Source organism: Strigops habroptila, chromosome 3, assembly GCF_004027225.2.
Source record: "Strigops habroptila isolate Jane chromosome 3, bStrHab1.2.pri, whole genome shotgun sequence".
In the NCBI taxonomy this organism is placed as follows: domain Eukaryota; kingdom Metazoa; phylum Chordata; class Aves; order Psittaciformes; family Psittacidae; genus Strigops; species Strigops habroptila.
In genome coordinates this window covers 19,126,040-19,198,128 of record NC_044279.2, presented here as the reverse complement: position 1 = coordinate 19,198,128, position 72,089 = coordinate 19,126,040, and the positions used below count along the sequence as shown (strand labels likewise).

The window sequence follows — 72,089 nt, the reverse complement described above, 5'->3', positions numbered from 1 at the left end:
CAGGAAAGGCAAAGAAGGAAGAAAGAAACTAAAGAGGACAGCCTATGTTATGCTCCTATGATAATTTCTGTAGTAAACCAACTCCAGAGATATGAAGAAAAAAATTGTTTAGATGAAAAATGGAAAAACAGTGGCTTCTTTAAAGAATTTTGTTGGTATTTTAAGGTCATTACTATAATGAAAAATAACTTCAGACCTGACATGGTAACACTGCAGCCTATATCACAGGGTAATTGAAGAGAATCTCAATTATTATCCTGATAAAGCCAGTTCCAATGTCGAAATTTTGCTATACATGAGGGTAATTTTTCCTAGGGCTAAACAATGAATTTTCTTCCAAGGAGGGAGGCGCAAATGGATCTAGGACATCAACAGCCTTTGAGTCACTGACATAGTTTATACAATTTCAAGTTTTGAAAGAAAATTTAACAGGTTCAAAAGCAATCATTATCTTTGCAGTTTGAAAGTGATGTCTTCCTGTAAGAATGAAAGTATGAAAAAATGTGTCAACTAATTAATGTTGTATGATCTAAAAGCCTAATGCCACTATACATAGATTTCTGATGTATTTAACACATAATGGTGTAATAATTTACTTTTTACAGATTCTCTATAACTATTTAAGGTGAAAAATAATTTTTAAGGATTTCTTCTGAAGAATCATTGACAAAAACATGTTGCTAAGTTGTGTTGAGATATAGGTCCCCCAATAACCTCAGTGTTTATAAGACTTCCCAGAATTACTACTTGTTCATAAAATAAACAACTTTAAGGGAACAGATTAAGAGAAGAGCATTTTTCAGTACTGCACATAGTAGTGATTAAAGCTTCTCATAGAGAAGCAGGTGGTCTGTGATCAAAACCTGCTTTCATTTAGGCAGAGGAGTAATTTTGTCTCTCAGGCGTGAAGTTTTTATCTGTCCTGTGAAATAGTTGTCTTGGATCAGGCTAAACATCAAGGAAGAGCCATGGCTGAAGTCTGAATAGAGGGTGTGGACCTTTCTGGACCACAGTGGGAAGTTAAGTCCATTAAAAAAATTAAGGAATGGGTCTTATCTTTGACTCACCATTTCCAGGTTTATAATTTACGGAGATTTCTGTTTTAGGTGTGGAACTGCGGTATAGGGTCCTTCTTTAGGTACCTTGATCATGATGTGCCTTTCAAGTACTGCAGGTGCTCACTTCCAGCCTGCGATACCTTCCTGGTGGTCTTTTTTGGTACTCTGCCTAAGGGCCAAACACTGACGCGCCCAAGGTTGAAGTTAGAGTGTCACTGCAAACATTACTGTATTTCTTTAATCTTGATTTGTTTTTAATGTCATATTAAGTGTGAGAGAAAGAATGGGACCTATATATTTTTAGAGCTGAACAATTACTGATAGCACTTCAATTTCTCTGTCCTTTCACCAAAAGCATAATGGTTTTGTACTCTGTGAAGCACAGTGTAATTTGTTGCTGTTTTTGCTGGATCTTCCTTAAGCATTTCTTACTTAATAAGCCAGGAGATAATACACAACTACATTCAGAGAACCACTGCCCTAGTTTCGACTATTACTTCAAAGAAGAAACTAGCAACTTTATATCTTTCATCTAAGATTCACTGAAGTCTGAAAGTACCTACTGAAAGAAAATTACATATCCATTATTTCACCACAGCGCATATAAGTGATACTTACAAGTCACATGCAGTCATATTACCATAGATGTGCAATTAGTCCAAAAGAAATACATAATTAAAATATAATTTCATTTACATATGAATTCATACACATGAACATGATAATCCAAAAAGGAGATTTAGTAAAAATTTTTATTAAGTATATTTTCTCCCCTTTGATATTGCAGACTAGTTTTGGAGTGGGATATGGCTGTGTTCTGTGTAACTCACTTGCATTTATATAATGCCTGGCTGTCTATAACTTCCTTGCTTTATAATTTGCTTTTAGGATTTGGATGAACCTTTAGTAAAGCTGCTAGAAAATAAATATCCCAACTGACTTCTCAAGCTATAATTCTGCATCAACAGCAGAGAGATGTTTTTTCCTTTTTTGCTATGCCATGAAATATGTAGAGGTACTGAAATCACAGAATCTCAGAATAATTTGGTTTGGAAGGGACCTTCAAAGGTCATCTAGTCCAACCCTCCTGCAATGAGCAGGGATATCTTCAACTAGACCAGGTTGCTCAGAACCACGTCCAGCCTGGCCTTGAATGTCTCCAGGGATGGTGCACCCACCACCTCTCTGGGCAACTTGTTCCAGTGTTTCATCACCCTCACTGTAAAAAATTTTTTCCTCACATCCAGCCTGAATCTCCCCTCTTTTAGTTTAAAACCATCACCCCTCGTCCTATTGCAACAGGCCCTGCTGAAAAGTCTTTTCCCATCTTTCTTATAGGCCCCTTTTAAGAACTGAAATGCCACAATAAGGTCTCCCCAGAGTCTTCTCTTGTCCAGCCTGAACAACCCCAGCTCTCTCAGCCTTCCCTCATAGGAGGGGTGGGCACTTCTCTGACCATTTTTGTGGCCCTCCTCTGGACCCCCTCCAACAGGTCCATGTCTTTCCTGTACTGAGGACTCCAGAGCTGGATGCAGTACTCCAGGAGGGGTCTCACCAGAGCAGAGAGGCAGAATCACCTTTCTTGACTTTAAGATATGAAAGCCATTATCTCCTTTGCTATGCTCCTAGTTTATATCTGAATTTAAGTTCTTCACTGTCTTTGAATCTGTTTCATCAGGTGGTAAGCTCTTAATACTCTGTGGCATTTGCCTACTCAGTTTCACTGACTTAACAACAGTTCCGCAGGTAGATTTCAAATATAATTAAAATATTACACGTAAGACATGGGTATGATACAATGGCTATGATACAGCTTCAGGCTCGGTTTCAGGCTTTGAGCAAATGGGTCATGTGCCAGACTGAATGTCCACAGCTTCAGCACAAAAATTGTGATTCTACACCACTTCGCCTCCGCACCGACCAGTTTCCTCCCACTTTTGCTCACTATTTACAGCTAATCCTTGATGAAAAAAAAAAAAAAATAGATCACTCCTTGCTTTAGAATTATAATCTTCGTTATCTAGCTAGATTGCATAATCTTCCATAGCTTTCTTTGGAGCTGCCACATTGCACACCCTCTTACTTTCCACTGTTCTAGCTTACAGCCTGAAAGCTAGGCATCCTTCATCCAGATTCACAAAATACTCTCCACATTTTGTTTTAACAGCACTCAGCATGAAAAGTATAGGGCAATCAAATGTTTTTCACCAGTAGCAAATTCAGGGGGAAAACAAGTGCGTAAAATTTATTGGATACTTTCAACCAGATGAAGTAGGTGTGACAATGGTGGAAGATTACGATTTTTTATTTTAATGGTCCGTAAATGGAAAGTTAATTTTTATTTGAAAAAAAAAGCAAGCAAGATACTATAATTTTTATTTCAGAACAATCGCTTTTTGGCAATTTAAGGTACTTTAAGGTGTGACATTTGAAGTGTGAGAATTGTATTATGATATACGGTTCTTTTAGGCTACATGGAGTTTGGGGTTTTTTTCCACAATCTTAAAACATTCTGGTTATTTCCAACTTGAAAATTAAATAGAAAAGGTGCTTCTCCTTTCTGCCATCTATGACAGGAAAGAAAAATTGATGTCCAAACCAGGAATGTAAAAACCTTTCAAAACCCTATGGCCTTTTTGTACATACCTGTGCCTGTCCCACAAACTTTTGTTTTGCTGTAAACATAACAATTTCTTGTTCACATGTTAGATGAAAATTGATGTGCATTTATGGGAGTACATAAAGGGAAATATTGAGTTGTTTTATTATTTCAGTATTTTATAGTAATGTAAAAATGGGCTGCCACTTACTGTAAAATTGAATCATTGTTTTGCCTCAGACAGAATAGATTTCTGTGAGCTTTTTATCTGCTAGAAAATATAAATAATAATTCATTAGAGATGTCATCTTGCCCTGATTTCTCTTAAACAGATTTTATATGATGGGTTAAACTTTCACAGAGAAATCTCTTATTTTCATGGATGACCTACTTTGTAGCTATATTTGCCACAGATTATTGGTTTGTTTCATGTGGCAAGGGCAATTTGAGACACTACTACATAGTTAGATTAATAGATCTAATCCTTTGGGACTTACTGACACGGCCAGTCTATACCAATGTTACATTTAATATTGAAGCTGAGTTGCTGTAGTATTTTATTCATGTATTTTCAAGAGCTACATAACTCTCAGGGTCTTTCCTGCTCATGAAAATCCTGTGAATTCACTTGGAACTAGCCTAAGAGGTGAAAAAGTGTTCCCATTACTTGCAGATGAATCAATGTCATATTGAATGCATGCATTTGAAAGAGGCAGTCTGTGGATAAATATTTCGACTTTTTTTAAGTGTTGGAACAGTTGTACTTCCTCTTTCTAAGTGGCAATGATAAGTCCAGAATCTAAAATGCTTTTTTTTAACCTTCCATAAACATACTTGACGAAATTCTTCACAAAGGGTTGAGAAAAATCAGGTAAATTCTCTCTAGATTGGCTTTTGTACTACAGGTTTGCTTTGAGGACTTAGTTTGTGCAAATGTGAGGGTTGCTTCCATGTTTACTGTACCTTGGTATCACCCACATCAAAAATAGTCTCTTTAAAAGTAAAATGATACCTTACTTCATTGATTGCCTATTCCATCAATTTAGGTGTGCTTTGACAGTGAAAACAAGGTGTTTCCTGTTCATATACCATTGAAAACATTACTTAGATTAAAGGTAATTAATAATTTATAGAATTTGAATAAGAGTGACAAAATGAATTCAACTAATTTAAAAAATGGCAGATGCATTTTTACTGTGAACATAAGAAGTTATGAGGCTGAATGAAAGTTATAAATGATGAGGCACTGATTTTATGAAACTGAATTAAAGGATGAAGATACATATTATATTGTGAGATATTCCAGGATTGTTGTATGTAAAGAGCAAATTCACAGTTTCCTTGGAAGTCAAGATGAGGAAGTAATCTGCATTTTTTTCTTCCCCACTCAGATTAGAAGACGGTAAACACAGCTTGTGCAACTGGCTGCCTCTCCAAGTTCATAGAGCTGACATTTGAATTTCATATTGACAATGAATTACAGAACAATAGAAATCCTTACACAGTGTGATACTTATCAAATGGCTTATGAGATTTTGGTTCAATAAACCAATTCTATGAAAACAAATAAACACAGGACATATTAAACTATATTTTTAAACCATAGACAATAGACTCAATTTTTGTTTGACAATTTAAATGTCAAAATAATGGGTTTACTTATTTCTGTCGTGTGGGGTAGAAATCTATGTAACACCAGACTGAAAATTCAGCTTATAATGAAGGAAACTCTTAAAAAAGAGTTTACATAATGCAAGACTGAATCCAATTTACTAACAGATTTCTTATTTGTGAATACAGATACTGCTAAACATGTACTGCATGCAGGCAGGCAGTTTTTGAAACTGTAGCCCAAACTTGCAGTTCACAATGCAGGGAACAATTTTAAATCAATTCCTAAAAAGAAAAAGGAAATATGGCCATTAGAAGTCATGAAAGACTAAGAAAGGTCAAAAAAGAATTCAAAATCCACACTGGCTTTTATACGGTTTTTGTGAAACTGATTAGCCACTCAGATATTAGAGTAACATTCATAACATTGTTTGTTAGGAAAACGTTGAGGGCTGTCCAGAGGTGGAGCCAAGCAGATCAATTTGATTGACGGTCAGTGTTTGGAGACACTGAAGAACTATCGATCCTAACATACAGCAGAACCAGGTCCTTTCAAAACTAGGCACACTGAGTACTGAGAATTACAGCTTATTCAGCCTATGGTAAAGCCTCAGAATTAGAGAGTCCCAAGGAGAAACTGAAGCAGTTTAGACTGTCCCAATTAAAAAAAAATAAAAAAAAAAAAAATAAAAAAAAAAGAAAAAACGACAAAACAGAAAAAAAGAGCCTTAAACCTCTTACCAAAGCCATTGCACTACTGTGCTACAGAGTCCTTTCCAAATACTTTCTACATGCTTCTCATTCATTTCTTTCCATTGCTGAGGTTTCTTCTGACTTATTTAAATCTTCAGTGTCTAGTGAGAGGAATAGTGATTAGAATAAAAATGACAGTAGAATGTGGGAGCTGGCTTTATTTTTCCTGGTTTAATCAACCAGAAGTCTAAAGTTATTTTTTTAGATAAAATAAATTTGAAGATATCACATTTTCCTGCAAAGTAAAGTTTTTAAAAAAGGACATATTTTCAAGTGTTACCAATGTGGAAAACTAGTTTTTTGTGACAAAAATTTCCCGTTCATCATCAGATACAAATTCTGACATAAATTCTAACCACAGTTAATTAACAGTGGTAGAAAAAAGGCCAAAATTTGTTGGTTTAGAATTGTCTGTTTCTGCTTATTAAGCAGGATGATTAATGAAGGAAAGAATCATGTCAAAATTTTGTATAAAACACCTATGAGCAATGCTTTTCTGGATGATGAAACCAGGGTAAAGGCTTTCCATTCTTCAATTGCACAAGTGAATTGCAGAAAAAATAACACAGTGAAAAGGCATGCCTTAACGTGGCTGGCTTTGTAGATATTTTTTACTGACTTGCCCATGGCAACTTGGAGGGAAATTCAAGATCGTCAAAGCCAGTCATTTCTATTGGTCACTTTTCTGGGTCTGGTGCTTGTGAATGTCTTAATTAATCATTATAATAACCAGATTTTATACCTGATTCTATAGAAGCCATTTTATTCATAGTACTAATTTTACCAATAGTGTGATATAATGTGGCATTGATATAATGTGGCATTAATATAATGTGGCTTTAATGTAATTCTTCCATTCCCAAGGAGAAAAAAACCAAGGAAGTAGTGTTGGATATCATTAAAAAAAGAAATATGAAGGAAAATCTCTCACAGAACAAACATAGAGTGTAAAATGCAGGGTTATAGAATGTTGTTTCCAGAGTACTTCTTAAGTTGTGCATTTGCTTAAAATCAGATGGAAACAACAAGACAGAATAAAAAACTCTGCTATGATTTACTAGGAATGTAGCATAGATACTTAATTCCTAACCTTATTGCTGAAAATGAAAAAAAAAAAAAAAAATCCAGGGCAGGATTTACCAAAACACCTACACTATCAATGGAACACTGAAACAAGTGCTTTATTTAGACTTGTACTCATAACTCTAGTAAATATTAGTCCTATACTGAATAATTGGGAAAATTTAACTCACTATGCAACAATGTATTCAAAAGGGGATAAAAACAAAGGGAGAACTGCATTAGGTGTTTCAGCAAGAAATATTTCAAAACTTCTGGGACATTGTAACAAGAAAAGAAAATGTCTTTATAGGCCACGAGGCACTTCAGCATTTCTGTCTGAAAATGCTCATGAAAACGAGGAGGCTGGAAGAGGTTGTAAAGTCCAACAGCTATGCAGATTGACTGACTGGGAATCCTAAAGAGTGCTAGAAAATTGCAGTGTGTCTATGAAGGTGTTTGATAGGGTCCTGTTTGATAGATATTCAGGAGTGAGACTGCATTACCACCCTCCTCACCTTGCCTTGTTTGATCAGGCATGGAACACAGTGAGGATAGCACTCCCTGTTTCAGGGAACATTTTCAATTTACTGTGGTTTAATCTGAGAATATGTTTTATTTTCCAGATTTTCCTTCCAGCAAGCTATTCCAAGAGATTCACAGGCAGAAATCAGTGAAAGTATGTATTATATTATATATGATATTCTTCTAACTCTGTTTTTTACTTTTAGTGTGGTGTAACTGGAACAGATTTCATATGGTATAAATACTGAACAATTACTTTTTAATGCAGAAAATTTTGGTATTATAAAGTTATCTGATAACTGGTAGGTTGCTACAAATTTTAAAAGCTGGGATGAAACAATGTCAAGAACATTTTCAGCTGTGACAAAAGGATGCTATGAAGTTAATTGGCAATGGAAAAAAAATCTTACAAAATCCAAACATCATTTTATCATTGAAACCAAAATGACTTCAGCGTGACCCTGTAAAGCAGTGTATTGATTTTCAACTTCTATTATTACTGTGCTTTACCTACCTTTGATTCCAGGTCAGCTCAATTTTCAGAAGGGTCTCAGGTCAAATACAGATTTACTCTTCCCTCAAAAGCTAAAAAAGAAGGCTTAGATGTGCACACACAAAGACTAAATGCATAAAAGAAATTATTATGTCACAATTTGTGTTTGTTCTTTATTCTTATGGCATAATTTTATTGACAACTATTAGAGTAGAGTAGGGGTATATGAGTGCAAACAGGGAAAAGCACGTGAGCCATACACCTGTATAGCATCATAACTTTGTACGGCATCCTTTAACCCCATAGGTGCTTGAGGATACAGAGAGAAGGAGAGGTGTTCTGCTGGATTGGGAAGATGTTTTCAGGAGAAGTGCAAGAAATGGGGTTTAATAAGGGAGAAGTGAAAAATAAAAAGATTTTACCAATTCACAGAAATTTATGATTGTATTAAAATTTCCATGTTTGGTTTAGAATTCTGTTTATACCGAAGATATTGCTGTATTACATTAGAACATAGAGGCCTTAATCAAGGCCAGGTTTCCACTAGGCTAAATACAAATATACATACTTGAAGACATTAGAGAGGATAGGACAAATTAAATATCAATACTTACAGATTACAAAGTAAAAGTTAATTAAAAGTTCCAGTAATTCCCTGAAAGGTAGGCCTTGAAAAAAACTTCAACAGCCAACAGTGAACTTGAATAACAGAAAAGGTTCTGAGGCCTTTATTAATAAGCACATTATATGTTTAAATTCTTTCTTTGGTATAAACATGGCCAGATTAATATATTGTGTTAGAAATTGCTAAACTTTTTTTCACTGTCTCCTAAGTTCAAAATATCCAAATTAATTTTTCTTGCATCCAGAAATATGGGATCATGTTGAGACAGATAACAAACCTACAGATTTTTTTACCTTACAGATGGCAAATTTAGAAGGCACGAAAACCTGCCCTTTTTAAGTTTGTATTTTACAGTAGTAACTGTGTGGGCAGTCCAAGCAAACTGTTATTGTCAGAAGTGAACATGTATGAACAATTATCAGTAATGCCAACACGGGATTTATGGTGTAGCTCTAAATTAGTATTTCATATGGTTCACTGCGTATGAGTGAAGGCGGTAAGAAGATTCCCATATGGAATGCCTTCTCATATCTATGGACAGGGATTGTTTACATGCTGTGTTCTCCTTCTCTTGTCAAAGTGGCATCCAAGCTAGAGAGAATTTATGTGACAAGCCAGTAAGCATATCAACTCCTTTAGGATTTAGGTAAAAAAAGGTGCTGTGTCAGCTCTAAAGGAATACATTGCACTGTCCTGGATATTCCTCTAGAACAGAGCATGCACATGCTGCTTTATGGTTTCTCTAGTCACACGACTTCTCCTAAAACGCTTGCCATATGATTTTAAGCTGACTATAATTAGTCCAGCTTTACATTTGTAATTGGTGTTTCACAGAGACGAGCTCAATTTAGTTCTGGGGTCTGGTTCAGGGCTGAGTCATACCAAAGTGTCAGCTGCTGAAACACTTGTACCACTGCTTGTGAAGGTGAAACACCCACTGGCGCTGACCTTTCTTCAGTTTGTAAGACGTAACAGCCAGAGCTGGCACTACTGCCGTCTGTATTAGAAAATGTCAATAGATATCTTGCTGTTAGCTTCACAGTCTATTTGTACAACCTTTAATCAGTATTAGACATGACATAGGTCAATGCAGTATCTTTGGCACTCAGATTCAAAAGCTTTACTTCGAAAACATTATAACACAAATCATACATCTAAATGTTTATCATTCCAAACATGAGGTGACCATGCTTTGAAAATGTCAGAAGGATCTATATCTTGTTTTCTTTCTTTCTTTCTTTCTTTGAAAGTTCTAGCTAAAATGATTTCACATGGCTGATTTTTTTTTATTTTGGGGGAGTATATCTTCCACATACACAAACACAACTGTTATGCTTTTGGCAATAATCTCCTTTGCATGTTAGTCTCTAACTTTTATACTTATAAAACTAATAAAATAAAATTCTATTAATTTCTTAAAGAGATCATTGTTTCTGATGGGTCTATTTTTTCAGTCATTGGGACTGTCAGATATTTCAGGTTATACAGACAGTCCATCCACTGCAATTCATGCTGTGTATTGGAATTCAGGTACTTATATTAGAGACAAGACATAGATTTAGGTCAAGTATTTAGGAAATGAAACACTGATAAATATTGAAGAAATTAAAACATCTATTCACAAATTTTAATACAATCCTTATATATAAGAAAGAGAATATTGTTTCTATGCCTCTACCAAGAGTTCATGATTTGTTTATTATTGCTCGGTCCATATAATGGAGATACTTATGTGTACAATTTTCTTAAAGGCTCTTGAAAATCTGTTCATGTAGTGAAATTCATTATTTCTTTTAGAATGAAAGTAAAAAACTTTAACAGTTACTTCTGCTTATTAAAATAGAAAAACACGTTTCTTTGCCTTTGAATAACAAGAGCATAAACTGTGCTGTCCTGAAGCTAAGGACATCAATAAAGAGACTTATTTTTCAGGACTCTAACATTATAAACCAGCTGTAGTTACTATGACAGTCAGAAGTAAAAGTGGAATTTGTGGGTCTGATGCTGATCTCAGTTCCTCCACTGACATCTGTGTAGTGCTTAGGGAGTATAATCAGTATCAACTCCACTGTGAAGACTGTGGTATTAAAGAAGGAATTGCAAATATCTGTGTAGAACATTTTCCTGAGGTTTAACCACTGAGATTTGCTATAGTTTTTTGTTGTGTTTGTTATGCCTGTTTCTTTGCTGGGTCATACAGCCACAGTAAGGGAAAGTGCAGTGCTCCTTTGAAGAAGCAAAAAAGACACAGGAAAGTAGCAGGCAGAAATGATGTGATTAGTCTCTTCTGACTAGGCGCCTGCAATGTGGATGTCTGCTTTTGAGCTTTTAGTCAGTGGAGAGAAAGAGGTACTTTTAGGATGCAGTTCATCTGACTTATTTTAGATGGCTGTTTTAGGATGAGATAGATCGCTCCTCAGAAAAGCTTGTTTCTTCCTATTAGCTGTAAAGGAAAGCTAGACAGTTATTTCAGCAGCATAAATCTACATTATAGATACCTATGTTTTGTCATATGAATCCCACTGATTGATTGTCTACAGTGAATGGAAAGAACCGAAAATTTATTTTATTCTAACAAAACCCTGTGTTCACTGTTAGACCCATATGACTCTCAAACTGATTATGGTAATTTAGATTGAGTCTTTTTGCACTGTTAAACATAGCGGAAGACAAGAAGCGTAGGACAAAATGGAAGAAAGGCTGATATAATATTAAGCATGCAATCAGTCCTACACAAACCAGCAATGGAATCAGTTGAGTATATCTGGGAGGTTTTTTCTTATGCCATCTCCACAGGGGTTTTCACAGTTGAAGAAATGAGATGGCTTCAAAAGTGACAGTGAGAAAGCGGGAACTCTGTATGGGATGATAACCCAGCATGTATCACAAGAGCTAACATAATATGGTGGTGTAGGGGGATGTTTTGCTTCGGTGTGCAATGTAGTATGGTGCAGAGATTCCTGAGAGAATCATGCTCAGTGCAAGCCAGGTGACAGATGATGCATGTCACATCAGGCACTGGCTTGTTTACACAAGTCTGGCTCTTTAGGAAGCTGAGCCAGCACTTAGCACTGTAGTGAAGTACACACATGTATAGCCCCACTGCAGCTAGGTCGGGCATCTCTGTGCTCTGCATCAGGATATCATATAAATACAGTCACAAAGTAGCAACAAATGGTTGTGATACCCCATGTCTCTGCAACACTACAGGTTGGATTGTGATTTGTAAGGAAGGTCCAAGTTCTGGACATCAATGAATTATCCAGACACGAAAGTTAAAACACCCTGATTCTTGTGAAACTCTATAAAAAACAGCTTCATAATTCTTTATTTCTAGTATAAATGCATGTCAGTATTAAGAGATCAAATTTTGTGGACTGGAAGACTTTTGGCAGTCAAATTATACAACTCCTCTCAAAACCAGATATGTCTGAGAAATTTAGACATGATTTAAAGTACACTAGTTATGCTTTTCTGCATTCTGAATGAATCTTGTTAACTCCGAGGAATTCCAAATTCTGTGCACTAAAGTAAGAACAGAAAGGATACTATTTGCTACATATTTAATTATGTAGGGATTTTTATCACTGGATATGTTATATACATCTATATAGTATGTATATAATTTTACTAGAATTGTATTTATACTGATATGTGTCTGAATAAACCTCTCTGGAGATATTTAAATGTGTTTTAGACAAAGGATAATAGAAGAAAATCTGGCTTAAAATTTCACTGGTTTTCCTTTTTTTTTTTTTTATCTCTTTAAAGAATGATTCAGAAATATTATGGTAGATGCAAACTCATGCAAAAAAAAAAAAAAAAAATGCATCCAAAACTTCAATTTTCATACTAAATCACAGATTTCTAATGTGAGCCTTTGAATCAAGTTTGCACTTACATTTCATTTTAATGATAAGCTTGAGTCAGAACTTTGTTTTACATGACAGCCAAGATGTATTTTCATTTGAATCTTCATGATCATTCTCAACCTTGGCAGTATGAAGTTGTCATGTTGTAATTCCTTTTATATGTTAGATCAAGTGAAAACATTCACAAAGATTACTGTGAAAACAAAAGCCTAAAATACAGCCATGGATTGTATTTTTTACAAAAAAATCTGACAGGGTCTAGAAAGACATCTGTGACTAATGCTCAGTTCTGCTGGAAGTTCTTTTGTAAAATTCACCAACAATGGTAGCTGATGACCTTATCAAGGCCCTACTCTTCTGATGAAACCATCTCCTCATCACTTCCCTGCTGGAGTTGTGTGTCAGTCTGTTGTGAGTCTCTATGTGATCACATGGAAGTTACTGCTCTTTCTTGCTTTTGAATTCTAATAAGAAAGGAAATCAGACGAGTCAGTTATGGTTCATTGTGGATGCTACAGAAGATGGGAACTGCAGAATTTCACAGTTTAAAAGTATGCAAGATCCGACTGGGCTTGCCGCTGTGGGTGAACAGAGATAAGAGGGCAGTAGAATTGTCTCCTTCCAAATGCACATAGTCCATGCTTGAGCTGTTATCAGACCTGTAGCTGATGTAAATTGACACAGCACTAGAAATTCAGCAGTTTCACTTATTGATATCAGATAAGGATGGGGTTCCAAAGGAGCACAGCAGGCTGGAAGTTAGCACCACCAGCAGTTCATAACTCTGCAAAAGTTAACCAAGGCTAATTCCAGACCAAGACATACTATTGCGATTCCTTACGAAGTGTTGGCTATTGCTTTTAAGTGATAAATAAAACCACAGGTCATCCCAGGAACGATTTTAAGTAATTTTCATATGCGACGTATAATTGTAAAGGAAGAAATGTATGCTACCTTTAGTGTTACTATTTATAAGCACTTTCCTAATCATCACAGTTCCAATTTATTTAAGTTCTCATCATAAAGTTATTTTTCAAGTCACAGCTGAAGCTGTGAATGGTTATTGAAATCTGTATGTGAGATCCACGTATGCAAATCTTGTGGCCATAAATCACTAATTGCTTAGCATTATTATCGAGCAGTATCTAAGACATTATGCATTCTTCTCTCTGTTTACAGGGAATAACCATTTTATAGTATGCAAGTAAGTTCTTTACTACTGATCAGTGAACAGAATTGCTGGTTCCAATGTTAGTCGAAAGAGGAAAGGACTAAATGATCTTGGCACCTTAAATACAATCTAGGCAGAGCTGAGCTGCCCGATGCCCTGGCTCACTTGTCGTCATCAAAAGCATTTAACTCTAATTAAAAAAAAAAAAAAAAAAAGAAATGCCACAAAAAAGCAAAAGTTTGTTGGCTTTGAAAAGCTTCCAACCATGTTCTTCCAGTCTTTTCTCAGAATGGTCAAAAATGGTCAGGGGTGATCACTCAGCTTCCCCTTTATGAACACTGCCTGGCTACCAAGACAGTGTCTTGCAGGTTCTCACAATAACTACAAAAAAATGGGGATACTTTTTTTCTGTTGCTGTTTTTGTCTTTCATTTGCACTCATGGTTTTTTTTCACGACTTTTATTTTGTTTGTTTTGTTGTTTTTTTTTTTTTTTTTTTTTCTTTTCGTTGTGTGGGGTTTTTTTGCTTGTTTTTTTTTACATGGCTGGAAGATGCGCTGCTCTAAAAGGTCTAATACAGTGGGTATTTTTTCTGTTTGCTTTATTTCTGTTTGTTAGGTATAATGGGGAAATAAATTTAATTATTAGCCATATAAGATCTGGATAAAACTAATCAGATTTGCTAGCATTTTAAAAGAACTTCTCTATTCATCTATAGATAAGTTTGAAGCAGTGTTGTGATTCTTTTTCCAAAGTTTTATATTATTTTAATAGTGCGTATGGGCTTTACATGAGTGCTATATTATTCATGCCTTGCTTTGTTGTCACAAACTAATACTTAAATCCAAAATTAGGATGTATTAAATGAGCTTTTAAGAAATTAATGTTAATTTGGACAGATGCCCATGAATAAATGAAGCAGACAAAAAGACCTCAAACTTAGAATTTTATCTCTTCGGGATTTTAATTCTAACTACCAGCAAAAAAGAACAGAAATACTGTACTAAATAAAACCAGTGGTACCTTTTGGTAATGACTAGGCAAATGCTGTGGGTGACATAAAAGAAACACGTCAGCTGAGTATTAACACTCCTGGGGAAAATCCTCCTGTGACCTGCAAAGCTTAATATTTGTTGTATTTTCTAAACAATAATAATTGTAAAGGATTATGATTTACTATTTTAAACACATTTCCCACAAAAATAGCTTTCATAGATGTAATATTTGTTTCCCAGTGTTTTTTAACTGGGCATAGATCCTATGAGATCCTATGAGATCCTATGAGAGCTCCTAGGATTGGTGTCCCCTGTATTAACTCCTGACTGAGTTAGGAGAAAATAAATCTCATACACAGATTTATTGGAAGATATAATCTAATTCTCATTAGAGAGCCAAAACAAGCATCAGGGCAGAGCTCCACTAGTCAAGTATCTTCCGGGAGGAAAAAAATGTATTCCTTCTAATGTCAGAGTCCCTTATTCTATGTTTCTAATGTAGATGCCTAATGTAGACACACATAACTGTACTTTATTATTTTATTTAGATACTTTTCCTAGGGAAGAGATCCGGTCTTTCTGAAATGAAAACCTACAGTTAAAGCCAAAGCTGTGAACATAAATGGTCTTCCTGAAAAGCTTTCTAGGCTAGTGCTCCAGCAGGAAGCTGGAGTTGCAAAAGATGAGTGTCTTTACTTCATCTTCAGGCTAGAAGGCCTTTAGAAACAGGATCACAATGCTGTTACACAAATACTCCTGAAAAGAGATGAAGGAGATGAGTTACCATTACTGATCACTGACAACAGAGCTTTCAGGGTTACAAAGCTTTGGGATCTGATTGTGACCTTGCCTACACCCATAGAACAGGGTATATCCAGGAAATTGTTCCTGGTTTACTTTGAGGTATATGAGACAACAAGTTAACATGATAGTCCTACAATGACAAATCCATGTCTGAAAACCATTCACGAATGGAGTGTGTACAAAGGAAAAGAAGGACACTGCTATTTTTCTATACATATCTTCCCCTGTTATCTTTTAGCATATGAGATTTCTAACCAAATTCTTAATTTTCCTAGATCTTGTAGCTATTTTGGGAAATGCAGAACTGTATGCAGAGCTGGCATACAATTTTAGCAGGCCTGTCAGAGAGGTGTTGGGTTTCTTTAATTTCCTTCGTAATGTTATAAACACAAAAGTCAAAGGAAAAATCAAGATTTTAGCACTTAATGTCTCTGATGAAAAATTTCATTTCTTCATTTAATTTTTTTTTTAAAATGCTACTTCATTTAACATATTTTTACAAATAAGATTTTTTTCTCTTACCCACCCTTATGTTTTTCCTTACCACTGGTTTACTAATAAGAGCACTTGCAGGAAAGGAAGTCTTTTTCATGCATGTACTTGCGTGAGTTGGCACACGAAGGACACAGGAACAACCATAAAACCATGGATGAAATGCAAAAAGTAACTTTATTTTCATTACCTTGCCAAACAGGGGATCTCCGATGCAGCACCCAGGCAGAGGCACATGAGCAGGGACGTGGGCACTGCAAAGCTTGCTACATGATAGAGGATCACAGAACCTGCTGCCTTTGCCTGTTTTTCAGGGATTCACACAGGCATAGTTTACCACTGTGCTTTGAACCTTCCCACAGCAGGGCAGGAATCTCAAGCATGTTCAACAGGGTGCCTCTAAGTCTATCACGGGCCTAAGTTACCTAAATGCAGATGTTCTACTTGTCAAACACACAAGACTAAACAATAATTAGTATGATATATATGTTTTTCTACACCCCAGCTGCAAGTCAATTGAGCATGTTTACAATCCTGTTCACCAACCTTCTGTTATTTTCCCACAATACTGCTTTAGAACACAAAAAGTAACGAAAAACGATAGCAAACATGCTTCTTTCTCTTTCAGTGAAGATTTCTTTCTTTCTAATAGTTTGCAGATTTGTCCGTTATGTGTATATGAAGACTACAGTAATGTTCATGTAGAAATATATTTAATTTGTGGTCTTTGCCAACTGTCCCATGAATATCTTCTCTGCTTTTATCTGCCCCTTTTTAGTGCTGGGATGAAAAAAAGCAGGTCTAAATGCAGTAGCAAATTCATAGTTTAGAAAAATGTTTGTCAACGTGTTTTTCAAGGTTAATAGTTGTAGACAATAGTGAAAAAGAAAATGTTCTATTTCCTATCTCCAGTTTGTCCACTCCTGTCCACTCTAAAGATATTTCTATCAGTAAAAGACAAAGATAAAGATTTGCTATAGAGATACTCTGAAATAAATACTCTGAACTACAGTATTTCTTGGGCTCGAAGGGGAAATCTTTGGTACAGACCTCATCTACCATGCTCCAGCAAAAAAACAGCAAAAGATACAGTTTATTTTGGAAACACAGTTTGAGAAAGTATTTTTTTATTTACATATTTTCAAGGGAAACATTACAATCATTGCTAGGTCATAAATTTCTGTCTTTATTCTATTTACAGTTTTGTTTTTCTACTTGTAAGAAACACTGTGTTGTAAAGCAGATAGATTTCTTTAGCAAGCTGATTTTTTCATAAGATATTTTGAAGCTGCTCAGAGGTTTGCAGTGTTAGAAATTGTTTCTGGAATGATAAAATTAATGGACAAAGTGTAACTGAAAAAGGTCACAGCACTGTTACGTGTATACAGAAATATCAACATTATTTTTTCTCAGACTTGCAAAGATAAGTCATGCTGTTGTCAAAAAAAAAAAAAAGTGTGAGCGTCAACTCAAATATTTAATCTGTCAAAATAAAAAGTAAAACGAAACCACATAGTTATAATGGAAAGCTGTAGGGAAAATTACTTATAAATGTTTTTATTAATTAACCAATAATAATACAATCCAGATGTTGCACTGCCATTCTGAGGTGTGTTTGCAAAGAACTCTGAGGGTCTTATAACTAAACTGGGTCTTAGAAGAACATCATATAAATGAAGACACAAGTAGCATGTGTAAGAGAGAGAAATTAGTATGTATACACAAATGCATTCAGCTATAGCTACAGCTAGTATAAGCCAGAAATGCTGATATTGTTCTAGTCAAAAGACCTGTTAAACTCACTTAAAACACCAGAAACGCTAATGGATAAAGAACTCTGGAGGCAAACTATTTTAATGTGCACTTCCCTTCAATAATTACATTATTTTACACAGAAATTACTCAGATATCTATCTGTTTTTCTGCAATGTTTACTATCAGGAAACTTAACACGGAAGTCTGAAACCTTTCCTCTTTATCCTCTTCCCTCATCCTCCATTTCTTTTTTTACAGAAAAACCAGATGAAATAAAACAATACAAGACAAAAAATATGGAAGACATGTATAAACATAATTAGCTAGAACAGAAGATATATTCCAGGACATAACGGAACCAATATGCTATTTCATTCTGGTGTCCTGAAACTGCTGTACAGCCTATGAAGTTCATCATTTGGCTTCTCGTATTAAAGAAATTAAAAATGAAGAGCTATGAACATGGAGTTTGTAATAAAGCAATTTTTTTTCCTGACTTTTCAAGATGAACAACATATTTAACTCTCAGGGAATACATTCCTAACACTGTGGTTTCCCTAAGGTCAATAAGATGCAGCAGTGCAGTTACAGTAATCAGATATGACCTTTAACAGTTTTAATTTTTTTTCCCCACCGTAATTTGAGGAAAAAACAATCGAGAAAAACATTATACTTGTCTTGCTTGAATCAGCTCCTTTCGTCTAAGACAGGGCATCATACTCATTAGGCAGCATATTTAACAGGTTCATATGCGGTTCAGTTCCCTTTCAGGCTAATGGCTGTGGGATTATAATGCTCTAAAGGATTTACAGCACCAATTTACTGTGCTTCCTGGTTATGAAGATAGGAATGAAGCTGTGTATGCACAGATAGTTCCAGATGCTCAGAACAGAAGGGAGCAATGGGGATGGGGAAATCGCAAAGCCCGGGAACGTAAGAAGAGAATTTAGTATTGTGCTACTGTTTCAGCTGTTCCACAACCTGCACTCTCTCTAAAATGTAGGCAGAGACATAGTACAAACCAGTATATGGTTCTCCACAGAAGTTCCTTGCAAACCTCAACCCTTTTGCACTGTCCATATTAAAGCTGCAGGCAGTTGACCTGTAATAGTGAGGAAGCAGCTGCACCATTAGGAGATTTGTTCTGGAAAGAAATTTAGAACATAATAGTAATAATCTTTGAGTCAAATAAATACTTGATAGTGAATCCCTACAGAACTATCACTTCCACTCTTTTCTCCTCATGGCCATTGTTCAATCCATCAGGACTGCAGACACTGGAATCTAGAATCACCGATGTGAGGCTGTGAGTTCATGCATCACTGTGAAAAAGAAGATCACAGCTTTGACTCAGTGAAACTAGTTTCTGCTTGTTTTGCAAAGAAAACAGGCTTGTATATGTGTGCATGCATGCATATGTTCAATATATATTGATAACTACAACATAAATTCAAACACAGCAGAGAAAAAAAATGTTAATTTAAGGAAAAATGTAGGCTGAAATGGCCTAAGATTTCCATTAATGAATATTTTTTAATATACTGACAATCATGTATGTTTTTGCTATTGATAATTTTATTGTATTAATAATGCTGATTTTTCATTTTGCAATCATGTTACTATTCATATGATCTGCTTTTCTTTCAACCTTGTCTTTTGAAGAAGGAACAGTGACAGTCAAAACTTGGCTTCAGTTTGTGAGCCAAAACCTTTTTCATTCTTCAATTCAGAAAGAGAAAGTGCCTGCAGTATATTTCACATGAGAATACTGACCTTATCAGAAAAACTCAGCTATATGATGAAATATCCCTAAACATTCTTCATGAATACTCATTCACTTAATGTCAAAAGGAAAAATAGTTCAAAACATTAAATTAGAACAGGGCACTTGAAAGGCAAGAGTTTAACCAAGTTTCAGAAATGATAGTTTTATGTCCCTTAATCAAACTAAAGCTATACAGTATTTACCAGCATGGTGAATTTCCTCAAATCCATTTGGGAAAAACTCCTGCTTCCTGTTGTTTGGTTACTTGGCAGTTGTCACCCATTTCAGTGGCAGTGAAAATTGGATAGATTTTGGGATTTGGTCTAGCTGTTGGCTTCACTTAGGAGGACATCATACATCATTCAATGTGTATGCTTTTTTCCTAAACTTTCACAGTGCAGGGATACTATGAGTGGAGAAGAAAACTACCTTTTTTTTTCTATCCCATATTTCCCCAGGAAAATATTTAGCTTCTCCGTGGTGTTTACACACAGACCAGACATCTGGTTCGCATGTAGATCAGCTTTCAGAAGTGTCAGGTAATGATCAGATCATTGTTTTTTATTTTGCATTGAGGTAGCACCTCTAATTGGAAGACCTCCAATAATTTCAAATACATCCGTTAGCTGTTTCTGTAGCTGGATTTTTCTACTTGTAAGTTTATAGAAATAAAAAAATAAAGTTCTCCTCTGTTTCTATCTCTTACTCATCCTGTGCAGGATGATGTATCAGGCCTTTAATCCTGTTAGCCTATGTAAAAACAACAATGAAAACAGGAGTATTAACTTCATCTGGTATATGGATTTACTGTGCATCTTGGCTATTCAGTTAGAGTTCTGGCTTCACTGACCTGACTGTACTAACTAATTTAGGCCTGAAGGATATCAGTCGTTCATTCTTCCTTCTGCTGAGTTTTATGTGCACTTTAAAACCTGAAAATTATCGATCGTGTTAGAAATCTGACAGACTTTATCCTTCTGTCCAGTTTTTGGCCATGACCACAGTGGAAGTGTTTATGTCAGCCTACAGTTTGGTGTCTGGTTTAGTCTGCAGAACAGGTCACAGAATCATAGAATAGTTAGGGTTGGAAAGGACCTTAAGATCATCTAGTTCCAACCCCCCTGCCACAGGCAGGGACGTCTCGCACTAAACCATGTCACCCAAGGCTCTGTCCAACCTGGCCTTGAACACCACCAGGGATGGAGCTTTTACCACTTCCCTGGGCAACCCATTCCAGTGCCTCACCGCCCTCACTGTAAAGAACTTCTTCCTTATATCTAATCTAAACTTCCCCTGTTTAAGTTTGAACCCGTTACCCCTTGTCCTACCACTACAGTCCCTAAAGAAGAGTCCCTCCCCAGCATCCCTGTAGGCCCCCTTCAGATACTGGAAGGCTGCTATGAGGTCTCCATGCAGCCTTCTCTTCTCCAGGCTGAACAGCCCCAACTCTCTCAGCCTGTCTTCATACAGGAGGTGCTTCAGCCCCCTTATCATCCTCATGGCCCTCTTCTGGACTTGCTCCAACAGCTCCATGTCCTTTTTATGTTGAGGACACCAGAACTGTACGCAGTACTCCAAGTGAGGTCTCACAAGAGCAGAGTAGAGGGGCAGGATCACCTCCTTCGACCTGCTGGTCATGCTTCTTTTGATGCAGCCCAGGATACGGTTGGCTTTCTGGGCTGTGAGCGCACACTGAAGCCGGCTCATGTTAAGCTTCTCATCAACCAACACCCCCAAGTCCTTCTCCACAGGGCTACTCTGAATGTCTTCTCCACCCAACCTGTAGCTGTGCCTGGGATTGCCCTGAACCAGGTGTAGGAACTTGCACTTGGCTTGGTTAAACTTCATAAGGCTTGTATCAGCCCATCTCACAAGCGTGTCCAGGTCCCTCTGGATGGCATCCCTTCCCTCCAGCGTGCCAACCGAATCACACGGTGTCGTCGGCAAACTTGCACTCCATCCCACTGTCCATGTTGCTGACAACAATGTTGAGCAAGACAGGTCCGAACACCGATCCGTGGGAGACACCACTCGTTACTGTTTTCCAAATGGACATCAAGCCATTTACCACAACTCTTTGCGTGCAGCCATCCAGCCACTTCTTTATCCACCAAGTGGTCCATCTATCAAATTGATGTCTCTCCAATTTAGAGACAAGGATGTCACGTGAGACAGTGTCAAATGCTTTGCACAAGTCCAGGTAGATGATGTCAGCTGCTCTGTCACTGTCCATCAGTTCCGTAGCCCCTTCATAGAAGGCCACCAAATTGGTCAGGCAGGATTTCCCCTTAGTGAAGCCATGTTGGCTGTCACCAACCACCTCGTTGTTTTTCATGTGCCTTAACATGCTTTCTAGGAGAACCTGCTCCAAGATTTTGCCAGGCACAGAGGTGAGACTGACTGCTCTGTAGTTCCCTGGGTCTTCTATTTTCCCCTTCTTGAAAATGGAGGTTATATTACTTTTCTTCCAGTTATCGGGAACTTCACCTGACTGCCACGATTTTTCAAATGTGATGGACAGTGGCTTAGCAACTTCATTCGCCAGCTCCTTCACGACCCGTGAATGGATTTCATCAGGTCCCATGGACTTGTGCACATTCAGGTTCTTAAGATGGTCTCGAACCTGATCCTCTCCTACAGTGGGCCTAAGGTCTTCATTCTCACAGTCCCTGCATCTGCTTTCCAAGACTTGGGTGGTGTGGTCACAGCATTTGCTGGTGAAGACTGAGGCAAAGAAGTCATTAAGAACCTCAGCCTTCTCCAAATCCAGGGTAGCCAGTTCTCCTCATAGCTTCTGAAGAGGGCCCACGTTGTCCCTAGTCTGTCTTTTATTTGCTACGTATCTATAGAAGCCTTTCCTGTTATCTTTCACATCCCTTGCTAGATTTAATTCTAACTGGGCCTTAGCTTTCCTGACCTGGTCCCTAGCTTCCCGGACAGTATCCCTGTATTCTTCCCAGGCTGCCTGTCCTCGCTTCCACCTTCTATAAGCTTCTTTTTTCCCCTCTAAGTTTCCTCAGTAGCTCCTTATCCATCCATGGAGGTGTACTGGCCCTCCTGCTACACTTCCTTCTAGTGAGGATGCAACACTCCTGAGCTTGTAGCAAGAGATCCTTGAATATCAACCAGCAGTCTTGGGCCCCCCTGCCCTCTAGGGCTATATCCCATGGAACCTTACTAAGCAGGTTCCTGAAGAGGCCAAAGTCCGCTCTCTTGAAGTCCAGGGCAGTGAGCTTGCTTGTCGTGGTCTGAGCCCAGCTGGTAACTCAGAACCACACAGCCGCTCGCTCACTCCCCCCCTTCCTCCCCCCACTCCCGGAGGGATGGGGAGGAGAATCAGAAGAATGTAACTCCCACGGGTTGAGATAAGAGCAGTCCCGCAACTAAGGTATAATACAAAACCACTGCTGCTACCACCAATGATAATAATGATTAGTGAAATAACAACTGGAGAGGATACAATTGCTCACCACCCGCCAACCGATACCCAGCCCGACCCGAGCAGTGATCAGGGCCTTCCGGGTAACTCCCCCCGGTTTATATACTGGGCATGACGTGCTGTGGTATGGAATACCCCTTTGGCTAGTTTGGGTCAGGTGTCCTGTCTCTGCTTCCTCCCGGCTTCCCCTCCTCCCTGGCAAAGCATGAGACTGAGAAAGTCCTTGGTTGGAATAAACATTACTTAGCAACAACTAAAAACATCAGTGTTATCAGCGTTGTTCCCAGGCTGAAAGTTAAAAAACACAGCATTGCACTAGCTACTAAGAAGGAGAAAAATGACTGCTATAGCTGAACCCAGGACATTGCTGCATACTCTTCTCACTGCCCCGAGGATCTCGAACTCGACCACCTCATGATCACTGCAGCCAAGGCTGCCCTGGAGCATTACATTTCCAACCAGTCCCTCCCTGTTGGTGAGCACGAGGTCAAGCATGGCACCTCTCCTTGTCGGCTCCTCTATTGCTTGAAAGAGGAAGTTGTCTTCCACACAATCGAGGAACCTCCTGGATTGCTTGTGCCGGGCCGTACTGTCCCTCCAACAGATGTCAGGATGGTTGAAGTCCCCCATGAGGACAAGGGCCTGCGAGCGTGAGGCTGCTCCTATCTGTCTGTAGAGTGCCTCATCCACAGAGTCCTCTTGATCAGGCGGCCTGTAACAGATCCCCACCATAACGTCCCCCATTGCTGTTTTCCCTTTGATCCTGACCCACAAACACTCTGTTACCTCATCACCCATCCCCAGACAGAGTTCCATACTCTCTACCCTATCACTGACATAAATAGCAACGCCCCCTCCCCATCTGCCTGGCCTGTCTTTTCTAAACAGCCTGTAACCTTCCATTCCGACACTCCAGTCATAGGTGCCATCCCACCATGTTTCTGTGATACCAATGACATCATATTCCCGTAGCCTTGCACACATTTCTAATTCCTCTTGCTTGTTCCCCATACTACGGGCGTTTGTATAGAGGCACCTTAGCCGAGCTCCAAATGAGGCCGACCCAATGGCTGCAGCAGCTGAAATATCTCTGAATCGCTCCAAGCACTTATTACAGGTGCTGGCAACTGACCGGGAGTGTTGGGATGGATGGATGCCCACCTCCCCCAACACATCTAGTTTAAAGCTTTCCTGACCAGCCTGGCAAGCCTCCTACCAAAACAGCTCTTCCCCTTCTTTGTCAGACCAGCTCCACCAGCCTCCAGCAGACCTGGCCTCCCAAATCGAGTCCCATGTTCTAAACACCCAAACCTCTGACTATGGCACCACCATTCATGAACCTGCCAAATGCACCTAGCTTTTTTAAGGTCCTCCCCTTTATCCTGGAGAATTGATGAAAAAACTATCTGAGCTCCAGAGCCCCTAACCACCTCTCCCAGGGCTCTGTAATCGTTCTTAATGTTCTCCAGGATACTGCTATCTATATCACTAGCACCCACATGGACCACTAGAAGGGGGTAACAGTCAGCAGGACTTACTAGACCAGGCAGCCTCTGTGCAACATCCCTGATCCGAGTCCTTGGTAGGCAACACACCTCCCTGGAGACTGGATCAGGCCGGCAGATGGGTGCCTCTGTGCCTTTCAAATAGAGCCTCCTACTACTATGACCCGCCGCTTTTTTCCTGGAGGCACCAGTAGTGACCCTCCTTACCAGTGCGTCAGCTGTTTGTTCACTTGGTGTGGTAGGTGTTTCCTTGTTAGCTCCCTGCAGAACTGGAAGCAGTTCTGGGTGGGGACATGAGATTTAGAAGGAAGCCACTTGCTGTTAATTGTCCTCTTCCTACTTTTTTTGTTGGTGGTTTTTTTTTTTTTTTTTTTTTTTTGTTACTATCTCCCAGCTTCCTGGGTTAATGCCCTCCTTCTTTCCTGTATGCGCTATGATGGACGCTTGTGGCCCCTGCACAGTTTGGGCCAGGGGCAAGCAGTCCAGCTCCCTCTCAGCTTCTCTGACATCTTTTAGCTCTCCAACAGCCTCCCGCGCCTCAGCCGCCTGCTGCAGGAGGATCTCCACCAGGGCGCACCGAGCACAGCGCTGCCCATTTTGTACCCTCGCCTCAAGAGGCCAGCCAAGGCACGGTCTACACTCCGAGGTCTGCGCTGCAGCTTCCCCTCTCATCGACTCTGTCTCGGTGCCGACACTGCCATCGCCGGGGCAGCCAGAGCCGATCTCCCAGACCAGTCCCTAATCCTGAGGCGACTGCTCACCGCCCTGCCTGCCTGCGCGAACTACCCCGCCACACCCGGCTCGCCGCGCTCCCTGGGGCGGGTTTTTCCCCACTGAGGGCTGGTGCCGTCACTCCTGGCGCCGCCCCCTGTGAGTCAGCTGCTCGCGTCAGCTGAGCTGCCGGCTCCTGGGCAAGTCCTGTCGAGGACTTGAGGCTCCCTCGGTGGCTCTTGCAGCTCCGAACTGAGGCTCCTGGACGCTGTGCTTCCCCCCGCTCCAGTGTTAAAGGCGTCCTCTCTGGTCTTCCGGAATCAATGCCAACCTCCAGTTAATCCCCTTGAAACTGTGTCTCCTAGCACCTGGAATAAGTAAAGATTAGCTGGGAGTTACTGAGAACCAGACCTCTTAATATTTTAAGCCCCTGAATTTGAAGCATTGATGCTTGAAAATATTGTCTGTTATTGACCAAGATCAGTTAAGCTTCGATCACTTTTCTTCTCCTCTTACAAACATGGAATATTGCATGCTTTTTTTCCAGATGGGTATGCAGGCATGGTAGCACTTCCTTTCTGAAAGGCATGCAGGGCTGGTGGAAGGGCCTGAAGCACAACCCAGGTATTGAAACAGTGTGTTCTCCGAGCTTTAGGGCTCCTTGTAGTACACTCAGAAACTCCATTTGAATTTAGCCATTGGCAAAAACATTTGCAGATGTGGAAATTACATTTTAATTAGTTTGTATGACTACACAAGGTAGGTTTGTTGCAGGAGTTACCATGATTACTAGCAGCAAAATTGATATAATAATGGCCATATGGGTATTTTTCTGTAATTATCATTATTATCTAATCAGCTTCTAAACACTGCCCTAGCTTCTGAATGGTCAGAGATGACTTCTGGGGCTAGATTATTCTCTTGTTGTGAGATAAATGAATGGAAATACGCTGAGGATATTCTTCCCTAGATCATTTTGATTAACAGCAGACACTGTTCTCATTAGTGCTCTGAGCAATTGATACTTGAAACAAAAAAAAAAAGGCGAAACCCAATGTTGCCCAATTTATTTCATTGCTGCTGCTCCTTTTTGCTACCAAGAAAAATAGGAACAGATGCTTCTTTCGGGTCGGCTTCTCTGAACTGTGCTGCACAAAGGCCAGGGTGATGTGGACCCCAGGTTACTTCTTCGGAATTTGAGTTACCAGGTGAACTGAGAAATCAGCCAAGCCCCCAATGTGGGCGAGGAGGGAAAAGGATGCTGCAGAGGGAGCTCAATGCACAGCGTGTCACCTCTCCACATACATCTCCTGGAGATGGTTCAGGCCCATGAAATTACCTGACAGCTGCCGATATAGTTAGGATGATCCTTTAAGGCTCTGCTTCACACTCTCCACCTGTCAGATTCCTCTGCACATGATATGCCTGTAAGAAGAAATGTACCATCTCCCCAGAAACCAAATTAATACACAGCTTCTTTTGCCTTTGATGTAAAGATGTCTCTATTGCTTCAGAAAGTGCTATTTTCTAAAATTAGTTTCAAATGCATGTTAAATTTTTATTAAGGCACCCTTTTGAAATAAGAGGTGTAAAAAAGAAAAATTCAATTTCTTTTCCCTGATATTTGCTTATGCTTAAAATCCATCCCTTCTGAGTTCAGTTTCATTCGTTATTCCTTAATGAAATAAATTCTGTCTGTTTGAGTGAAACATCTTCTTTAATAAAATCCTTGTATGGACCTGAGATTTTCTTTGCTTCATTGAGATCTGTTACTTGGCTTTCCTCAGAATCTTTGCAGGTTTTGGATTAATATTAAAAGGGCACTATTGAGACAGCATCCTGTACTAGCTGCTCTTCCATAAATATGCAAAGAAATGTAGCCTCATATACTTTTTCTAAAGTATACTAGCTTAGCTTATAGGACAAGAGGCTGATTTCTTTTTTCACACCCTCTACATCTGTTCACCATTGAACCTCTGCATTTTTTTGTAGGTTAGGTTTCTTGCTGTGTATATGCTTGGGAGATCAAGCAGAAATTCACATCTGGTTTGGGTTTTTTTGGCAGTGTACTTGCCTGAGAAATCAAGTGGAAATACACATCTGGGATTTTTCTAACTGGTCTTAATATGTCTGCAAATGTTTCCAGCAAAGAAAGCCAAACTAGTAATTAAAAGAATGCCACCATGTTAAAAAAAAAAAAACCAAACACCAAAAACTTGAGAATCTTTACATGTATTCCTGAGGAAGTTGTGTTTTTTTTTTAATTCCTTTCATATGCCACACTTCTGTTTGCTTCCATCCTTACTGATGATGGTCACCAGTTTTCTTCATTCCTTTCCTCAAAAACAAACAAAAAACCTCCTTCAGATGTGTCTGCTTGTAATTCTTAGTTTTTATACAGACTATCAACATTGCTCTTCTGAAATGAGAAATATTTCCAGAAATATTTATTAATACAGAGTTTGTTGGGTTTTGTTGGGTTTTTTTCAAAATTGTAAATAAAATTCAAAAATAAAAGATTTATCATAATTATAAAGTGCTATTTGAGATGGGTGACTAATTTTTTCTCAATCTCATTTAGTCATCTCATATGAAGAGTGAGAGCCTATGAGCCTTATGTTAGTAACCTCCATGATACAAGTGGTGGAGAGCTGGATCTTTCGAAGGTAGGGTGGCACTATTTTGGTTTAAAAGACATAACGAATTCTGATGTGCCAGGACTTAGTAACTTCAATAGAATTTTGCAAGCAATAAAAGTCTTCTCAATGTCATGAATGAACTCAAGGAGAAATTAAGGTAACACACTTAAGTTCCAGTGCTGCAAAATTTTACATATGTACTGTAACAGTTCTATCTACTGCTGTGAGAACGAGAAGCCGATGAAGTTACTATGTGTAGTGTTTTGCTGATCTGGTACTACAGACCTACAGATACACTTTCAAGATGCTTGTTTATAGTTATAAATTTTCATTAAATTTAAAATAATTTTAATACTGCATTATTGTGACTTTAATCAGGCTCAAGCACAGTAACTATTGAATTTAATAAAATTAATAATTATGCAATTAACATATACGTAATTAAGTGTCATTTAGTGCCACTATCCTCTGGTGTAATAGACTGTGATATTTTCGAAGTTACAACCCTTTCAATGTGAGACGAAGGCATAAACAAATAAAGTCAATCACTTCATGTAAGCAGATGGATATTGAACTAAGAAGAGAAAGAATAATATAGAAGCATCCATTAAATCTGGTAGACATGACAGAACATGTTCTCTATTAAGCATTTACTGTGTATATTCTCAATAATTTATATTTTGAGCCTACATTTTGGCACATGATAACAATAAGTAAATTGTGCTAAATACAGGCAATTAGCAGATTATCTTCTTGTAAAAGGACCATTTTACTAGACAACATAGAAAGAACAAATCACTGTCTATAATATGAAGTCATCCAGCTATGCAATTATTAGATCAGTTTTTATCTTTCACTGAAGTATAAATGCAGCATAGCTTTACAAGTGTATGGTGGAGGAGCTACCGCAATGCACTAGCCAGCAGGAACCCCCCAATACTCTATGACACCCCAGTACATTAACATTATCTTTTAAAACATTTGAAACCAACTTGGAAAAAGTCAGTGCTATAGATCTTCCTGAGGGCCCAAATTACAAACACATACGTTAGTTTCGTTTCAGCTTTTCTCTTGACTTGTGTATGTAGAGGAAAACTTAATGTGTTTACACCATAGTATAGATAGTTTATAGGACAGATTTGGTCCAAGTCCTGCATGAAAATTCCCTATAAGGAGCTGAAGTGATTAAAGGGTAACAACAAGAATCTTTGGTCTGTAAGATTACCGTATAACTGCATAAGTAAATTAGCCACTGCTTTTGGGCAAAAGGCCATACACTTTGTGGCTATGTCATTGCTACAACATCCATGACTGGGTTCTTCTTTCACGATCAGTGGCTTCTTGACCATGCTTCTCCCATTCAACCTCACTAGAGTAAAACAGTGAAACACCACATTGTGTATGGTTGGGATAAACAGATTATGCTCTTTCTCAGTCGAACAGAGTCTTGGGCAACATGGTCTAGTGTGAGGCATCCCTGCCCATAGCAGGGGGGTTGGAAATAGTTGATCTTAAGGTCCTTTCCAAGCCTAACTATTCTATGATTCTATGACACTTATGACATGGTAGCGAAATAAAGGTGAATCTCTGCTTTAACACGATTCAGTCATAGAGATTTGATCAATACTAACATAACTATGAAATATCCCACTAAGTTAAAATAAATTCTGGTTCATGATCTCACATACTGAAAAGTTTTTTTTTCACAGTCCTGCAATAAACTCCCCTTTTAAGATGGATTAAATTAAGGTCAAATTCTGTTTTGAATTTGATAAGCCATGTGGATTAAGAACTGGCTGGATGGCCGCACACAAAGAGTTGTGGTAAATGGCTTGATGTCCAGTGGTCTCCCTCAGGGATCGGTGTTGGGACTGGTCCTGTTCAACATCTTTGTCGGCGACATGGACAGTGGGATTGAGTGCGCCCTCAGCAAGTTTGCCGACGACACCAAGCTGTGTGGTTCGGTTGATACGCTGGAGGGAAGGGATGCCATCCAGAGGGACCTTGACATGCTTGTGAGGTGGGCCGATGCCTACCTTATGAAGTTTAACCAAGCCAAGTGTAAGGTCCTACACCTGGGTAGGGGCAATCCCAGGCACTGCTGCAGGTTGGGCAGAGAAGAGATTCAGAGCAGCCCTGCAGAAAAGGACTTGGGGCTGTTGGTTGACGAGAAGCTTAACATGAGCCGGCAGTGTGCGCTTGCAGCCCAGAAAGCCAACCGTATCCTGGGCTGCATCAAAAGAAGCATGAGCAGCAGGTTGAAGGAGGTGATCCTGCCCCTCTACTCTGCTCTTGTGAGACCTCACTTGGAGTACTGCGTACGGTTCTGGTGTCCTCAACATAAAAAGGACATGGAGCTGTTGGAGCAAGTCCAGAGGAGGGCCACGAGGATGATCAGGGGGCTGGAGCACCTCCCATATGAAGACAGGCTGAGAGAGTTGGGGCTGTTCAGCCTGGAGAAGAGAAGGCTGCGTGGAGACCTCATAGCAGCCTTCCCGTATCTGAAGGGGGTCTATAAGGATGCTGGGGAGGGACTCTTCCTTAGGGACTGTAGTGGTAGGACAAGGGGTAATGGGTTCAAACTTAAACAGGGGAAGTTTAGATGAGCTATAAGGAAGAAGTTCTTTACAGTGAGGGTGGTGAAGCACTGGAATGGGTTTCCCAGGGAGGTTGTGGATGCTCCATCCCTGGTGGTGTTCAAGGCCAGGTTGGACAGAGCTTTGGACCGCATGGTTTAGTGCAAGGTGTCCCTGCCCGTGGCAGGGGGGTTGGAACTAGATGATCTTAAGGTCCTTTCCAACCCTTACGGTTCTATTCTATGATTCTATGTAAAACCTATGTATTAAGTCAGTTTGCAATACTTGAAATAGATTCCAACAGTCTTGAGTTCGTCTTTTAAAGAGAACATCCTTATAAAACTATATTCTATGGCTAATGCAATGTCAAGTGCTTACTTCTATGTTTACTGTAAGCAAACCATAGAAAATGTATATTTTCCCAACACTATTTATTTTTCATGTCAATGACTCATGCATTGTTAAGGAAGAAATGCACATTTTTTCTTTGACTTTAGAGAAATTAAATTGATGAGAAATCATCATTACAGTATATTTTGGAAAAATATAGAGAGATTCATATTTTCAGAGAGAATACAAATTTTGAATAAACTAAAGATATCTCACATCTGCATGGACCTCCTTGCTGCATTTATCTAGCAGATGCATAATACAGCTGTGTGTCAGCGTAGGCTAAGTAAAGAGGGGGGGATATCTGAGCAATAGGAGATGAAACATGAAAATGGTGTGGAAAACGTGGGGGAAATGAATATAGAGTGAAGTAGCAAAAGGATCCTATTTTCATTCTGAGGGCTATAGAAATAAGATAAGGATTATGTGGTTAGGAATGTTGGATACTTACTAGTCTCCAAAACTTGTGATCTGAGATTACTGGCTGAAAAGGACTTTGGAGAAGATCTTAATATAATAGTCGGTAACAAGGTAAATATGAGGTTCCAAAATGTTAAGCCGTGAAAACAGACTCTCAAAATGTATAAGAAATAGTATCTATAGCAGATATAGGAAGATGTATTTGTCGCCACTCCTGATGTTAACAAAACTTCATGTGGAACAGTGTGTTCAGTTATGGACACCCATTTGCAAGACAGCAAACTCCAACTGGAAGATCGTCTATTACAAACAGTTGAATGGAAATTCAGAGTTATGGGAGTCAGAAAACTTTAAATTTTAAATAAAATAATGGTGAGACATGACTGTTTATGACAATATCAAAGTAGGCACAAACTGGGGAGACCTTTAAGTTTTATTTCTGAACAATTCTTGATTTTTTTTAGATTTTCCTTTTATTCTTCATTAACAAATTGGAAAGATACTCACAAATCCAATAGTAAATGAGACAGGGAATCACAGAAAGAAATGGTCTACAAGTTTGATAAGCCAAACACATTGAAGAAAATGTAATTCTATTTCTGTTTATCAGTAATGCTACAAAAATGTATTGAATTTTGTATATATATGTGTATATATATGAACCATATCAAACTTTTCACTGACGGTAATGGCAGTGCTCTCATCCTTCTTTATGCGTATTCTGTGTTACATGGTGACTGCTAAAACCTCATTCTTGTAACTGAAGTGCATGGCAATATGAGCTTTAAGACTATGAATACCCTGAAGAGTCAGACAGATCTAGGGATAAATGATGGGAACACCTGGGAACGGAAGCTCAGTGCAGACTTTTGACATTTTTGGGGCTTAGTCTCCATTCTTTAATTTTCCATCTGCCAATGATGGTGCCAAATCCGCATGACTTCATGAGTAAGAAAATTACCTATCTGTAATATGATGATGACTCTCCCAGTAAGGTGCATAAGAAAATGTTAAATTTTTATTCAGTGCAGGGCTTAGAGGTTTAGCTGTAAATAAGGCAAGAATTTAATTAAAAGGATAAAAAAGGACATTGATTAGTTGTGACCCATGAGGAAAGCAGCATCCATTCTATGTATTGATTAAGGAAAGGGTCTAATGTTAAAAAAACTCAACAAACTGCAAAAATGGTCAGTCATGTAATTAAAGATTGCATTGTTATACTTGTACACAAAGGCAAAATTGTGTGGGTTTTTTATTACTGTTTTTCAAATAAAAATTTTCTTTCAAGCTAAACATTCATTGTCATGATTTTAAGGAAAAAGAAATGAAAGATTATATTTGTCAAGAGGTAGACTCCTGCATTTTTTACTTTTTACTCTAACATAGCAGACATGTTTCACTCATGGTCCTCCAAAGCCTGAGAAAGGCAAAAGCTAAAGATAGGTAGAATTTTTGAAGAAGTTCAGACCATGAGTCATTTGCTCCTCCCTTCCTTTAAATCAGTAATTAAATACAAACTCTCGCACAAAGTCATGAGACACGCGGGTTTGTAACTCAGCCTGAACATGCTGAGAGGCTGGAAAGAGGCTTTGGTAGGTCATGTTTTGGGAAATGAGGTGGTTATGGAGGTGGCTTTCAGCTATGTTGTATGTTCTTTGAAGACCAAGCCCCGACAGCTGGCACTCACAGAGCACTGTAGTGTCTCTTATTTTGTGACTCCATCTGCAGTGAAAGACGATAATTGAAGGTAAAAGTCACATTAATGTTATATGAGATAGCTGTGAAAGAACATGAGTTGAGACCAGTTGTGTATTCTACCTGTGGTGTGGGACTCAGCAGGTTTCCTGTTCTCATGATAAGCTTTAGTGGCAGGAATCCAAAAGAGATCCTTCGAGGTTGTGATGCTGAGCATTACAAAGCGTGAGCTATGGCACTCAGCTCTGCCAATAAAGTACACAGCAGTGACTGACATCCAAAGAAACCTAGATACAAAACACAGAGGAGTTAGGCATCAACTAGATTAGAATTTAGTACTTCCAGAACAGGGAGTTTATTCTGAAAGCTGTGGGTGCCAAAGGTGTCACAAACGTAAGAAAGGATGCAGCACTTCTCTGAAAGATACTCTACTACTTCACCTCAGCTAAATGGCAATTGGATTACAGATCCTCAAGGGATTTCATACACATACTAACCATAGGTGAAAAAGTTACAATTCCTGACTTTTATTATCAAAGCCACATTTAGGAATAATTTCTGTAATTTTAAAACCAGAAACAGTTAACACAGTATTTTCCAGTCTTTTCCCTGAAGAATTTAAACACAAAAAACCTCAACAACATCCTTTTTTGAAGATAACCATGCATTGCTCTGCAGATCCCTTGACCATAGTTTGATTTTTTGTTGTTACCTGTAGTATTGTTGAGTCAGCTATCTGCAGGTTGGACCTGGGAACCTTTGTAATCTGTCTGGTCTTGGTCCAAATATACTCACTGATATCCTGTTCAGATCTCAAACATTGATTTAAATCATATTCCCAGGGAAATTCTTGTTTCTCTCACCCTGACTTTCACTTTACAGCTTCATACTGAAGGTGATTCTACATTTGTTAAAATATTACTGTGGTAGAAGAGGGGATTTATTGTGACCCTTGGCTTCTACCTGCTCACCCTCACAAGCCTGGCATAAAAGGGGTCTGCTAAAATGAGCAGGACAGACTATACACAAATCCACTTCATCTGCTGCTTATAAGTAGCAGAGTAATGTGAATTCCTGTGCCAAAAGAGAATTATAATAAAATTTGGCTATCAAAATCAGAAATAGTAATTTTGACCTTTTTTTCGAGGGAACTGAATTGTCAACTGGGGGCCCTACTGTAGTTGTGAAATTACTTGCAATAAAGCACTGAGCAGGAAAGATAAATAGGATTAAGTATGATGAATGGTATAAATGACTAAAGATACAGAACAAAAATGGTTAAGCATCATACTCAGACTATTTAACTTGGCAGTCATAACATTTATGTTCAAGAGAACTGTAAGCAATTCAGACCACCTGCTTTTGAGATTTTCTAAACATCAGCTCCTACATAGCCAAGAGAGAAGTAGTTACAGTAATCCATTTAGACAGTGAAAACATTATTTCATAATAAGCGTATAAAAAAAAAAGGTACACACCCCTCACGCCACTCCCGCCTTCTCCCATTCTCACCCTTGAAAACCATGAGCTGGGAGGAAGGAAAAGTAAATGTCTTCTTGGTTATGGAATTGTCCAGAGTCATTATAGATGCAAGAGATTTATGTTTGGCAGGAAACTTTTTAGTAGGGCTGTAGAGGAAGGGTTAAAACAAGTTAATGCATTTCTTCTAGTAATGTTATATTTGTAGCTGCAAGACTAGTTGCTTCGGAGAATCACAATAGAGGAAATCTGAAAATCTGTCTCAACTGAACTGCACTTGCTGATTCCAGACCAACAGGTCAGCCAGATAAGTAGGAAAAGTTTAGAACAGAAGGAAATAAATAGATCACAGACATATTTCTTAAGAACTTTTTTTTTCTTTTTAATTTGAAAAAACCTTGAGTGTTTTCTTGAGTGCTTTCTTGAACACATTTCTCTTGAGACAGTTTAATGAACTTGTTGTAGAGGTGCCTTTCATTGTATTACAAGAAAGCTGTCTTCAAACAGCTCTGCCACCATGTAGTTATGGGAATTTCAGAAAAGTATAGAAACAGCACAGCCAGTTTCATTTACAGACAGGGAAGGAATACATCTTGCACTTCCTCCTGCACCTTATTGATATGCAGAATTTATTGCCTTATTCTATTCCCTTTTCAATTTCTTCACTCCAAAATTAAACTCCAAGAAGAAAACCAACCTACCTTAGTAGCACAGGACAGTATAATTTTGATTAAGACACCACACAGAAGATGAAAATAATAAAGATAGTCTTACTTTTCTCAGGTTTAGACACAAATACAATTTCAATTTATTTAAATCAGAATAAGTCACCTAACTTGCTTAGGAATTTTTGCTTAAAGCATTAGTCATTGATCTGCTGCTTTAGGCACCTATATATACCCCTGAAAATCTGTTCTAAAATCTTGATGGAGATTTATTTATTACTAGTGATCTTTCACAACTGCTGAGGATGTGTAACTCCTTTTGACTACAGCAGTAATGACTAGCAATGAAAGGTACAATCACAGAATAATGCTGACAATCACCAGCTTCTTATTTGGCAAACAGGATAAATCCAATGACTGTACTGTGATAACAGATCCAAAACATAGCACCACATGAGCCACTCTCAAGAAAATTAACTTTATTCCAGACAAAACCAGCACATCATTGTGCAGGCAGAAATGAGCATCTCATCTTCGTCATCTAAACTTTCCACAAAGATCGAGAGAGTTCTGAATGTAGGACCCTCAGAAACCCTACCAGAGAAAATTCAGTGTCTTAAGAAATTTATGGGTGGTATATATCTAAACTCTGCTAGGAGTAGTGGTACCACCCTTGTAAGATGAAAGCTCAGATGTGTCTGGCTTTCAGTAAGTCTTATGCTAATAAGACACTTCTGCATTTCTGCAGGGGCTTTCAAAATACCGTTCGTTTCAAAATCTTTGCTTTGCTCCTGAAACTACACCTCTCATTTAGATGCTTAAACCTATTAAAGGATTATTTTCTTGATTGGGGATTACAAGGTCAGCTTCTACCGTCTGTCTCACATCTATCCTCCACAAAACTATTTGTGCTGTTGTATTCATCCTTGTAAATTACCTGGTCCACAGTCACGCCTTACCTGGAGTACACCAGAAATCTAGTGTGTTTAAAATGTCAGGAGATGCTGGTATAGGCAATCTCAACATTTCTAAATTATATTGGGTGAACAGAATCTCTTATTGAAAATGTTCTTCCTTGTCCTGGGTTCAGCTATAGCAGTCATTTTTCTCCTGCTTAGTAGCTGGTGCAGTGCTGTGTTTTTTAACTTTCAGCCTGGGAACAACGCTGATAACACCGATGTTTTTAGTTGTTGCTAAGTAATGTTTATTCCAACCAAGGACTTTCTCAGTCTCATGCTTTGCCAGGGAGGAGGGGAAGCCGGGAGAAAGCAGAGACAGGACACCTGACCCAAACTAGCCAAAGGGGTATTCCATACCACAGCACGTCATGCCCAGTATATAAACTGGGGGGAGTTACCCGGAAGGCCCTGATCACTGCTCGGGTCGGGCTGGGTATCGGTCGGTGGGTGGTGAGCAATTGTATCCTCTCCCCTTGTTATTTCACTAATCGTTATTATCATTGGTGGTAGCAGTAGTGGTTTTGTGTTATACCTTAGTTGCGGGACTGCTCTTATCTCAACCCGTGGGAGTTACATTCTTCCGATTCTCCTCCCCATCCCTCCGGGAGTGGGGGGAGGAAGGGGCGGAGTGAGCGAGCGGCTGTGTGGTTCTGAGTTACCGGCTGGGCTCAAACCACGACATTCCTGTAAAGTATTTATCCACCTTAGGAAGCAATCCACATGCTGGGTGGCTGCCTCAGGTAACTGATGAGAACAATACTATATTTCCAGCATAAGCTTTTTATTTCTTTGCAGCACAAGCATCTTTATTATGTCTGCCAGCTGATGCAGTAAGATCTAACGCATTTTTTTTCAGCAGTAAAAACAAAGATTCAGAAGCTACTTCTGCTATGAATGAAATGGTGATTGCATTGTTTTCTAAAAGCTATTTATTCATGTTTCAACTATCCTCTATATACAGAAATTTCTGTTGTGTAATACATGGTAAGCAGGCTTCTAGGAGTCCTATATATTAGAAAGCTGTGCGGTGAAAGAACTGGGCAAGTGATTTTGTGTGCAACTTCCTATTTTTACACATAGATCAATCCACCAGATTAAAACATTTAAAAATTATATATAAAAGCTTGCATTGCTAAATTTTAATGTAAAATGACTAACTGAAGTTACATAGATGTAAAAAACAGGAGCATAGAAGGCTCTCTTGAATTACAAAGAAGCTGTGCTTCATAGACCATTTCACTGGGACATGACCAGATAAATATAAGAAGTTTGAGAACTTTTAAAACATGGCTTTGTATTGGCAGGTTTTGCAGAGGCAAGACATCCAGATGGCACTCGAAAAACACAATGATGAATCAAGCCTTTAGAATGCAATATTCGTCACGTTATCACATATAGCAAGTTTTGCCAACACCTGGTAATCAACAAATTATTCTTGCAGTAGAGCCATTAAATGGACTAAATAGAAACTGTGGGATACCTGTGAGCAAGGTCTTCAGCTGAGGAGAATGTCTGGTTTTCTTTTCTTCCAAGGTGTATAAATCACAGCACACAAGCCCACCAGAATATAAATTTTGAAAGGAAATGCTTAAAAAGTATTATTTAATAGAATAATTTACTGAAGAGAAAATAAAACTTCAGGGGAAAAAAAGCAGTTATTACAAGAAAGTGTTTCAGGTGAATATTCCTGAACACACAAATAGGAAGTGAGTAAGTGTTCAGTTCTCCCAGGCTTATATTTATGTTCCTTGAAAAAGAAAGTTCCTTTTGCCTTTCCTTATTAATTCTTTTATTGTAATCTATACAAGCACAGTAGTTCATAAGAGTATTTCTTTGAAATGCAAAACAGTAAAGAAGCTTTTTCATACTGATATGAAATTTTTTTTTACATTTTTCAACTCTGAGTGCACAACTCTTTGTAGACACAGTACAGACAGCAATCTGATTTCCACTGTATGAGTGCATCCAGAGTCCCAAAAAAATGTTAGAAAAATTGTCATTTCATGGTCTGCCCAACTTAAAACGGCGATCACCACCAAAAAAAAACCCAGCTAGGCAATTCCAAGAAGTTAATGATGAGGTTGTGCTTTTATTTTCAGTGTCCTGTCAGCTGGCTGGGGAAAATGGAACAAGCATATTCTTTTACTAATGCATCTTCCCACTTTAAATTTATTTACTTGAAGAAGAGAATCAACTATTTTTTCTTATTAAACCAATTTTAATTAACACTTCTGAATTATTTTGTTCAATTTATGTCCAGCCATCCTTCCCTCTTTCTTAGCCACAGCTTTCTTAGTGAAGGGAAGACTACAGATCTTGTCAAATGTTTAGCTTCTAAGAACTTTGGTGTAAACTGTGGGACATGAATGCACTGGAATCTTAAATCTGAAAGAAGATAAATTCGGCCCAGAAATATAACAACAAGAATAATCTGAATTGACATTGTACTGTGCCTGTTGATTTTTGCTTTTCATTCTGGTTAGAGAATACAGTAAAAGGAATATTCTGTTACACATAATACAAACGTGTGTTATTCCATACCTCACTGTTAATCTAAGGTTTTCCTAACTTCCTTTTTAAATTAATATAATTGTTTTGAGGATTGTTTTGTTCTCCATAAAATAAATACCAGTCCCTTAATATGTCAGCAGCCATTAGGTTTCTATTTCTCTTCCATTTCAGCTAACCATGCTGTAACTGAAATCAGGTGAATAATTCACGTACTTAAAATTTCATCCTATCTATTAGCTGCTTTAGTTTAAGACAAGCACCCTTTATAGACAATTGGTTTATTTCATCTTTGATCAAAATGAATGAACCTCTAAATGCCAGATCTCTCAACTGATTATTACAGAAATTTGGATTAAAAGCTAAGGAAAAATATCTAAACTTCCGAGATCTAACAAAACATGAATAGTATCACACCATAAAGCTTTAGGATAGAGGTTGAGCTAAAAAAACCAAACCAAAACAAAAAAACATTAGCAACATACTAAGAAAGAAAAGTACTCAGATACTAACAATATCATCATAAGCCCTCATATATCCTCATATATCTTACTTCATTTATGTAACTCAACATTATAAATTCAGCTCAAGGTAGCACATTAGAAACATAGTATATCTACGTGCTTTCAAGTACACTGTTATGATTAGAACATTAGGCATGCAGAATTTTTCTTCTTAACAGGAGGGTCATACAGGATTATTTTAAATAGTCTAGAAGAACTATTTCCCTTTACAAAAGAGTAAAAAAAGCAATAGTGGGTACAGAAAACATAAAGAGGAATTTAGAATTTCAGCTAGATGCTTCTAGCTCTCTCCTGGTAATTGCAATAACAAAAAAATTAGACATATAAATAATTTATTCTGAATCAGATATGGTTACAAAAGTTCTGCCATTGTTGTGGTTTAATCCCAGCTGACAACAAAAAGTACCATGCAGCCACCCTTTCTCTCCACCTCCCCAGTGGGATGGGGAGGAGAGTGGGAAAAAGGTAAAACCATGGGTTAAGTACAGTGTAATAATTGTAAAAAATAAAAATATTATTATGATGATGATCGTGATTATGATTACTGAAAAGGAAAAAGAGAGAGGAATAAAACCCAAGAAAGATGAGGGATGCACAATCCAATTGCTCATCACCTGCTGACCGATACCCGGCCTGACCCGAGCAGTGATCAACCCCTTCCAGGTAACTCTCCCCACTTTATATACTGGGAATGATGTGCTGTGGTATGGATTACCCCTTTGGCTAGTTTGGGTCAGGTGTCCTGTCTCTGCTTCCTCCTGGCTTCTTGTGCCCCTCCTCAATGGCAGAGCATGGGAAACTGAAAAGTCCTTGACTCTATCCCAGTTAAAATCAGGACAGACACCTACATCAAGTGGGCTATGTAACACATGCTATAAGAATGAAATTATGTTTGAATTTATGCAGCTGCTCAGGAAATCTGCACAGATTACTAATTCTCAAGATGTTAGCTAATAATTTTCAAGGTTAAGAATTCACCACTGCCTTCATATTGTGCGACTGCTCAACTGGAAGAATTTTATCTCCCTCTGCAACATCAGGTGCTAACTGTTGCTAGACAGATAATTGGACTGGCATGGCATTGGTTTATTCTGCTTTAGCCACTTAAATGTTTAGGTACCATTGGCTGAAACACACAAGTAATCAATTCAAGAAAATAGCTTAAGAAAAGGATTGTTGCATTTCTAACTGAAATGAATTTACTGTAAAAAGACAGTTCAAATAGACATGCTGTTTTTCCTTGTAGTTACCCTAATCTGACTGAGAAGTGAGAATGGCCTGATGTATTATTTGAATAATGAGAGCAGGTACGGTAACAAACAATACTGCAGCACATTTAGTTTGTTTCTGTGAATCATTAAAATCACAATATACCACCTGGTGTTCATTTCAATCAAATCTGAAAATCCTCCACCTACTTTCTTTGCCATTTTAGTTATACAGTCCACTGACTCTTAAATTTTAGAAGATCAGTCACTGAGGTATTGATTTTAAAGAAGTATAAAAATCAAACCCGAATGAACACATCTGACTTGTTCATAATGCATGATCAGTTTTGGGGAAGAGAAATTGTGAAATAACGTGGTGTTGGAGAAACAGTTGGACTGTGACTTGAATAAAACAGATTATGCTAGCAACGAATCAATGATAAAGTGGAGTGTTCTATTTCATGCCTTTTGCAATAAACAGATGCAGAAAGGTAGTGTGGATGATACAGTCCCATCAACATTCCATTTTCTAAGCTGGGAAAGAGAATGCATGCAGGCTCCAAAAGAAAATGGCATGTTTATATATGGAGCTGCAATAGTTATCTATCCTTAAAACCAAGTTCTGTCTGGAATTGTATGCTGCTGCCCGCTACATTTGATGAAGATGCATTTTCACAGCAGGAAGACTGTACAAGTAGTAAAATAGTTGCCAAAATTAATTACCTACAGATAATAAAAAATGACCTGCTTCACTAGCAGGCTACATTTCTTTATTAAACTGTAAAAAAGTCTGACTGATTTTTCTTTATTATATTCCCTCTCTCTTTCTTTACTGCCACCCCTCCACTTTAAAATTTTGTACCAAGACAAGCTTTGGGCAGAATTTTACACAGAAAATAAGTGATAAGTTGGAAATGAGTCAATAAAACCTGAACATAACTGCTCAGAACACATGATTCATTCCTGCCCTAAAGACAGCTTCATCCATTCGAGCTCCACAAGTGTGATGAAATGATCCTGTGTGTTCTGACAGAAAAAAGAAAAAGGTTTGATGTGATTTAAGCGGCTGCCTTTAAAATGACTGTATATGAAGTAAATAAAAATGTTCATAGGTGACTAAGAGCACATCTGCTATAAGTGATATTAATTTATTATTTAAAGCATAATAATCTGAATAAAGAGACAAGCAATTCTGTGTATGGATTCTTTGGGTTTTTTTATGGAACAAGCTTTCTTATATAGCCTAGTGTATTGCAGAGAAATTATCAATAACATATTACTAACTAATATGTACCACATAGTTTGAAAATTGTTCAACAGTTAGCTTTTTAAAGGGAAGAGCTGACTTATTTGTGGAGTTTTTTTTTTTGTTTGTTTGTTTGTTTTTAAATTTTGTTAAATTAACAAAAATGTCTATAAAATTTGTAAGATAAAAAATATTTTTGATCTTGAACAAAGGAGTGAAACAATGTCATGAAATTCTCTGTACTGCAAGGATTTCCTTTAAATAGAGTGTGGGCATATGGGAAACCTTTACTGGAAAAGTGAATCTGAGGTAAGCTTGCAGGATCTCTGCTAAAACATGCTTTAGAGACTAAGCGAGGAATGAGAAAGATATACAAAGATATTTCAAGAAGAAAATTCAAGAAATTTCTGGAGTTTGCTGTTTTGGGTTGGGTGTTTTTTGTTTTTTGTTTTTTCTGTTGTTTTGGGGTTTTTTTGGTTTGTGGGTTTTTTGTTTTTTTTTTTTTTTTTGTGTGTGTGTGTGTCTTTAATTTTTCCTTCAAGCAGGAGGAACGGAAGGAAAATTTCTTGATTAGCAGAAATAATGAGTGGGATTGGAGATCTTGGCACACAATCTAATTTCATTCTGACTCAAAGGCAGCAACACCTGCAGAATATCTTTAGCATCAGAGACATTTCCTCTCAGACACTTATAACCTTGGCCATGAAAGGAAAAATTCTCAACTGACATAAAACTCCACTTCAGCTAAAATGATGGGAATTAGGCCTGTAACTTTAATTCTTCATTTTAAAGAGCTTGGTGTTCAGTCCAATTTGTCCCTGATTCTCGAAAATATCACAGCAGTGTTTGTCTTTAGGAAAATACAAACCAAGAGTTTAAAACTCTGTTAGGTTATGGTTTTGGCAATAACTTCTGATTTACAGTGTTTATAACAAGAAGAAAATAAAAATTCCCACCAAATTATGGACATTTTTCATATAATAGACATATACTGACAAATTTCTTTATAACATGGGTGAAAAAGGTCACTTCTGAGCAATGTATACATCAAATATAATAACTTAAAATGTTTGCGGTTCAGTAATTTAAGTCGTACTTCTCTAAACAGAAATTTTTCAAAGGGAAAGCAAAAGCCTGTTCCTGTAAAATTAAGGATTTCAGTTGAAATGGAAGAGAAATCCCAAAGTCAAAGATCTTTCCTTGAGACTTTTCTATTGCAACTCTACTGTAGAGCATGAATAATCTCTGCTTTGAACATAACTAGTATCAAAAAGCAGTATTATACAGGAAGACAATATCTAAAAGTAGTATTCATGGGGTTTAGAATAATCATGCAATTATATAATTAGTAAGAAGCATGCTTATCACTGCCCTGGTCATGTTGCCGACTGTTTTTTTTAGCCATAAGTTGTCATATCTTTCAGGTTTTACATTCTTCAGCAGGAACAGGTATTTCTCTTATAAAGCAGCTAATGGATTTCCAGTGGTACATAAATTAGTAAACAAACAAACAAAAACCCCACAAGCATATTTAAAAAGCCACCATTCGAGTTGCCAAAGTCAAACATCCAAAAAAAAAAAAAAAAAAAAATAAAAAATGATATGGCAAAGTTAAAATCCACTCCTTCAAAAAAGAGAACCCTAAAGCCCCACCCAAGACTTCTGGATTGTATTCTGTTTGTATGTAGTGAGGAGAGAGATTTAGAAAATTTCAGCTCTCTACTACAGTTTACTGTCAAATATTCCCTATCACGTGATGGAACATATCTGTGTGACTGCAAAGGACCATTCTGTCTCTTCTCAGTCCAAGACCTGAGATCACGCCTTCAGATTTTCATTCCCATACTTCCAAAATCATGAATGGCACATCAGTACTTTGGATTACACGGGGAACTGCTAATGATTAAATACTTTTTTTTGTTACCATTATTCATAATTTTATCACACAGATACTATATCCAGTGCAGAATTATTTGTTTCCTTAATGGCTTTTCCTGTTCTTATTTCTTGGCAAACACCTGTGTATGATTTTTTGCAGTACTTTCCTGGAGTCCATGATTCTCAAAGTACTTACTTACACTTTATAGCACTTAATGTGTTCACAGCAGACTTCTCATTACTGTTACTTCCCATTGTGAATTCAAAGAGCCTGTGCAAATCACGTGGAAGTCTCAACTAGTGTAAGAACAGCTTCCGTTACGACATACTCTTGGATAAGCTTCCAAGTGGTTACGTGCCAGGTACAGGAAGATGCCTATTTTTGCTGATGCTTACAAAATAATAAATAAATAAACAATAAAGTAGCAAAAGGCAGATCATATGCTTGAAGCTTGGAAAAACTGTAACTGAAAACAGAGTTTTGTAGTGGGAAAGTGTCAGACAAACATAACTGTAGGCATCACTATCTGGGTCACCTACAAGAATAAGAACATAAATGAAAGCTGTTATTTCATTTTCCATCTAGAACCCATTCCCTAGTGAATAAAATTATATAACATCGCTTATTATTTTTTCTTCACTTGGAACTCAGTATAACAACCTGGCTGACATAGTCTGTGTTATTAAATTTGACAGTTTGCAAGGGCTGTCAGTGAGTAAGCCCTATATTTGCTCACAGCTCTGTACTGGAATGGTAAAAAAGGCCTAGGCAGCCTCAGCCTGAGAAATGAGGGCTAGACAGCAATGACGTTCTAATCCTATTTTGACAGCAGGGGGGAAAATGTGCCGTTTTTCAGGAAGTCTTTGTGGCTATACCGTCTTTTCTTCTCCTTACTCCTATGAATTATGACCTATATATTGTTCTGTGGAAACTAGATAAGGCAGAAGAAACTCTAGACCTGCTTTTCCTGTGAGCTGTGGAAACTGCAGGTGATTACAACAATAAGGGGAAAATTTCCTTTCTGGACCTGTAGGATCTATGAAAGTAATTACACTGATACTGTGATAAAGGTTGTGAGTTATTTTTATATTTGAACTGTTGTCATGCTTTTTAAAGAACAAACATGACTGACACTGTGACTTTTGATAAGTGAATTAAATAAAAAAGAACATTAAAGAATACATAATAATGTTCTTATAGAAGTTCTGAAACTCTATCATCTCCATCTCGTTCCACCAGGTAAATATTGTCGCATCATTGCAACAATTTCCATCATACTTATGCACTGCTTTTTTTTTTTTTTTTACCCCAGGTATGTCATGATATTATCACTTTTGTAGTTTTCATATTTAAAAATGAAGATGTACTGCACCTTTTTTTTATTGTTTAGTATTTTTTCTATTAATGTAGCATTTTTTCTTATTTCTTAAACATATAAGAATGATAAGTAAATACCTTCAAGAGATATTTTAATTGAGCTAATTTAGAAAATATACAGATATAATACTACACTCAAAAGACTTGATCCAAATCAGTTTGCCCATTTATATATTATACCTTTTATGTATTCTCTAATTTTTATCTGATTGCATTTAGTTTTACTGGTGTGAATATCTATCTGACATTCAGGGAAACACAGAAAAAAGGTAAGTAAATGCTGTTGAGAAGGTCTTTAGTCATTAGCAAATGGTTTCCTCCTGCTTTTCCTGCTGACAGGAGAAGCAGCAATGCCAACAGTAAGGAAAAGAGTGCTAAGATTAGAACTGAAGTCATTACAAGTTATACTTCTCAAATTTGTAAATGAAAAATGGATTGACTATACTGGAATTCAATGCAGTACCTAAATAACACATAACTTCTTTGAATTTCAAGGATATCTCTGATGGTGGCATGCAAGTGCAAGTATTTTTTACATGGACAGGAAGAGTTAATCTTCAAAAGAAAAAAAAACAACTTTCAAGAGTTCATATTTCTAAGTAAGATATTTTAACCACTGTGTGAGTGAGAAGTGCACAAGAGAGAGAGAAATGTATTTGGGAGGCAGGAGCAGACTGAATGAGACCAGAGGAGAATGTGAAAGTGGGACAGGTTTGAGGAAGAGAAAAGAGAAACCCATTAACTGGTGAGATAGAAGTAGCCAAGGTTTCAGATGAGAAAGGTCTTGGCTATAACATTCTGCATCACATCTGTTGAGCTCTTAAGCTCCTATTTTCCACAACTGAATCTACTAAAACAAAAGATAGGGGAATGAGAGGCAGGTGTACGAAAGTCCAGGAAGAGGGGGAAGGCAATCGAAAAAGTTAAGAAAACAGTATTTCTTATAATCTCAACCCACCCTGGATTTGCTATGTTGAACCTTTTCCTGAAGGTACGTGGCTAAGTTCTTTCTTCCACAAGGTAAGATAGATGTCATTTCTATCAAAAAAGAAAGTTAAGTAAGAGGTTGTTATGCAAGACCTCAGCAGTCAGAACATTCAGTCCCTACAGCCTTCAAAGCTTACTGCCCCATACAGTGCTGAACAATCCAGCTACCCTTTACTTAGCACTGAAAAAACCTCAGCAGAACAGAGGATTCAGTCCAGCATCTATGCCGAATGGTTAGTGGCTGGAGACTCACATGATGTGGGAGTCTAGAAACCTGTGACTTCTGGCAATAGAAGGAAAGATTCTTCTTTGTCTGCTGATTTGCATCAGAGAAACAGATACACACATTGGCACTGAGAAGAAATAGTGGGTAGTAGGGGCTGGGTCTGCCTTTTGCAGGGAGTGGAGACAAGCGTGTCCTTGTCTGACTTCTTGTTGCATGAGGTTTGTTGCTTACTAGGCCTCAGATGCCAGAAAGTGTGGAGGGACTGTTAAACCCCATCTTGACCTTAGACTATATGCCTTTGCTCTTAATTTACATGGTCAGCAAAGATACTGCTCTGAGTGCATCAAGGGTGATTACAGAGCCCTAAGGAGTGGGCAAAGGGCATCAGAGACGAAATATATTTTCCTAGTCTGCTGGAACCGAGGAAAAGCTCCTGTAAGAGCTCATGCCTCTTGAGGGTCCATATGTGTCTGACATTGCAGACAACACTTTTTTTTTTATGACTACAAGACACTTTATGAGGATTTCAGAGTAGTGGGAACAGGTAGGATGCACTCAATTAGGTGAGAAAAGAACATCTGTGCCAACACACTTATCACCCTAAGTGAGAATGGCATTAGGCTAGGTTCTGTGGAGGATGATGACGAGAGGCTGGGAAGTTGAAGCAGGGAAAGCAGTGAGAAAGTATGTGGAAGAACAGTGTGATGGACACAGCTCATATTTCCTGTTTGAAAGCAGTGTAACTGGGCATCTAGCTCAAACACCTGTACCCAACACATGAAGCATAGGGAATAAATAGGAATTAGAAGCACAGTGCCCAGTGGCAGAGCTGTAATCTGACTGGATTTACAGAGACACATTGGAATAGCTGGCATAGCTGTGGTGCTGCAACGGACAGACAGAGGAACAGGACCTGGCCACCAAGGTGCCAGCCCTGCCAGCTGGGCTACCATGCTTAGCTCCTGGCTCCCTTTGCCTTCAGAAGCAACACCTATCTTGGCAGCTCTCTGGCAAACATTGGAATAAACAAGATGCAAAAAAGGAAAGAGGAGAGTGATGAAGAATGAGATGGTATGGAGAGAGAACATGGAAAGAAGAGTGAAAAGGAAAGATTCAGAAAAAGACAAACAAAAGGAAGTAATAGAAGTTTTCAGTAATTGAATTAGCACATCTCTGTGAATGTAAGAAGCTGTTCTGCTAACAAACTGCTGACTTGAGGATAGAGCAGCAAGGCTGGAAGCTGGAAATACGGCAGTTAGCAAACACCTCATCTTAATCTTTTAAAAAATGCGGCTGAATGGAAGAGCCAGTTTTATACACTTAAATATAGTTTCTAATTTTTTTTTTTTTTGTATTGTGTAAGAGATTACAAATCTGTTAGATCCTGTCTAACTGAAAAGATGTTTTTAAAACAACTCCACAGTTTTTATTTGTAAGATAAATAAACAGATATTCAGACATTGAATTATTATACACAGACTCACAGCAATACTTGATTACGAATCTTTGCCACCACAAATCAAATTCCTCCAAAGATAACCACGTGTGTTGTTGCAAATGTCTATAGCCCAGCTCAAATTAATAATCACGGAGGCATTATTTCTTTATGCAGAATTTCAAGTTGTGTATATTTATTTTGAAAAGGCAAGAACTGTACAAGGCATCTAGCTTACATTATTTGAAATGTATCAACTGTTTAAATGACATTTTCACCTTCAGCAAATACCTCTTTGCCTGCTAGAAATGGTGATGCTATCATGCTGCAGGCAATCTATGGTACAGTCATGTCACAAATAGGTGTCAACTCTCATTACATTCTCAAGTATAAATTCCACTTTTCAGTTCCCACATAGCTGCGGAGGTTTTAACAATCCTATTTTACCATGATTACATCAATGCTCAACCTCAAATGATTTATGATATATTTGTAGGAGCTACTGTAGATGCACCAGATTTGGGAGCATTATGTGAAGTTGGAAGCCATATGGGAATTTTTATTTCCTAAAAGTATTGAATACGCTAGTAATTTATTGGCCAGTTACCTTGAAAAACATGAGAAGTAATCTGTAATTTTCCATGACTTGTTTCTTCACTGTCTGGCTTACAGCATTATGATGTAATTATTTGTTATTTGAAACTCAGACCTAACTTTTAGTTTTCTGATATATTTTTTCAGGAAAATACATTAGTCAACTAATGCTCTGATCATTAGTATTAACCAAACCCTATATGACTTACTAGAAATGGTTTTTAAAAATAAATCTTTTGAAAATTAACAATTATGACAGGGATTTTGTGCATCTAACTTTAAAAATCAGAACCACATCATTAGAAAAATCGTCATGTTACAGACATACAGGTTATCTTTCTGTTTCCTGTACAATAATTTCTGGTGCAAAGCTACCTTCTGTTTTTCTTAGCTAAGCGAATTTTGAGAACTTCTTAGTGCTGTAATACATTACTACATAGAAACAAGCCGGACAATGGCCCACTCTGGTTCTAAAATGTCTCTCTCTACTACTATTGCACATTAATTTTGTAGATTCAGGTACTATCTAACACCTCAAAATTTCAAACCAGCTGGTAATATACAAAATACCAAAAATAAGCATAGTATGTAGTAGTTATCAGAAACAAATTTAGAAAAATAAATGTTGCCATTAGTTAGTGGGTTAGTACTACTGAGTGCTACATGTTTATACTGGTGTAACAGAGAGAATAAAAAGCAAATCTGAGAAAGAAAGACAGCCTTTTCAAACACAGGTCATAGTTTACTCTTTTAGCAGTCACATTTCAGGGTCATTCCATTTCATGTTAACTTATCTGCAAAAACATTTTCAGCTCAATAATTTATATTTCTGTCTTTCTATGAATTTTGCACTTATCTTGATATCTTTCTAGTCTTTAATCTTAGTTTTTAGTTATATACACTGAATATTACAATGTGCTCATTTTAAAGCTCAAATTTTAATAATCTAAAGTGGGAGGGGTCACTTTCCCTTGAAGGCCAATAAAGAGAAAAATGAATTTCTGAATGGTGGAAGAGTTTGCTTAAGATAGCCATGTGCCTGTTCTATAGGGATGTAGAGAATCAGTGGGAAGTGATAAATACCATTCCTCCCATAGGATGCAACTTGTTTGACCCTCCCCTGAACAAGCTCTACTGTAGTCGTTATTTCTAATGTAATCCAATATGGGGCCACATGAAGCCTCCTAGGATTTTCTTACTTTGAAGTGACTGAATGCAACTTTTCCACAGATCAAACAAATACAAACCCCCACCCCAGACTGAAAGCAAAGGGGAAAACAAAAACCTTTGGTCAGTGCATCCTCTTCTGAACCACAGTGTGGCCACTCAAGCAATAGTCAATCAAAAGGGCAGTAGACAAAAAGATGGGTTCTTTTTTTCTTTTTTTTTTTTTTTGAGGGGAGCAAACCTCTCATGTGGCTAGCACTAGGACTTCAGTTTAGCTCCAGGTAGGCATTTCATATTTTGTTTTGACTAGATGAAAAGAAAAATAATATTTAGAATAAGGAGCAGAACCCATGCTTGGCCTGAAGGGCTTACTCATCTACTTAGATGTTTCTGTCTTGCATTTTTATTGCCTCTGCCCAGCACATACACAGAGAGACACAAAGCAGCCCAAAATGGCATTAATCCTTTTCTCTATCTACAAGAACCAGAAGAGAACAAAGGTCACTTTAACAGTATGACTCTTCGTAGGTAGTAAAGTAGTTTGAGTGTACTAAAAAGTGTGTCTTCTCTTTCAAGACAGTAAATGTCACCTTCAGGATGATTCCAGGTCATGGTTGTTTGAGGAGAGTGAGAAAGCTTGGAGTATATTGCTGAACCGATATCTCTGCATCTTCTACCATCAAACTAGAATAACCAAGAAATTACATTTCTACAATATATCCAGATACCGTCAGTACAATTCAGTGTCACGCACACACAAAAAAAGATGGCCTCTAAACTTCCAGTGCTGCAGTATGGTACATATTATGTTTCTACAATGTACCATGATTATTAATATTTAATTACTGTAACACTACATTTGTCATGTCACAATAATTATTTTCAGTTTTAGGTTTTTTTTACTGTACTTGAAATAAATTACCTCATTCTAGATAAATTAAAAAATACTCAACACTGAATGTGTGAACAAAATATTGATGATTAACTGCACTTTAAAGAGTTATACAGTGTTTTATGATTAACATCAAATGTGATGAATGTGACTGGCACCAACAGGTATCATTTGCTCGTATGATAGGTGGAAAAATTATTGTGTGCTAAATCAGAGATCTGTAGTGACCAGTCAAGTTAAATTTAGACTAGAACCCATTATGACTTCAAACTTAAACAGGGGAAATTTAGGTTAGATATAAGGAAGAAGTTCTTTACTGTGAGGGTGGTGAGGCACTGGAATGGGTTGCCCAAGGAAGTTGTGAATGCTCCATCCCTGGCAGTGTTTAAGGCCAGGTTGGACAGAGCCTTGGGTGACATGGTTTAGTGCAACCCCATGGCAGGGGGGTTGGAACTAGATGATCTTAAGCTCCTTTCCAACCCTAACTATTCTATGATTCTATGATTCAGGTTTGAGATAGAAGCAGCGTTTGAAGTTAGTAACAGTGAAATCTCATACTGTCTCTAATTATTTTTGTAAGATTTCATGCTCAAAAAACTATAATGGTCACAATTATTGGCAGATAATGCCAATTATTCCTTTCTTCCCTGAGTGAGATGATAGTTCCTGAAAGATCAAGATGTATCTATCTGCAGAGGAACAGAAAAACAGTCTCATATTACTTTACAAGGAAAAATATTAGGCCGCAGCTTAGATTTGTAATTCTAATTCATTCTTCCAAAATCGAAATACCTTCATAAATCACAGGCTTGAAGTTCCATTATATAGTTTTGCTAATCTTTATAATTCACGTTTTCTCATAACTTTAATTTCCTGTACTTAAATATTTTATTATAAAACTTGAAAAAATGGTGCAAAATATTGCTGTAATAAGACAAAAAAGAAAAAAAAAAGCAATAAATTTTCCAAGCTGTGAGGCTCATTTTTTTTTTTTATTTTTCAGAAATTTACAAGAAGTCTCTTAGTCTTATAAGGAAATAAGTTTAATGCATTTGCAACTCTCAGAGACAACAGTCCTTATTTCAAGCAGATTTCATAATGAAGTAATGGAAGATTTCAGGATGTGACTTGCTTCATAATCTGCCCTTATATATGTGAGGGGAAGCAAATGTTTCTCTCTTCACAGGGCCTGTGTAGAGGCAACAGCTCAAACTTTACATTGTACTGGAGCAGGGAGGCCCAGCAGGAGGATGAACTCTTACCTTAGTAGATACTGGAGGCTTGTAATATACACTGGAGGCTTGTGACTTCTGGCAACAGATATCCTCCCCTGCAGATGTTAATTTGTAGACAACCTACAGACATGACAACAGAAGATGTGAAAAAAAGTTGGTTGGGAAATGTGTCTACCTGGGCCAGTTGTGCCCAATCCATGCCTGAAGCTGTGCCATAAAGAGAAAGCAATAGACAGTGGTAGTCAGAAGTCACCTTCTGCAGGGGAAGAGGTCTCCAAAGCGTCCCCTTTTGCAGCCTGCAAAAGTGTAACATAGAAATATCACATGAGCATATAGGGAAACACCAAAACTTGATGGAAGTTGAAACTAGCAAAGAGCGTGAAGGTTAAAAAGAAAGGACATTGAGGAGAATGTCAGCTTTAGAAAGAAAATCCAAGAAAAAAGTCTTGCTGCTGAAAGAGGTGCTGACCTAATGGCAAAGGATATAGAAAACGAAGAGGTATTCAGTACACTTTTTGCTATGCTTTTTAACTTCAATGTCTGCTCAGGCTGTCAGGCAGTGACAAGAGCTGCTCCGTGAGGAAAGACCAGCAGGCAGCCAAGGACATACACAAGACAGTGCCTTCACTGATGGGGTATGGTTCAACATACCCAGGCAGGTCTGGACTGGTGACTGGCACATTCTGGTGACAGTCTGAAAATCATCACACACACAGAACAAAGCAAGATAAAGAGTCAGCTTCAAGTTCAATCCAAAACTGCAGACCAGTTTGCAAGTCAGGATCAATATGCAAGAGGGCTGAACACGTGTGCAGTGTAACCCAGGCAAACACTGTGGGTTCAGGACTGAGCCTAAATGGTCAAGGATACATGGCTGGAGTCAGAGGCGAGTCTGATCAGGACACTAAAGCTTATTTTTGTACTCCAGGCTTGACACAGGCATTCCAGACCTCCATGCTTAGTAACAAAGCTTTGGGGAGAAAAGTACAGTCCACAATAAAGGATGACCAAATTAAGATCTACTTGCTTATACTGGACATGCACACGCCCATCAGACTGGACAGGATGTATCTGAATGCAGTCTGGTTAACATAATTTTGATGCCACTCCCTCTAACCTTTGAGAAAAACCTAATGCATGCACTAAGGGCTAGTCTCTTCTCAGGGGTGCCCAGCAAAAGGAAAAGACATGATGCACGCAAGTTGCAGCAGGAGAAATTAAAAAATGGATTTAATGAAAACAGGATCTTCATAGTCAGAGTGCCTAACTACTGAAGCAGGTTGCCTAGAGAGGCTGTGAGATCTCCAGCCTTGGGCAAGATGTGCTCTTACGCTGAAACTAGCTCTTCTTTGTGCAGGGGGTTAGACAAAATGAACCCCAGAAGTCCTTTCCAAACTAATTGTTCTATGATTCAAATACAGAAGGATTTAATTTACTTTCTGGAAAACATTTCCTTTATAAAGTTCTTTCTGTGATCCTTATCCCAGCACAAAAACTGAGGAAAGGAAAATAATACTTGTGAAAACTGCCTAGCTGGCTTGTTCATATACTTATTAAAAAGTGTAAACCAGATACTGATCCATGATTTGAAATCAATTGAACATATCCAGATCTCATCAGGAAAAAGCAATACTGCAGCACAGACTAAGAAAATACTATTGCACGTTATCCAAAAACTTGAACTGAAACAAATATTTCAAAGTTCAAATAAAAACAGTGACAATACCATTAAATGAAGAAAAGTGCTTTTTGTATCTGTAGGTTCTCCACAGTTAGTCTTACTATTTGGGTCCTGAAGTTTAACTTCAAAAAAGATACTGTAATTTATTTCGAATTTAGCACCTGTAAGAAAGTGGTGAACTAGAAACAGACCATTTTCCATGTAGAAAGATCAAAGATCTTGTTTTAGGCTTTCATTGATACAGGTGATATGAAATAAAAATACAAACTTTCAGATTTCATTTCCTGAAATTTAAATGGTTGATAAACTTTTCTTCTAATTCTGTGTGCCTAAATATAGATTAGGAATTTTAGAAGGCAGACATGACCTAAAATACTTATCAATTTCCTATCAATTCCAGCAGCTTTATCTCTAATTTACCCTCCCAGATATTGTATGTACTTTGAGATACCATGTTGGCTATGAAATACGAATGTTTTAGCAAAAGGCTGCATTGACTTCTGGAAATGAAAAGTAATGTGGGATTTTTGAAATGCATGTTGTACGTGTCCTGTTAGTTAACTCTTTTAATGCAGGTATTGGTAGCAGAACATTGACAGGACCAGAAGGTAGATGTAAAAAGAATATTTTTTTTTATAAGACATATTTCTTGTTGAAGAATAAAATGGATGGATAAAATTAGTGGGTTTATCCAAGTAATAGTGGGAAATGTCTGTCTTGATTTTGATCCACAGCTGATGGCAGGTTATATAATACAACTCTTACAAACAACTTTCACAGATGTGGAGATTGTCAGAATAGTATCTCTGTCCGCCTTACACACTGCTTTCAAAAGTAATTCTGAACTGACAAGAGATTGATAGGTTTCTTTGATAATTTCTTTTTCTTTAAAGGCAGCCAAATGGCACTTGAGGAAAAACCAAAAAGAAAGGAAAATTTTTTAAGTATGTTATAGGAAGAGATGAGTTACTGAACATATTTACTAATTTTAGCAGTATATACTTATAATCCATCCATGACCATAGGTATAGTTTGAATTCCATCCCATTTTTATTTTCATTTGAATATATCAAAATACTTAGCATACATAAAATCAACTGTATTGTAAGTGAAAGAGTATGTTCAGTATTTAGAAAGTAGGAAAAGCTCCTGAGAAAAATTTATAGACATTCATACAAAAAGAAATACATGTTGTATAAACCTTTACAGAATTCATAGTGGCTGTTTTAGCATCATCCTTACAGACTGAAATGTAGTTATTCCAGTCTCAAAGATAGATATGTAAAATGAATATAAATATGCAATATAACTGGAATAAAAATATTTTCTGCAGAGCAAATAAATCTCAGCTTAAAATAGATCAAAATAGACAGATCACTTATACTGGCTTGAAAATATATATTGATAATTAACTCTGTACTTAGCAAATTTCCTGGAAAATGTGATTTTTAACCTATATATTCTTATTTAATTTAGATTTTTTAGCTGTTTGGGAGATACAGAAAATAGTGACATTACTGTTTTAAATGAATATAAGGAAGCTTACTAGAGTGGATTAAGCATGGGCACACAAATAATTTTTTTTTAAAAAAGGTTTGAATCAGCAACCTGTCTTTCTATGTGTTGCTAAGGCCCATATGCAAACACATTCAGCATGGGAATTTAGAGACCATTAAACATTACAACTGTTTTCACATTGTCGTAACTGTACAAGCTCCTGCTGCAAAAGTACTTTGTGCTGATCTGCTATGAAAATGAAGTATTACCAGATCTCATACTGATTTATGTAGTTCACACCTGCAGAAATAGCCATTCAACATTAGAGTACATCAAAGACTATGCCAAGAAAAATGGTTTAACATTTCTTATTTTTAACACCGCTTGCTGAGCAGAACTGTACTTCCTGTTAATGCGCAATATTTTGTATTGATGGTTAAGCTAATATAGGGGGACAGAAATCCATTTTCCTTGTATACATATCAGAAATGTCAGAAGTATGAGCCTTTAGCTGATCCAGCATGCTGTAAGAATCAATCACAATGATGTCCATATAATCTCTCTTTTACTTTAAACATAACTCCCAGCCAAATACGCTTTTCTCTTGCCTAGCCAGCAAAGCTACTGAAAATACCACTCTTCCCATAATCAGATGTATTGGGTTATGTTGGGCCAATAAAACACTATGGCCAGGTGTTGGTAGTGAGGGAGCTCCAGGGGTGGCTTCTGTGAGAAGCTGCTGTAAGCTTCCGTTCGATAAAGTTGATGCAGCCGGCTCCAAGATGGACCTGCCACTGGCCAAGGCAGAGCCCACCAGTGATGGTGGTGGTGAACCTGGGATAACATAGTTAACTGCAGCTGAAAAGAGGAGTGAGAATATGTGAGAGAAGCACCCCTGCAGACACCCAGGTCAGGGCAGAAGGAGGGCAGGAGGTGCTCCAGGCACCTCAGCAGAGATTCCCCTGCAGCCCATGATACAGACCATGCTGAGGCAGGCCGTGCCCCTGCAGCCCATGGAGGTCCACGGTGGAGCAGACCTCCACCTGCAGCCCAGGGAGGACCCCACGCTGGAGCAGTGGGATGCCCAAAGGAGGCTGTGACCCTGTGGGAGGCCTGTGCTAGAGCAGGCTCCTGCAGGAGCTGTGGCTCCGTGGAGATCGGAGCCCATGCTGGCCAGGTTTGTTTATTGAATTTCAAGTTAAGGCTTCTATTCACTTTGCCTTCTGCAAATATCTTGGTGAACTCGAGTTCTTTTTACTTTGTTGGCTACTCCATCCTATTGACCAGAGTTTCTAAGACAGATTGCTTTTTAGTTGGGTTTTTTTTTTGTTGTTGTTCTGTTTTGGTTTGGTTTGGTTTGGTTTGGTTTGGTTTTTTGTAGAGCAAAATCAGGATGAGTTTAAAAATCCTAACTAAACCAGAAATAACCTTTTTAAGTTCTCATTTTTGTCTCTCATTTTAAATCCAGTTTCTCTAAATCATCTCTTATTTTATCAGGGCTCTACTTCCGATAACCCTATAGACAAGGAAGAAACAGACAAATTAGAGCACTTTATAATGAGCTCTAGCTTACAAAACTAGAAGTTGCTTTATCTAATATATTGTATTAGGATTGACTTTTTTTCCTCAAAATGACAATTTTAATGGAAGTATTTTTCTTAAAGCTTCTTCTCCTGGAATCATTAAAAAATATAACTTTACATGAATAAGTCCACTTTTCTGTTTATTTTTTGCTCTTTTTTAAGCTAAAGGTTTCATATTTTCAACATTCTGCCTGAAACAATAGATGAACACATAAGGAACAAGCATGATCTGCTTCTATTGTTACTAATCTTATTGCATATGTGTAAAATCTTATGCTACTTGGAACATAATTCTTTTAGACATAGTTTTATGAAATAAGGAAAATTAATAAGGCATTCTGAGCTTACTGTGACAAGTGGTAGATACTTAGGCAATGAATGTAAAAATGGGTTGTGTATAGAGTCATCTTCTTCCCAGTATGTACTCTCTTTGAGCTTGTGACAGTTTGCAGTATTGGCATCTCCCAAGTTAAAATTTCTACTTGTGTCTTGGTGTTTAAAAGATCTGGAAAGACTTTTGAGCCATAGATATCTACAATTGCATTTTGATTTAATTTATATTTTTACTTTCTTCCTGTGACAATTGAATTCTGCAGTTTAATTGAGATTATAATAGTGGGATGGGCTTCAGCAAAATATTCCTCAAATCCCATTCTGAGATCTCCCTCATCATGTTTCACTCGCCTATAAAGAGATGTTTGATGCCCTGTGTTAACACAATGAGTTTCTTTCTGCCAGTAGATTTTGGTAGATCAGAAGCCTGACCTTTGAAATTCAGCTGTTTGTAGAAATTATTTTGTGTATGAATATAACTAGGACTAGATGAAGGTAACTTGGGTTTTTATGACAAAAAAAAAATCATGGTAGTGGGTTTGAACTCCAGAATGGAATTGTTAGTTTTGATTGAAAAAGGGAGAAAGCACTGTAACAAAATATTGAGCATTCACACTTGAGATAGGCATGACTGTCTTTTATACCTTGCTTCTGATCAAGGTAAAGATTGAGGCAGAGTCTCATCCTAGGTGAGTATAATAACCATCAAATAATTTCTGTTTAATGTGTTTAATAAGGTCCCAAAAGTACTAGGTCAGTCCATGTTTGTCTTTTTAGAGATTAAGATATAAGCTTTCCATTATAATGTTTTCAAGAATTAGAAAATTTAGCTCTATAATGATGATTTACCAGTAGAAAATATAGACTGAAGATGCTACTTGATTCTTAACAGTTAAATTTTAATCCTTAGGGACTTTTTTTTTTTGTAATTATTTGTTGAAAAAGCAGTGTTAGAAAATTGGTGCTGGAGATGGACTTCTTAAAATGGAAAACGGAAAACAAAACTGAAAATTAAATAAGTGCATTGAAATCATGCTCTTCCGAATCATTCTTGCAAAAAGCAGACATTGATTCTAGTAGCAAGACGGTGCATGAAACTCAATAATGAAACAGACTCTTTTATAGTTTCTATTACTTTTACAGTAATAGATTTAGTGACAAAATTAACTTCTGGAGCATGTTGGTGAGTTTTGTGCAAAAGCCTAGCAAATTGTCTTTTTCTTTATATGAAACACACATTTTTTGGTGTTGTCTCTGTTCTCCTTTTTCACCTTAAAATAACTTTTCCAAAGTTGACTTCTATTCTCACTATTTTTCAAGTTCTGGGTTTTTTTCTGACATATCAATCATTTTTTAGGAAAGAAGACAGGTTTTATGACAATTTTCACTTGATTAAAAAAGCTGGGTTTTTTCTGTCAGAAAAAGAAAATTCACAGGAAGTCACTTTACTGCGGTAACTGCTTATATAAAAGAAAATCTTAAGAAAATTTATTTACAGCTTGGTTGTGCCGGGCTCCTTGGCAGTGTACCTTAGAAATCACTGGAAATAGGTAGATTTATTTGTTCATGTTTTCTAAAGTCCACCTGCAGCCCAGTAAGAATGACTTCTGCCATTCACAGCTAAGGGCACTGCAGAAGACAGGTCCCAGGGCTTGCCTGGGCTCAGGTTCTCTGAAGCTGGGCTGAGCTAGTTTCAGCTCCTGCCTCAGGGCCAAGTGCCTGTTGCCTGCCGTCTCTGAGCCTGAGCTCTGCCAGTGCCTCTGTGGGAAGGGTCTGGCAAACCCAGGGGGTTGTGGCCCAACAAACAAGAGACCCTGGGGGGTTAACCTGGGGAGGCTGTGGGACCATGCTCGCATTCAGCTGGGAGCAGCCAGAAGGTAGCAGCCCAGGGTGAGAAAACATAAAAATAGATCCAAGTGGACCCCAATACTGAGGATGAGGAGACCTCCACCAGCACTGCACTGCTTCTCTCCCAGGGAGAGAACTCAGGATGCCAGTGACTCACTGTAATGGCCCAGCACCACTTGGCTGGGGCATGGATAACTCCATTGGCCTTAGGAGCTGGAGGAACAGTGGGAAGGTGAGCACAGCACCAGCAAAAAAGGGTAGATACTAGAAAGGCTTTTTGTACAAGAATTCTAAGGGTATTAATACTACATATTTTTTATCTGTACTGATTTGTACTGTGATACTATGTTTGTAATTGGACTGTTTGTTGCATTTCAATTGGATTTCAAAGTTTTTAACTAGGCTAACAATAAATTCTAGTCTCCATACATGTAGTGTTTTCTTTCACCCATAACACAGTTTTGAATGTAAACCAGCCTCTTAAAGAATCGGAGAGCAAATGGGGCAATCATACAAAGTGCTTGGAAGTATTTCAGGATAAATTAAAATAGATGTAAACTCTGATATTAGACTCTTAATATAATGAATGTTAATTCTGTTATGTTTTACCACATTTCTAGTACTTCAGACCTCAAAATAATTTGGTCTTAAGAAGGAAAGCTCTACTTCAAAATGAGAAAAAGGTCTCTAAACATGGAATTTAATATTACTGATATTAATAATTTTTGTTTCTCTTTTCTTGTCATTTCTTTGAGATTTTTATGAAAATGTTACTTTTAAAATATAGAAAAATTTAGACATGGAAAGAGTTTGGAGGATATTTGTAGCTTTGGAATGGATTTTATTCTGCATTTAACTTCCAGAGACTTTGAGATGAGTTTTCTGCAAGGAATGAACTTTCATTTATGGAAAATACAGGCATGAAATCTGACCAAATTTTATTTTTGTTTCACCTTCTAGTGTGTACAATGGCATAGAAGGAAGGGCAGTAAATAGTGGAAAACATGTATCTTAAAAATAGTAATGTGAAGCAGCATATCCTAATGGTAGTGAAAACTGTGAAAGACTTTATCTGCTGTGTCACTGCAGGTTGTCAATAGGAAATGAATGCACTGCAGCTGCTGCTTTTAAAAATATGAAATTTTATAAACCTCGTCACTATGTGCGTGATCAGAAATGCATCTGCTGAGAACTACAGCATGCCTCTCACAGTTTTTATTCTTTGAAAATGCTTTTTATTGTAATAGAAAACAATACTGAACTGCCTACATAAGTGGCTGAATGTAAACCTGGAAATATTTCCAGTCAGAATTTACTAGGCAATTTCACACAGAACGAAAAATCAGGGGTTGATTCTGAAAATTAGTAGAACTAGATTTTATTACAGATCATACAAACCTCAAAACTAGGTAGAAAGTTGACCCTTATAATTGTTATTTTTAATTTGTATTCTACAGAATAGTACACCAGAAATCTTAGGTTTTAAGTGTCCTTTCCATGGAAGACTTCCTGATGAGACGTTGTCCAGCCTTGCCCAGAGACACAATGTCAATGACATTCTAACAGAGCTAGCCCGTAGCTCAATGATACTTAGATTAAATCTTAATGAAGGGTTTTAACACCTAACCCCTCTGAAATGCTACTTCATTTGGGTTCTGGGAACAGATTTTTCAAAAAAAGACACGCGTCTTAAAAATAATTTAACAATTAAAAATACGAAACTATTCAGGAGAATATAAATACATTCTGAGACATTGGGATGAGCATTTTTAACTTCAATATGCTAAAATGCTTCTGCTTGCTCACAGTGTTGAAGAATGTGTGTGCTTTTTCCTCAAAAAAAGTGACTTCCTGAGCTAATGCTCCCCTCATGATACTTAGTGCTTAATTTAGAGCACAGTGAAGTGTCTCTGCACAACACTTTGAGCCGATTTGGTACAACTAACATACACAGAGAAATTTTACATTCACCCATCTTATACAAAAAATTAATGCACTAAACTTCACTGATTTTTCCAAGCAGTTATCTTAATTCCAACCTAGTAAGAATTCTCATGTGAATTGTACCTATAGTATCAAATTTTCTTAATTGTTCAGCCAAGTAAATGTAATCTAAAAAGAAGTATTTAATGCATATATATATTCCTACATCTACAGACACAACACAGGTGTGCGCTATCACAAAATAATATTTAAAATGTTTGGTTTTCAGCAAATTTAGACATCTACTGGTCTGCATATCTTTGCTGTCTCAAGCTTGTGAAACTTTATAAATCCCTGTAAAACTGGGGACTAGTTTACTTTTCTTTATTCAACTGCCTATTTTAGGCAATTATTTAATCATTTAATGTATTATACTTGTGAGTTAAGGAAGAATACTACTTCAGTAATTGCAGTACATTGCCAAAAAACCCCAATGCTGGATTCCTCCTTGAGGATCTAAACAGAATTGTGCTTGAAAACCGCAAGTTAACAGTGTCTGAAGAACATGGGAGAAGGTTCTTCAGAAGATATGATGCATACCATGTGCACACCATGCATAGTTCTTAGGGGCTTTGGCTTAACTGGTTCTGAGCCAAGGAGCAGACATCCATCAGAGTGTTGTTTCTGATCAATGTTTTTTCATAAGATCTCTTCAGAGCACCATTGGAATTAAAATCTGTTATGAATAATAGCTTGGGCACAAGAAATATTAATGAATGTAAAGAAAATAGACCCATGTTTACCTCAAATTCTAGCATATTTGCACATTAAACACTATAAAGAACATAGCTCAAAAGATCCATTTTAGCAGTACACTGGCTTCCAGATATAGAACATTTTCACAAGAAAATAATTTTCCTCAAAAAGTGTGATATCCCAGAGTTACAAAAAATATAACCACAACAGAAGACCAGTGGGCATATTCTGAGAAGCATAAGGAGCCAAAAATATACTGTGAGAATTTGCATTGTGTAATGAATAAGTCACTTATCTTTCACCTGTGGGATTGCAGAGAAAGGAAATTCATGTCTCAAGATGAATTAATTTTTGCTAGCTAACTCATTAGTGAATAATTTATTCACTTGCAAAATAGACATAATCAGCAAGAGTCTAGATTTTAGTCACTAGAGATAAAATTAATTGATGTGTTTTGCAAGTAAATTAAGTAAAGCAAGTAAAATAAGATAATATATAGCGTGCAATATGACAGTAGGAAAAAAACCCGAAAGACAAATCTGAGACAAGGCTGCATTATTCATGTTAATAGCACCCATACTGAAAGTTTCCTAAAGGCTGTCTTAACACAGTGTTTTTGAGTTTATTATTTCTAGTTGCTCAACCTAAATTTCCATACTGTAAGTCAGTTTTAGAAAAAACATTTTGCCGTTTGTCAGAATTAAATTAGATTCTACAATATATTTTTAGCTCCATTAAATATTTTTAATACATTTGTTTTGTAAATTGGTTTGGAGGCTTTTGGAACATTTTTCATTAGGAAGGTGTGGGGCAACAAAAGCATGAGCATTTAGTTAAGTGATAAAAACTAAGAAAAATCTGATTTTGTACAGCACATGATTATTCAATCCTTGCTAGATTTTTGACAGGAAAATGATCTGTGGATTCCACCTGTCTCCTACTGCCATTCCAGGTCTGAGCAAGATTTCCTATGCAAGAGCTGTTCCATCTGCTGTAGAACTCTACTGTACAACACCCTTATCTATCTAATAGCAGAGAAGGATATCCCACCACTTCTCACATCTGTCTCTTACATAAAAGCATTTAGTTGAAGAGAGATTTTTTTTTTAAATGTATGATTAATTATTGATAATAAAAATATTATTTCATTCCTAGGGGATAAGAATGCATAGTACAAATGGATTATGATAGATGAACAGCAAGAACAAAGACAAAAATGCACAGAACAGTGTGTGCAAAACAGCAAAGTGATGGCTTCTGACTCTGACAATTGTTCGCAGTTCTGATACTGATCAAGGTTGGGGCTTTCTTTTAATTTTAGAGATATACTGGGGAGAAGAAAGGAACTGTACAAAAGAGCTTTGTGGGATCCTGTGCAGATAAGTAAGGTAGGCTTACCTATACTTCCAAAGCTAAACTAGCTTAAGTGTTACAGGTAAAATTTATGCAGCGCATAAAATCTGTTATTTAAAGGATTGTAGCACTCCATATCTTTGAACATGCAGCATAAGGATTTTCAAATGATGAGAGTGCAGAATTTTGAAGGAAATAGTGCTAGAAAAAAATGGTCAGGAGTAGGAAGGGAAAGAGAAAAGGGGATGGGAACATGGTCACAGATGGGACAAAAGCTGAGGTGCCAAACTGACGCACAATACAAAAGAGACCAAATAGAAAGCTTTTTTACAACTATACTTAAACATGTAAATCAGCATGAGAATATCGAGAAGTACTACTTATATTGCTTTTTCAAATACTGGTGCAGTCTCCAGACTGTCTTCCACTTCTTTCAGTTTTCTCTTCTTTTTTTAATCCTATATGCTTATGAAAAAGATAATCTACAAGGCAATTCAAGTTTTTGTTCTTGTAAACTGGTTCACTAGGAAAATGGTTCACCAGGTATGTTATGTCAATTTTCTCATGCACACAGTCAAGACATGGTTCTGCAGAAAATAGGCATTGTCCTGGGTTCAGCTACAGCAGTCATTTTTATTCCTTCTTAGTAGCTGGTGCAGTGCTGTGTTTTTTTGACTTTCAGCCTGGGAACAACGCTGATAACACCGATGTTTTTAGTTGTTGCTAAGTAATGTTTACGCGGACATAGGACTTTCTCAGTCTCAGGCTCTGTCAGGGAGGAAGGAAGCCGGAAGGAAGCAGAGACAGGACACCTGACCCAAATGAGCCAAAGGGGTATTCCATACCACAGCACATCATGCCTAGTATATAAACTGGGGGGAGTTACCCGGAAGGCGCAGATCGCTGCTTAGGTCGGGCTGGGTATCAGTCAGCGGGTGGTGAGCAATTGTAACCTCTCCCCTTGTTATTTCCCTTATCATTATTATTATTGGTGGTAGTAGTAGTGGTTCTGTATTATACCTTAGTTACTGGACTGCTCGTATCTCAACCCATAGGAGATACATTGTTTTGATTCTTCTCCTCATCCCTCCAGGAGCAGGGGGAGGAAGAAGCGGGGGAGTGAGTGAGCAGCTACATGGTTCCGAGTTACCGGCTGGGCTTAAACCATGACAGCGTAAAAGGCTTAAATTGGCTACCAAGGATAGATTCCAACAATTTCTTCCTCAATTTTATTTTTCTTTTTTATTTTTTTCAATAGCCTATTGGTGTGCTTTTATTTGTCTTTTATAAAGACAAATATAAAGTCTGATAATGACTAGTCTAGATCAAAGTATGTCTTCTATTTATGCATTTTCTGCAACAAAAAAAAGGAAATCTAAAAGGGAGCTACTAAACATCAGTTACAGTAATGTGTTTATTTTCAGGGATCTCAAGTTCAAATGAAGACTCGGCCTGTTTATAGGTACATATAAATATATGAAAGAAACTACTGTAGTCTAGTTTAACACCTTACAATATGGACCAAGATGAAGAGAAATTCATTGCTTCTTCCTTTCTGTCTTCTGAATGTGAAGAGGTTTGTTTGTTTTTTGTTTTTTGTTTTTTGTTTTTTTTAAAAGTATGACATTCTGCCAACCTCAGAAGGAGAAGAAAAAAAAAAATAAAAATCACTGGATTAGACGTTAGGAATCATTAGCATAGTTACTGTCATGAGTCTGAAGTTGTTTGAAATATGCAAATTATTTTCAGGAACAATCCAAGGAGATCCTTAAAAACAGAACAAAATCAATGATGTTACACAGAATTTCAGTAGGAATTATGTCCAGTGGCTCAGCATGATTGCAGTTCCCCAGTGCCTTCACAGCTTTATACAAGTTCTTTAGCAACACTTAGCAGAGGAGAACATATAGCAGCACATATTAAAGGCCTGTTCGAAACTAATTAGCAACATTAATTCACGTGCAGGTTCTGAAAATTAGCTTTATCTTGCAAAAGACTAAAAGCTAGCTAATCTTGTTTTTATCCAAGCTTCAGAATATTATTTTCAGCATAGCCCTGAAGAAAAAGTTTATGCATTTTTGATAGCCATAGTACTCCTAAAAGCTGAGAAAGTGTATTTAGGAGTTCACTTACACAGTGTAGCATTAGGAAGTAGTACACCTTAGTGGTGGACATTGAGACTCAGAAACTAAACGTATTTTTTTAATTGGCTTCTAAAACCATTAGTCTGTCTGCTAACATCCCCCTTAGGTAGCACAGGTATCAGATAGCTTTGATTTTCAGTCCTCATGATCCTACACTCTAAGTGTAGTATCATTACTGTTTCACCTTTGTCCCCATGGTTGCAACACTACATGCACTACTCCAAGAAGTCTTTCCTGTAAGACTTCTTATCTAGAAGAAATATTAATCTAAGATAGTCTTTAAATACCATCTAAATATCTCAAGCCCAAACTGATGTCTCAAAAAAAGACTAGGGCCTTTTGTGGCAGCATGCTGCAAGCTATCCTGGATTGAGGGGATATTGGCAAAAATTGGTCTGGTAACAATTGAAAACCCCAGCTCTACTCAGAGAAAACACAACAGAATAAAACAAAACATTACAAAATGCAAGCAATCTAAAAGATGACTATGTTAACGATTATGGGAAGAACCAGCGCAAAATGAAGTTGGTTAGGCACCGACAGTGGGATAAATGCTGAGTCAGGTGATGTGACATTGTCACACATCAGTCAGTCTAAATTTGAGCAATGGGGATTTAAGCCTTTTTACTTGAATTGGCTCAAGGTATGTTTGTCTTCCCCCAATTGGATCAAGAGGCAAAATAACATAATAAAGTTAGACACAGAGCGATAACTCCTAGCCTGAAAGTGGCTGCTTCCATTTTAGGACTTGTATGGCCAAAAGATTGTTTATTTTGTTTCTCTCTCCCAACAATACAGCTGGCTTTAAAAAGTGACACTGTTACTGTTTCACCTAAACTGGTTTTGTATTTTATCCAGCGTTTTGCTTAACGCAAAATTCATAAACAATACTAGGAGCAGAACCCAGAATTCCTTTCTTGTGGGTCGAAACCTGCATCAGTGTGTTAGAGCATACCAGTATGTGCTTGCTTGTTTTTCCTTTCCAGCTTCCTCAATTTCACACTTGTATCTGCACAGGAAAAACTGTTAATATGTGTAGTCAAATAAGACTCTGGTTTTATGGTTAGAGTATTCTCCCAGAAAAGAGGAAAATGGGTTTGATTTCTTTCAGATTGAAAAGGACATAAATTGTTTTTACCTCATGCAACTATGTAAGAACTGAACATTTAACTCTCGCCTGCATATGTGAATAAAACCAGCTATTGCTTGGGTGTTGCATGTCTGAAAATTATTTGATATGCCAGATCGATGAAGTCACCAAGGCATTTTAGGGCAGAGTTTCAGCACAAGTCCAGGTTTAGGCAGCTTTTGCCCACAGTTCATTTTTATTCTTGAACATCCTCGTCAACAATATGAGTTCATTGTTCTGGGGTCATATAATAACCCAGTCAGGACAATTTGCCTGGGTTAAAAACTGTGTGAGTGTGTGGAGGGCAGTGTTTGCTTATGTTTTACCTGATTTCATTTTAAAACAGAGCAAATCCCAGTCTATTTCATCACAGGCAGATGTAGTGGCAGTACTGTGGGAATATCACAGATTCATCAATGGATGGTCAGGGAAGGTAATGCAGCAAGCACTGAAAAACAATTACCCAAGCATGCCCACAACTCCACTTTAAATGCCTTCACTACAGCCTTCACTACAATTCTTGTGTTTTAAAGTGGGGAAAAGCTGTTGTATATTATCTATATTTAATTTGAAGCTGATATGAGCAACTCAAAATTAAATATAGCTCTTTGCCAAAAAAAAAAAAACCCAAACAGTATACTTTATTAATATATATCTTGATCAGAATCTGAAGTAAATAGACTAATTCACAGTCAAGAAGGATGAGTTCCTAAAGGAAATCAATAGTTTTCAATTTGAAAGAGTAAACAAACACGTTCCTGTACTTCTGGGTGTAAACCTGAAGGGACACTATAAATTAATTTACTGTGGAGTTTATTATATTAACAAATTAAATCTATGCATTTCCTTCACTACACTAAGTTGTTTGACTCAAGTTCCAAGAGCTATCATGACAGCTTTGAAGCTTAGCTTTTTTGTTGTTTTCTTTCACTGTGTTACTAACTTTAAAGTAAAATTATTTCAACTCTCTACAGATAATTTTTTAGCTGCAGGAAAAGATATTCTAAGGCAATTCACTATTGAGAATGTTGGTCCTAGGTGAGATTTGGATCCACATTCACATAATCTAAGCACAAGATCAATTACTTCATTCTATAATTCCATTCATGTTGGTATTTACTTTTACTGTTAGAAACCAATGAAACACTTCCATGTATGCAAAATTTAGAAACTTCATAAAATAGTTGGAGATTAGTGCTTAGTGACTGCAGAATGGAAGAACCATTGCAGTGTTTCATTTCTGAGTGTAATCAAAAACATTTTTCTTTTTTTTTTGTTTTAATTTATACCTCCTTAAATAGTCCCGGGTGGGCTCCAGTGTTGCATGCAGAACAATAGTAGCTTATGGTTATAAGTAAGCCCATGTAACAACACACATACAATTCCTAATAAAAAGATAGGAAAAGAAAACACATCTCTGTAAGCTCATGACACTTTCAAAAGAGAGATCATAATAGGAACTGAGAGTTGTTAAATAGTTCTGAAAAAAATAAAATTATCCCAATTCTCTGTTTTACATCTCATCTGTCTTTGTCTTGAATAGAAGTATTTTCTTGTTTCCCTCCTGTACTTTTTTCAGCCTCTCTAGTCCCCCTCGTTTGGAACGCACTTAGAAGTAAAAGTGAAGCTATAATGAGGAAAGTTATCTCCATCTGTGCTAATTTTCACTTCAAAACAATATGTAAAGTACTGTTTTCATATTTCAAGGTTCTGAACTTGATGCAATGTGCCATTTATTAATTAAAATGGGGAGAAATCTTTATGGATAAACCTTCCGAAGGTGTTCAGTGAAAGTCTGTTGATAGGATTTTTTTGAAACCAGGTAACAGTATTTACTTTGTCATTATGTATTCATGAAGTAATAGACTTTGTTCTGCCAAACCAATTTCTTCAATCAGATAAGAGCAATTCACAAGAAAGGCATATTATAGGTAGCTTAACAGCTGCTGCTCCGTGTATATTATTCCTTAGAGACTTTTCAGTGATATATAGGAATGTAATTTTATTTTGTTAAAGCTACCAAACTGTTTTGCTAACCACAAAATAAAGTGAGAATTATACAGTTTCCTTTTCCATTTGCTGACTGCATGAAAGAGAAATTTATTATAACAAAACCACCTTATGTGGTGCATCTGCATACAGTTTTAGCATCTGCTCTTGATTTATAGTGTATCTCTCACAAACACACAGGTAAATAGGCATTCAAATAAGGATCTATTTTTATGGGGGCTTCAGATCTTAGATAATTTTTAAAAGTGGCTCTAATTGTTAAGATTTACATTTCTTAAAAAGTAATGCCTTCAAAATTATATAGTCACAAATATTTTTATGAACAAAACTACAATAAAGTCTAACCTTTCCATACGAATGGAAAACCATAATAAAGCATATATGGAGAGGAATGTGACTTTACATTTTAAATAGAAGGACTTAGAATGACCACAGTTCTTTTAATATTTATGTGCAAAATTTTATATACAAAATTTCTCTAGTGCTAAAACAATCTAAAATTCATTGCTACATTCTTTTCTGTACATATTTCTCAAGGGCAAGCATTTTGATTTACATTCTTCTCACGGATTTTCTCTGAAAGCTCTCAGATTTTTTCATCATCTTTCCTAAATTACAAACCTGAACTGAACATAGATTTCCACATTCACCTCGGTTAAAAGGGAAACCATCTTTTTGATAATTCCTTTTTGTTCATTGAAAGACTACATGAATTCCTGGAAAACAATATTAGAGAAAGCTTACCTTTGAAGCTACACTGCAATTATCAGGCCATGATGTCTTTCCTTACAATATTTCTCAGGATCCCAGTAAGATTCTGTCGTGGTTTGAGCCCAGCCGGTAACTCAGAACCACACAGCCGCTCGCTCACTCCCCCCCCCGCCTTCTTCCTCCCCCCGCTCCCAGAGGGATGGGGAGGAGAATGGGAAGAATGTAACTCCCACGGGTTGAGATAAGAGCAGTCCCGCAACTAAGGTATAACACAAAACCACTACTGCTACCACCAATGATAATAACGATTAGTGAAATAACAAGGGGAGAGGATACAATTGCTCACCACCCGCCGACCGATACCCAGCCCGACCCGAGCAGTGATCAGGGCCTTCCGGGTAACTCCCCCCGGTTTATATACTGGGCATGACGTGCTGTGGTATGGAATACCCCTTTGGCTAGTTTGGGTCAGGTGTCCTGTCTCTGCTTCCTCCCGGCTTCCCCTCCTCCCTGGCAAAGCATGAGACTGAGAAAGTCCTTGGTTGGAATAAACATTACTTAGCAACAACTAAAAACATCGGTGTTATCAGCGTTGTTCCCAGGCTGAAAGTTAAAAAACACAGCACTGCACCAGCTACTAAGCAGGAGAAAAATGACTGCTATAGCTGAACCCAGGACAGTATCCACCCCTTATTCCATACCATTCACGTGATGCTCAGATCCCACATCTCTCAGCACACCATCACCCCTGTCCCATATATACACATATATATACACCCACACCCACACACAGAGAAAGATATCGTTCCCTAGTCCATGGACCAATCCCTGTAAAATTGCTGAACTCATCCAGTCCATGATGTCAGGCTCCATCTCTTGTAATAGTCTTTCAGGGCAGGAGGGACGGTACATAGTGTTGGGTTGTTGCCTGCTGATGATACCGCCAAACTCATCTGGTCACTGCTGAGCTCGTCTGGTTTCCTCAAAATTCATTCTTTGTTGAGGTGATGATCGGAGGGAAGTCAGGGTCAATGGCTGGTGACCTGAAGATATCTAGCTGGTGGGCTATAAAAGTGTTATAGAGCAGGCAACAGCGTACAATTGAGTTCATTGGCTGTTTTCCCCCAAAATCAAATCCCCTTGAGGTACACATCGGACTTCCTCATCTTCCCGCATTACCCACCAAGTATATCCAGGTCCCTGAGCAAAAGCAACCCCACGAGTGGGTTTGCCTTTACCTGAAGCAGGAATAACCCAGACTGTCTTCCCCAACAAATTCTTTATGTGCACCACAGGAACTTTATCCCCCTCTAGGGTACGTAAAAGTTCTGATTGGGCTGGGCCAGCCCTGTTGGCAGATCCCCTACTGTTGACCAACCAGGTGGCTTTTGGTAAATGTGTATCCCAGTGTTTGAAAGTCCCACCACCCATTGCTCTCAGTGTAGTTTTTAACAGCCCATTGTACCGTTCGATTTTCCCAGAGGCTGGTGCGTGGTAGGGGATGTGGTATACCCACTCAATGCCATGCTCTTTGGCCCAAGTGTTTATGAGGTTGTTCCGGAAATGAGTCCCATTGTCTGACTCAATTCTCTCCGGGGTGCCGTGTCGCCACAAGACTTGTTTCTCAAGGCCCAGGATAGTGTTCCGGGCAGTGGCATGGGACACAGCGTATGTTTCCAGCCAGCCGGTGGTTGCTTCCACCATGGTAAGCACATAGCGCTTGCCTTGGCGGGTTGGTGGGAGTGTGATATAGTCAATCTGCCAGGCCTCCCCATATTTGTACTTCAGCCATCGTCCTCCATACCAGAGAGGCTTTAACCGCTTGGCTTGCTTAATTGCAGCACATGTTTCACATTCGTGAATAACCTGGGCAATAGTGTCCATCGTTAAGTCCACCCCTCGATTACGAGCCCATCTCTATGTTGCATCTCTGCCTTGATGGCCTGAGGTGTCATGGGCCCACCGGGCTAAAAATAATTCACCCTTATGTTGCCAATCCAAGTCCATCTGAGCCACTTTAATCTTAGCAGCTTTATCCACTTGCTGGTTATTCTGGTGTTCCTCAGTGGCCCGACTCTTGGGTACATGAGCATCTACGTGGCGTACCTTCACCACCAGGTTCTGCACCCGAGCAGCGATATCTTGCCACAATGCAGCAGCCCAGATGGGTTTACTTCTGCGTTGCCAGTTGCTCTGCTTCCATTGCTGCAACCACCCCCACAGGGCATTTGCCACCATCCATGAGTCAGTATAGACATAAAGTACTGGCCATTTTTCTCGTTCAGCAATGTCCAAGGCCAGCTGGATGGCTTTCACCTCTGCAAATTGACTCAATTCACCCTCTCCCTCAGCAGTTTCTGCAACTTGTCGCAGGGGACTCCACACAGCTGCCTTCCATCTCCGATGCTTTCCCACAATACGGCAGGACCCATCAGTAAACAAGGCATATTGCTTTTCACTCTCTGACAGTTCATTATATGGTGGGGCCTCTTCAGCACGCGTCACCTCCTCTTCTGGTGACATCCCAAAATCTTTGCCCTCTGGCCAGTCCATGATGACTTCTAGAATTCCTGGACGACTGGGATTTCCTATTCGAGCTCGTTGTGTAATTAGTGCGGCCCACTTACTCCATGTAGCATCAGTTGCATGATGTGTAGAGGAGACCCTGCCTTTGAACATCCAGCCCAGCACAGGCAACCGGGGTGCCAGGAGGAGCTGCGCTTCAGTTCCAATCACTTCTGAGGCAGCTCGAACCCCTTCATAGGCTGCCAGTATCTCTTTTTCAGTGGGAGTGTAGCTGGCCTCGGATCCTTTATATCCCCGACTCCAAAAGCCAAGGGGTCGACCTCGAGTCTCCCCTGGAGCTTTCTGCCAGAGGCTCCAGGTAGGACCATTCTCCCCAGCTGCGGTATAGAGCACATTTTTCACATCTGGCCCGGCCCGGACTGGTCCAAGGGCTATTGCATGAACTATTTCTCGTTTAATTTGTTCAAAGGCTTGTTGTTGCTCAGGGCCCCATTTGAAATCATTCTTCTTCCGGGTCACGTGGTAGAGAGGGCTTACAATCAGACTGTAATTTGGGATGTGCATTCTCCAGAACCCCACAACACCTAAGAAAGCTTGTGTTTCTTTCTTGTTAGTTGGTGGAGACATTGCTGTTATCTTGTTGATCACGTCTGTGGGGATCTGGCGGCGTCCATCTTGCCATTTTATTCCCAAAAATTGAATCTTCTGTGCAGGTCCCTTGACCTTTTTCCGTTTTATGGCAAAACCGGCCTTCAGCAGGATTTGGATTATTTTCCTCCCTTTCTCAAAAACTTCTTCTGCTGTATCACCCCACACGATGATGTCATCAATGTATTGCAGGTGTTCTGGAGCTTGCCCCTGTTCCAGTGCAGTCTGGATCAATCCATGGCAGATGGTAGGGCTGTGTTTCCACCCCTGGGGCAGTCGGTTCCAAGTGTACTGGACGCCCCTCCAAGTGAAAGCAAACTGTGGCCTGCATTCTGCTGCCAAAGGGATTGAGAAAAATGCATTGGCAATGTCAATTGTGGCATACCACTTGGCTGCCTTTGACTCCAGTTCATACTGAAGTTCTAACATGTCCGGTACGGCAGCACTCAATGGTGGTGTGATTTCGTTCAGGCCACGATAGTCTACTGTTAATCTCCACTCTCCATTAGACTTTTGCACTGGCCATATGGGGCTATTAAAGGGTGAGCGGGTCCTGCTGATCACTCCTTGGCTCTCCAGTCTGCGGATCAGCTTATGGATGGGAATCAAGGAGTC

The 72,089-nt window shown here is 38.1% G+C and overlaps 1 long non-coding RNA gene across 2 annotated transcripts; it reads right to left on the bottom strand.

Annotated features, from left to right (window-relative positions):
- Positions 1-31,671: 31,671 nt before the first annotated feature.
- Positions 31,672-68,468, bottom strand: LOC115605128. Of its 2 annotated transcripts, XR_003990514.1 has the most exons (4): positions 68,334-68,440; positions 51,360-51,452; positions 33,075-33,238; positions 31,672-32,978 (listed from the first exon to the last, which is right to left on the bottom strand). It is a non-coding gene; the product is annotated as an uncharacterized LOC115605128 (long non-coding RNA). The 2 variants fall into 2 exon arrangements; XR_003990515.1 differs by lacking the exons at positions 31,672-32,978; positions 33,075-33,238 and adding an exon at positions 47,609-50,786 and having other exon boundaries at positions 68,334-68,468.
- Between the last annotated feature and the right edge of the window lie 3,621 nt (positions 68,469-72,089).